Here is a 72,089-nt window from a genome sequence, read left to right on the forward strand (position 1 = left end):
CGCTAATCACATGGAATTTGACCATTTTCCAAATCTGACAGGGTGGGGAGCCGAAAAGCACTGGCATGTCGATGGTTCCTACAACGTGAACCTCATTGTCTGTAAACCCATATAACGGGGTTCGGGAGTTTTCGAGTCTTCGATCTCCTATGTCCATTCGGGAAAAAGCATGGTGATATAACACGTCGACAGAGCTACCATTATCGACCAACATTTTCTTAACCGTGTTGTTTCCCACACGTGTTGTGATGACAAGAGCATCTTGATGACCTTCGATGAGACCGAGACGATAATCATCATCAGAGAAAGAGATGACGGGGGAGGGATTCGCTCGAGGGCGTTTAGCTGTCGAGGGATTGACATTAAAGACTTCTCGAGCATAAATCTTGCGAGAGTTGTGGGAGAGGCCCCCGGCGGCTACGCCACCAAAAATAACGTCGATTACACGATCGTCCTCGTCTCGACGGTGACGTCTGGGTTCATCATCGTGCTGCACATAGTGGACTAGTTGCCCTCGACGAATTTTTCCTTCGATGAGATTGCTAAGTTGAAAATATTGCTCTGTTGTATGGCCGGTGTCTTCATGATATTCACAATATCTGGAGCTTGGGGGTCTTCCAGGTTTCATGGGTCTTGGAGGGCGATAATCCGGTTCCGTTTTTAACACCGCCAAAATTGTCATTTTTTCGGTGTTAAGTTTAGTGAACTCTTTTTCAGATCGATTGTGAGGCTGCAAATCTCTTTCTCTTCTATCCCTCGGGGGAAGGTCCGATGTGCGAGGCGGGGGCGACCTACGGCGCTCTCGGCGCCTTTCCCTCGCAGGGGATCGTGGACTATAGCTTCGGCGTCGTTCATATTTTGACGATCTCCGTGGAGATTGTATACAGCTTACCGCTTCTTGAAGCATCATGCGGTGTTCTATAATCTGGAACGCGGCATGTATGGTTTTCAGCCTTTTTTCAAAGATCTCTTCTAGAAGGAGGCCATGCCTAGACTTATCGATGCCCGCTGTCAGGAAATTGACAGCCATCTGTTCTATTAAGTCTGGAATTTCTGCTATCTCTTCTCTGAACCGGGTTAGAAAACTCCTGAGACTTTCGCCGGAGCGTTGATGCATTGTCATCAAGGATGCTGTAACTTTGATTCCTTTGTAGTTGCTGGAGAACCGGGCTTGAAACTTGCTTTTCAGAGTTGTCCACGAGTCGATTGACCGAGGTGGCAAGTTACTGTACCATCGGAGAGCCGTGCCTTGAAGGCAAGTGGAGAAGAACTGACACCTAGCGATCTCCGAGTGGCCGAAGAAAGCCATGCGACCATCAAACGTGTTTAGAAATGCTAACGGGTCCGAGGATCCGTCGAAATGATCGAGGGCAGGTGTCTTCAACGTCCTGTCGATGCGCGCCTTCTCAAGCACTAATGATAGGGGGCTCTCGGAAATGGTTTCAAAGCCTGCCTGATTTCTCATCAAGGTACGCATCTGGGCGATTTCCTCCTGCATTTTAGCGAATTCCTCGTGAGATATAGATTCTGTGGATTCTGTCTGACGCGAGACATCGGCAGATGACACCGTCCTCTGTCGACGTTCGCGAGGTTGCGAATATGTCGACTCTGCCGACGGTTCATACTCGTACTCCGCATCGTCCTCGTCATAAAATTCATCGCCTTGTCCTTCATTTTGAACTTGGGCTTGTTGGAGCTCTCGACGAAAACGGTGAATCTCGCGTTTTCGCTCAAGCTTAGCCTACAATATTTGAGCTTCGTGTTCTAGAAACTCGAGTTCTTCATCTGAATCAAGTGAGTCTTCTGGATTTTCTTAGTTTTGGGCTTTTAGCCTTTCTTTCTTTTCCAAATGCAATCGCATGTCGCTCGAGAGGACTTTCTTTCCTTTAGAAGTTTGAACTCTAAAATGCTGATCTGACGCAGTTTTTCTTTTTCTGTCCCTTTGGAGTGAGTCCTTCAAGCCCAGAAATTGGTCTTCTGGAGGAGCCTCAAGTGGAGGGAACAAACATTTCGGCTTCAATGCCGGTTGTTTAGGGAGCTCGCGATCGCCGTGGGTCGAGGGGTCGGCGGCATCTTCTGCCGTCAACTCCTTTACCTGAGTCGGTCCGGCGGTTCCCGGATCAAGCTCTTCTACAATCATCTTCTGGTTGGATCTTGTTAAAGCAAAGCTCCTTCTAGCGCCAAATGATGTTCCAATAATAATATTATTATTATTATTAGACTACAGTTTTAGGAGATGATCTTCTTTGCTTCATTTTCCAACCCCCTTAAATGGGATTGTTGTCTTTTATTTATACTAAGTCCCAAATGGGCTCAATCCTTACAATATGGGCCTTCTTGGGCTTTACATAATGTATTGTAATTATTCTAACTATAATTCCTTTTGGCCGTCTTGTCCTGGTCCAACACATATATATTCTTCGAATGATATTACAACCATTTATCGGGTAGTTTATACTCGAAGCTAAAAAAGGTTCCAAATCTTCTTTATTTAGGGAAGCATTCTATGGGCAGAGAAATTACTCCCTTGATTTCGGTGGGTTGTTTACATTGGGGAGACGGGAAATCGGCATGTATTTTAAGGTTCTTGTAAAACATGCTTCTTTAAATAATTTTAAATATTTTTTTTAAATAAAAATATAATGTTTAAATTTTATACAGGAAAAAAAAATTTAAAAATAAATTATAGAACTATAGTTTGTAGCAGCCTTAAAATGCGTATCAAGAATAACGAAAAAATATGTAAATAATCAAGTGAAACGGAGGGAGCATTATTAGGGATGATCCGTGGAGGATTGGAGATGGAAAAATGTGCTTGAAGATCCTTGGTTGCCCCGGCCTTTAAATTTTGAAGTGGTTGACAAACTTTACTTCCTACATACACCTTATGTAGTGGATCTGAAACCTGGAAATGGAGATTGTTTTTATAAGAATTCACTTCAGCAAGGAGAATGCTGATTTAGTTCTTAGTATGCTGATTTAATAGGAGAAATTTAGGTACTGCTGATATGATGCAAGAACAACATCCCCAGCTAAAAATGTACAGAAACAACAAAAATAATTATGGATACAAGTGTTTGCAACTGCTTTTATACTCTTAAATCTAATAATTTATAATTTCACATATCTAGACAAGAAGAGTGGACTATTTTCAAAGTTTATAAAGCTATGTGAGCGGAGATATCTGTTTGAGGGAGATGTGTATAGCTATGAAATTCTTCTTCGACCTACAAAAAGCAGCATATTAATGGACTGTGGTAATAATCTGCATAGCTATGTAAGAAAGGCATTTGCACAAAGAGTAATGAACATTGTTGAACCACTGATTGTACTGGTTTACGAAGAACATCAATCAGACAGCAGGGCTATAATGGAGGTATTCCTGGCATCGATATTTGAAGTGGGGATCTTATGATCAGAAGAGACGCCAAGAAAACATATCGACATCAGTGTTGCTATTAAGCAATTAAATATGGCCTGAGACAAACTTCTTCAGTGCATTCAGTAACGTGCATCAGTCGTCAGAGAAGCAATCTCTATAGTAAATATAGCCCTGAAAGGAGGTCTAGTGATCACATTAGCCTGTATGTGTCTTTGCCACAGTTACCAATTATATCTTCACTATAAGTTGTTTCGAAACTTGGATCTTCTTTTGCTTGACATTCTCCAGTTTTCTCTCTAAAATTCTAATCTCCTTTTCTATAACCGCTTTCTCAAGTTCTGCACGACCATCATAAGCCTTATACGTCATTTGTTTCATCCTCAATTCTTTAACTTCCTTAGTTGCAACCTACAAATTGTCGAGGTAATTTGAAATATAGTAATTAGTAATATATCAAGGATATTCTGGCAACCATGTATGTTAAAATGCAACCTTTATATATTCCGTTAGAGCTTCTTTTGTGTCGAGAATATCCCCTCGCCCTGAATAGATACGCGTCACTGGTTCAGATGGACTATTGGCAGTGATTTTTTCTTTTTCTCCTCTGGCTTGGCTGATTTTCTTAAGAAGCTGTTTTTCCTCGGCCAAATTGTTGCTTCCATGTTGTCTTCCTCGAGGCAACTTCACGATCTACTTTTACATAACAAGATCACGAAAGATGTTTTAAATACTTAACTAATAATCATATTGCAATGAAGTGACTAAGATGATGTGCATATTCCAAGTTCACATATGTAGTCTAAAAATTAATTTGTCTTTCGTAGAGATTACTTTTTCATGTAGCAAGTCGCTATCTTTTCTCTGACGAGGTCGCTTGGAAACGTATAGTTCATAGAGAGATTGTTTTAATCCCTCTATTTCCTTCACTTTCCACTCAATCTTTTGTCTTGTGTTTAACGGTGCATATGTTTCTCGATTACATGTTCCATCTAACAACGGAAATGCTGCTCGAGTATAAGTGGAGAAGCATTTCTTCTTCTGTTCAAGCTTAACATGATTCAGCTGTCAGAAATGAAGAAAACAATATTGTCAATCAAACAAGTTCTATTCAGTGAGAGTTTCAATTTTGTTCAATACTGGACACTTACTTAAATCGCTATATTTATTGAAAGAAAATTTATATTTGTACCTTCAGCATCTGTAGCTTCTTGATGATCTCCAGTTCCTCTTGCCACAGTTTTCTAAATGCCTCTGAACTTTCAGGAATCTCGAAAAAATTACTCTTCTCTTCTATCGCTTGATAATAGATTCTAACAGGTTTTTCATCTTTATATATGCCATAAAACAAGCCTGTCTGTATTTTAGTATTCATCATACCATCTCCGAAGCATTCCATCTAAACGTATATTAGACTTAAAGTTACAAACTCAATTGCAGTTGGACAAAATTGAAATATAAAAGCAAAGTTGTGAATACTAAATACATTCTGGTTCTCAGAAAGATAGTTTGCGTAGATAGCAAATGTACCTTGAGTTTCTGTAACTTCTCTGTGATCTCCTGTTCCACGTGCCACAGTTTTGTATATATCTTGCCACTTTTCATATGATGGAATTGTTTGATGGGAAGAAATGGACTATCCCTGTCATAATGGAATGGACGATCTAATCTGGTGTGAAGAGCCAGGTCTCTCCGTTCAGACATCTTTTAAGATATTACAAGGAAAATGAGAGATGAATCGCGCTAATCTGTTGAGCTGTAGAACAGTTGAAGAGACAATTAAATAGTGAAATTGCACTTGCACCCCACGGCAAGCATTTTGTCAACTCGGCATTTTGTCAACTCGGTTGATTCCATTTATGACCTTACCTCGTTTGTTTCGTCAATTTTATAATTACAAAGTAACTTCAACTTCTTTAAAATTAAGTTACTGATATAAGTTACATCGTAATTAGAAATGTATGTGTTTGGTTTATTATCATGTAACTAATGATAATTTAGTTAATTTTGGTAAGTATTAAATAATTTTGTAGGTTTTAGCTACTTAACTTTTAGTGACCATGATTGAGCTTGGTAACTAAGTTCGTATATTTAGTAGGAACCACAAATACCATGGAACTTCAACTTTCTTTGTCCAATTTAAAATACATTAAATCAAACAGCGTAATTATTTTATATTTCAAGAAAATCCAAGTTATATAGTTGAGTTACATTGAAACAAAAGAGACCTTAATGTCAAATGTGTTGAGAACATTTTTAATTTTATGTTTCTTTCAAAAATCGAACCTGCTACAAATATTCTTAACAACTTACATCATAAATTGGCTTCTTTCATACTTGAAAAAATAATACATTAACACAAAAAAATCTTCTGGAGTAACTACAGAAAAAGCTTTTGAAATCATATATAAATGTTGTTACTGGCTGCCCTTCAAGTCCATTCAACTAGCGTACATGTCAAAGCGGCACGGGCATGGACATGCCATGACGCATGATTCGGCATGTCTTTTTACTAATTTTTTTATTTTTTAATAATTATTTTAATATTAGAAATATCCAGAAATAATAAAAATAATTTTAAAATATTTACATATATTTTAATATCTAAAAAGTTACTAATTTAAATGGGTATTATGATGGTATTTGGTTGTTACTGTCAACTAACTTTAATTTTATATTCAAATTCATTGTATATTAGTATAATAATTATTTATTATATTTTATTATATTTAATTGATAAATGACATAACATTTAGGCATGCCTTTTGGCAAAAAGTCTCGTGACAGGTAGCCTACATTCAACACGTGTTAATTAGCATGATATGAAGGAAGGTTTTGAAAAACAGTCCTCTAGTATCTGATCAGATAATGCATTCTGCTCATCAAAAAACTTGGCGATAAAGTTTCTATGCACTAGATCCAAGTCTAGATTCCAAGGAAATTTTGGATGGTAAACCTGGAAGAAGATTTTCTTGGGCCATAATATTGTTGCTAACCAGCATTGTGGACGCATCCAGATTCATAAATGCCCTTAGATTAGGGGGTGCAAGAAGTTTAACGGCACAGGCCCCCAAAAATACTTAGTCTACTGTGTAGGTTTAGGTGTAGGTGTATGGTATATATCCGAAAACCATAATTGAAACCATGCACAGAGCTTTTTGGCTATAGTCCGTCATAACTCATAAGAAATGCGGTTAAACTTGTTTCATGTTTAGTTTTGTATAGATTCATTTAAATATAATTTTTTTTTACATATACATTTTTCAGCAAATAAAGGGCCCCAAAACTATATTTAGCTTAGGGCCTCCAATATAGTTGAGACGGGCCTGGATTCACATTCCATTCTAACTCTGATGGTAGAATCTTGTTGATCAAAGGAAGTGTCAGTGTACCTGCAGAAAAAGAATCTATATCCAAATTCGGAAAAAAATAATAGTGGGAAAACGTAAAATTTGATTTTATAGGGGACATGTGTCCCCCGGTGCCTCTTACTAGATCCTCCCCGTCTCTGAGGCCAATGATTGCAGAGAATCTTGTTGATCAAAGGAAGTGTCAGTGTACCCTGCAGAGAAAGAATCTATATCCACATTCGGAAAAAAATAATAGTGGGAAAACGTAAAATTTGATTTTATAGGGGACATGTGTCCCCCGGTGCCCCTTACTAGATACTCCCCCGTCTCTGAGGCCAATGATTGCAGAGAATCTTGTTGATCAAAGGAAGTGCCAGTGTACCCTGAAGAGAAAAAATCTATATCCACATTCGGAAAAAAATAATAGTGGGAAAACGTAAAATTTGATTTTATGGGGGACATGTGTCCCCCGATGCCCCTTACTAGATCCTCCCCCGTCTCTGAGGCCAATGATTGCAGAGAATCTTGTTGATCAAAGGAAGTGCCAGTGTACCCTGAAGAGAAAGAATCTATATCCACATTCGGAAAAAAATAATAGTGGGAAAACGTAAAATTTGATTTTATGGGGGACATGTGTCCCCCGATGCCCCTTACTAGATCCTCCCCCGTCTCTGAGGCCAATGATTGCAGAGAATCTTGTTGATCAAAGGAAGTGCCAGTGTACCCTGAAGAGAAAGAATCTATATCCACATTCGGAAAAAAATAATAATGAGAAAACGTAAAATTTGATTTTATGGGGATCCGAGAAACAATTTATATCCACATTCCGGATTGTTTCATAATAAGTTTCCTGTTGATGGATAAGATTAATGAATTCATTCTCTTCAGTCTCCATTCCTGGAAAAGAATTCTATACACTAAATTCTGGTAAAGGAGGCAATTAAGGCTCTTCCTATGATCTTCAAAATCAGGCAGTGGTGGCAAAGGGAATGTCGGCGCTGCAGATTCTTGATGATGAAAATCATTTCTTTGTTGAATAACTTCCTGTAGGAACGCTTTCAGATTTGTTCAAACCGCAAAAGAAAAGTGACTTTCCATACCATCATTAGCAATTCGAGGTTCCACAAATGCACTATTACTAGTGCCTGAGCTTGTTGCATGATCATCACAAGTCCTACTGCTTAGCCTCTTACTAAAATGGCTCAACAATGTGTTTCTCTCCTCACCATCACAATCTCAAAAGCTTTTATTTGCCTCGGTCCTTCGATTATCTTGATGCACGTTTCCAGTGTTGACAGCAGGCAAAGATGATACATCAAAAGCCGAGTTTAGATGTGCCCAGATAATGCTGCTGATAATTTTCCAGTAAGGAGTTATACATGAATGGTGTCTCAACCCTTTCCTCTTGCGATTTTGTTCGGCATTTACAATATTTATGCAGAATTTGAACTAGTATCAGTTATCTTTAAGAAATTGCATTGAGAAATGAAAAAATTGAATATTTATTAGTGAAACTATCTTGAACTCAGAAAGGAACATATAAGAACCGGGAAATAGCTAGGATATGTGAGGGGACAAGCTAAAATCGACTACAAGTGGAGATTGAAGAGTATTTTAGAGAATGGTTACACAAAAGCAACCACAAGGACAGGGAATCTCCATGGATCTCCTTTTGTCGTTCGTTTCAAGGGGAGGTTACGAGAATTTTAGAGACCTTGACGTTTTATTGATCAAGCATGACTCAGAGTTCCCGGGAGATTGATCAAGTAAAGAAAAATAGAAGAAAGACTGAGATTTTCTGAAGAGACCACAGAAATGCTTCAAATATATAGAATAACATGGACTGTGAAGAGTAGGATTCGGAGTAATAATGATTATAATACGAGATTCATTGCACATGTTAAAATATTTATCTCATGAAATATCTTGTTTTGTTATTGTTAGATTATATGTTAAACAGACAGACTTTCACTCGTGTGTAACAATTTATCAGGAATATTAATGAAATTATAGATTTCTTCCTCGCAATGCAGTAAATTCTTTAAATGCAATAAAATACCAGCAAATCGATAGCAACAGTTTCCCTGGTAAGTCCTGATCCATTTATCACTTGTACTATTACAAGTACGCAACAAATAAGTTATCCACTACAAGAAACAGAACTATTTCCGACCAAGTCAGTTCAGTGGCGCCAAAAATAAGTAAAATGTATGCTATTTTTGTGCAGGAGACTTGACATACTACAAGAAGAATGGTGAATTGTGACCAATGTTGGTAAACATCTGCCGTGAACTTAATAAACAGTCGATAACTTATATAGATTCCATTTAGCAAGTCTTAGATAACAAATTTGTATTATAAAGATTGCAATGAAGTTAAGAAGACAATGTGCAGGCTCATTACTTGCTCATATAGCAAGTCGCTATCTTTTCTCTGACGAGGTCGCTTGGAAACGTATAGTTCATAGAGAGATTGGTCTAATCCCTCCTTCACTTTCCACTCAATCTTTTGTCTTGTGTTTAACTGAGCATAATCTCTTAGAGTATATGTTCTGTTTAACGACGGATATGCTGCTTCAGTACACGTCAAGAAGCATTTCTTTTTCGGTTCAAGCTTGACATGATTTAGTTGTCAGAAATGCAGAAAAAAATATTTTCAATCAAACAAAATCTGTATTGCAGTCAGAGTTTCGATTTTGTTCAGAACTGGACTTGTAATTATATCGGTGAAACGAAAAAATTGTACCTTCAGCGTATGTAGCTTCTCTATGATCTCCAGTTCCTCTTGCCACCGTTTTCTAAATGCCTCTGGACTTTCAGAAATCTCGAAATAAATACTCTTCTCTTCTATTGCTTGAATATACATTCTGACAGGTAACTAGGGAACACAACATAAGGCAACTCGGGAGCACAAAGTAAGGGAGAAGGAGAGATGAATGCGGTAATCTGTTGATCTAAAGAACAGTTCAAGGTACAATTAAATAGTGATTTATTTAAAACTGAGATTAATAAATCAGTGAAAAATTAAAATAAGTTGAGAAAAAAGTAAGTTTTACTAACAATAGACTTATAAGTTATAAGTGACTCATAAGTTGGCCGATAAACACACCTTCGATGTCAAATGTATGATAGTCCTTGCATATCAAGTTTCATTTCATTCAACAGGAGTTTGCGGTGATAATTTATTTACGTTCCGAGTTTCTACTGCTGCATTGTTTGACAATGATGATAGGAGGATCTGAACAGATGAGAAGCATTAATGGTAAGAATACAGATGGAGGTCTGTGGTTCAGTGTGCTTGTTGCTGACTTGCAGAGTGCGACAGAGCGTTATGGACCGATATGTGCCCTTTTTGTTCGTTCGAGGTCTGATTTATAAATTAATTTTAGGACCAAATCTATATGCGCACTCCCTATTTTCCATTTTATTTGACCTAGTTTTTTATCATAATTTTATCGGGGCTTTAAAAAGCTCGGTTATTTTAGAAACGGATCGTTTCGAATTTTTCTAAAACCCGGATCGGGCCGGAATTCTGTAAAAATATGAGGCCCATCTTAGGCCCGTTTGTCGGGTCAGATCTGGCCGAACCGGGTTTTATCCGAACTTTTTGATTTATGTAGTAAATATTATTTTATATTATACATTGACTTAGGAATAGTTCAAAAATTGACAAAATAATATCTATGACAAATATGGCAAATAAATTGGCAAAATTTGCACAGGAGGCTGATAGCAAGCCAAAATATTATTGTCTTATCCGTAACTGTCTTGAATTTACACTGTATTGTGGCACTATACTATTTCAAATTGAAATACCAATAGATTTGTTGCATTACAACTTAGACTAAAATTAAACAGTTACTAATAGATATTTATTATTAACCTAAAATTTTAACTGTTGTTATTTAATATATTAAATCTGTAAATCAAATTAATATATCTTAATTAATTCTAATAATATAATATACTTTACAACAATTTATTAAAATTATTAAATATGTTTATATTTAATATAAAAAATTGGATTTCCATACAGGCTTTTTGAAAAACCTGGGCTTTGATTTGTGAAAACCTTGACACGGCCATGAACGGAGTCAAACTGGCCAACCTACTTGCCACCATAGAACCTGGATGTCAGCTTGTTGTTCCTCCTAAAGGTGAACGTTGTCACAGGTTTGACAACTTTGGACTTGAACAAGCCATACCTAGAGTCGTTATGTCAGCCTATCACTTTAGAATGGAGATATCCATGCCCCTCCACCATTTTATTGTCAAGGTATTAGAAAGATATGACCTCTGCCCAATTTAGCTTACCCCAAAATCCTATCGAATGGCTATGTGTTTGTACATTTTATACTACACTGAATTTGGGGCCAAATTCACATCCGATGAATTAGGGTATTTTTATCAGTTGAAGCCCTCCGGAAAAAACTTCGGGAGCTTTTATCTTGCTGGTTCGGGAGTTCATGAAGGTAGGTGCATATGTGGGAACAAGAAAGGTATGTCTGGATGGCAAAAGCAATTTTTGTATTTCTATGACTGTCCAGCTTATAAGAAAGACTTTAACCTGAGCCCAAGTGAGTTTTTATCATTTCTTTCCATATCTTAAGATTTACCCCAGCCCATAGGTTTCTTCTGATTCTCCTTTAATAATTGTGTCACACGCATGTATATGTGTAGATACTCCTGTTATGACCACCCTTCAGGGCAAGCAGCTTAGGCATGCCAAGAAAGCCCTTGTTCATTCTGCGTCCCTTGGTGATGGAACTAGTTTGCTCACTAAGAAAAATTTGAAAAGATGTAAATTTATTTCAAGAGGTTCAGCAAGTGAAGTTGGCACCTCTCAGATCATAGGTCTTCATTTGTGTTCCATTTTTCTCTTTTATTGTATCTGCTTTTCATTATCATTACGCACCTTCGTACCTAATGTTTTCTTCGGTTGTCTCTTTGCAGAAATGTCTATCGGTGTTCCTTTCAGCATCAAACAGACCATCAAGTTTGAAGACCTTTTTCAGGATGATGAGAATTCAGGCCCCATTCAGGAAACCCCTATCTCCAAAATCCCTCACTCCTCCTCTACTCAAGATAAATCAGGTTTTTCCTCGTAACGAAAGCTTGCCTTTTTTGCTCTTGAACAAGCCTAAGCCCCACTTTCAAGATCCACGAAGAAACCAAGAAGCGACGTTGCCTCTGATGAATCAGGGAAGCTCCACGTGTTCACTGAGATGCTGCAAAATCAGGTTCCTGAAGAAACCATCGCCCAGTGGGACAAGATCAAATTCATAGAGGCTACACCTGCAATCACACGGGCCAATGCTCAAAGCCTATTCCTGTATCTTAAATACGGGAAGCAGATCACTGAAGTTGCCAGTGTTGATCAAAGATTGGCAGAAGAGGTGAAGCAACTGAAGTCCACCCTCAAGGCCTGGGATGATGAGAGGAAGAGAGCTGTTGAGACGCTGAAGAAAATAAGGAGTTCAGAATCCAAACTCCTAAAGGAAAAAGACCATCTCAACAAAACCATCAACACCATGGAGCAGGAGAAGGAAGAGGTTGTAGATGATCATGCTAGAAAGGTGCACGAGTTGGAGCTGAAGATGACCAAGCTCGAGACAGCTGCAGATGGATTTAAGGCCACTCTCCTAGATGCAAAGAAAGTAATGTATAAAACTGGATGGGTCAATGGTGCCAGAGATTTCATGAAGTCCACCATGAAGGTGTTCCCTGATCTTGACTGGGCCATGTTAGGTGAAGATGCGACCAAAGATGTTGAGAAGATGAGGAAGGATAAAGTTATGGAAGCTGACAAGGCAAAGCCGGTGGCACCTGATGCCCCCTCTGTGGAGGTTCAAGCTTCAACTACCACTATGCACGTTGAAGCATGCACTGATGACGCCCCAGCTGGTGAACCTGCCATTGACGTCATCACAGATATGGATATTGTTGTAGAGGCCACCCCCTAACTCCTTCAATTATGGTTAAGTATCTTTCCCTTTTAAGAACCTTTTAAAGAAATTTCCCGAACTTGACAGTGCTTTACACCAAAACTTATTCTCGATGAGGGTGTGGGCACCTCATAATGCTTCACAAATTGTAACGCTACTAAACCCCATCTCCTGTACTGGTTACTTTTTAATTTTATCAATGTACTTTTGGTTTACTTATGCTTTTATTATTATCTTTTATGGAATGCTAAAGTAAATAATATGCATGCGTAACTTAAGGCCCCTAGGATAATATCTAAGTTAGAACCAGTATGCTTCTTAAACTTTAATCATAGGTTTGAGCTGCATATACCTTAGACTGACCCTATCGACCTACCCATTATAACTATATCTTAACATTTGCCCATTCTAGAACCTGCTTCTTAGTCCTTTTAAGACCTGCCATTCCTTTAACTTTTTAATGATTTTTACTCATACTATTTCTCTTTAGTTGGTGAGGGCAAGCTTAAACCTAAAACACCCCTTTGCACCTTGCAAAATATGTTTTCTCCAACTTAGGATATTTTAATGAGTGTTCACCAAAAACTATTTCACCTTTGCACTAGTGTCTTTTCCTCAAAATTAACCAGTTCAAGCTACCTTTGATCTCACCTACCCCTCCAGTTACTTGGGTTTCATCATGACATTGATTATAAATACATTCAAGTATCTCTTCCTCTAAGCACCCGCTTCTAAGCGTGGTTAACTAGCTACAAACACAACCATGACTTTTACACTACCCATTTATTTTAATACATAACTTGTCCTTAATGAAGCTACTCAACAGATATCAAATCAAGATTACAACCTACCTAATACATATTTATGCTTACAAGAGCCCACTCGATATCCTATAAGTCCAAATCGTTCCTTTTATTCTGACATATAATGTTAAGAATAGAGTTAACACATATTTTTAGCTACAACTTCTTTATACAAAAAAAAACAAAACTACACATTGATTAGGCTTAAACATCCACACTACAAGGCCAATTAATGAGTCTAAATTAACTGAAACGAGAATAATTATGAGGTTCTACTCTATGGTACAGATGCATGTCTGTGGCTTTGTTACAACTTATATAATGCTATTTTTCTTTACAAATACCCTATTAAATGCTAACTCATATCCCAATTCTTATGCAAAGATTTTAATTTAGCATATATCTCTTGAATAAAAATGACCCTTTTTAAAGAGAAAAATTATTTGTTCTTTTTAAAATGGCTATCATGGCTATCAAAATTAGGTCCTAGCACATAAAAACTTCTACCACAATTTTGTTAAAAGCATTCATATAATTCGATAAAACTTGATGGGATGCACTCAACACTTTCGGCTTAGTGTATGGCAGTTCTATCAACAAACATATTTAAAAAGATGTTAAGTTGAATCAAGGTTCATACTTACGGCTTCACTCTTGGGGTACTCAGCAAGGCAAGTACCTTTAACCTAAAATTGGAATCTAAACCTATTTAAAACATTAAATCTAAGCTATTTACCCACTTGTTATTTGCAAAGTTTTCTTAGAGATTACCTAAAAGTTTTTTTTATATCATATATTAAATTGATTATAAGGTTCCATTCCGATCCATTACCTCATTAAAAAAATTTATACTCATATAGTCAAACGAAATTTAGAAAAATGAATTAAACAATTGAAAAGATCGGGATTACCTCACTTAGCTTTTCTAAAACACTTCATAGTCATTCGTCCTCTTCTAATCCTATTCCAATTCATATTCCAAGGTTCGTATTCGAACCTGAACTTACATCCTTGTAAGTCCTTGAACTTAACAGCGTCCCTGTAAGCCCTTATTCCATGTGCAAGTACCTCGCATTCCGACCATACTTATACAAAACCTCACAGGGTCTACACTAGCTCAGCTTCCCTGAGATCGACATGCACCTATGAAAATCCTATAGGTTCGTATTTTTCATACGAACCTATCCATCCAGGTTTACTGACCCAAGCAAACCTTATCCAGGAATCGAGTATTTACTCAGATTCATCCTTTTTCCACATATCAACAGACATGTTTTTGCATAACACCTAACTACCCAAAGGGAATCACGTAGGTTAAAATATTTTGGGTTTTCCCATGTATAAACCGTACATTCTATGTGTAAACCATACACTTTTGGTATATTAACCATATACCTTTCCATCCAGGCGCAGTCCTTTGCGTGCATCCCTCTTGATCCAGGAATTATATCTCTTCCAAGTTTTCATTATATTTCTATGTCATTCATTCGATTAGCAAGAATTGCTTTGAGGTATGTGTAAATAGACACACCTCAATATATTATCCATATCTAAAGTATAAAACTTTTATCCATTATAACATGCATTCTCACAAGTCATACATCCAAAAATCATTAATAATTACCAGAAAATTCGAAATCAACCAGATTTTAACAGCCCAAATCATATACTCCATATGTCTACTACTCCCCTAGTTCTTTGTCTTTAATTGATTAAGGTGAAGAACTATAGCAGGTGAACCTTATTGATACGAACCATCCATATATGCATCAACATAAAACCAAGATATGTGAAGTAAACTTTGTTTTTTTAATTCTATAAAAAGAAAACAAGAAATCCTATAGGTGGGGTATACATGCACTACCCCCGAGCCTATCAAAGCAATCAGCTACTGTACTGAATCTGAACCTATCATAGCAACTACAACTAATAAGTTGCTTTTATTTTCCTATGCCTGAAAGAGGCATGCTTGAAATAATCATCAAAGAAACTTTATTGATAATACCTCTTCAGGTGCTCAGAATTCCAAGCCCTGGGGATCAGCTTTCCATCCAAATCTGTCAAGTGGTACGTTCTTTCCCACAGGACTGTTTTGATTATGTAAGAACCTTCCCAATTAGCACCAAAGACACCGTGTCCAGGAGTCTTCATGTTTGGCATCATCCTTCTCAGCACCAAGTCCTTGACTCTTAAAGGTCGAGCTCGGACCTTCTTGTCAAAATACTTCCTTGTCCATTGTTGGTAAGCTGCCAACTTCAGCTGCGAATTTTCACGCACCTCTTCCAACAGATCCAAGTAAAAATGATGATTAAGTTCATTATTATCTGGATCATAATTTTCTCTTCTGAAGGAGCCTGCTCCAATCTCTACATGTACCATTGCCTCACACCCGTATGTGAGTGTGAAAGGATACTCACATGTTATGGTTCGAGGTGTAATGTTATAGGACCATAACACCTTAGGTAGCTCCTCTGGCCAGCACCCCTTGTTCTCCTCCAACTTTGCCTTTAAAGTGTGGTTTATAATCTTATTAATGGCCTCAGTTTGACCATTGCTTTGTGGATGGCACACTTCCGAGAATCCTTTCTTTATATGAAGATCTTCAAACAACTTCTTCATCTCATTAATGTCAAACTGTTTCTCATTGTCAAAAATTAGCTTGTAGGGCACTCCATACCTGCATACAATAGCTCTCAACACAAATTCCTTGAGCTTTATAGCTGTTATTGCATCTAGTGGTTCAGCTTCTGCTCATTTAGTGAAGTAGTCTACTGCAACCATTGTATATTTTACCCCACATTTTCCTTTGGGAAGCTCCCCAATTAGGTCAATTCCCCACACAGCGAAGGGCCACGGACTTGTAAGAGGTTTTAATGGCACTGTTGGCTTACTGTTGAAGTTGGCATACCTCTAACAGTGATCACAGGACCTCGTATAAAGGTAACAATCTTTCTTCAAGTCGGGCCAGTAGTACCCTTGGCGTAGTATCTTGTGAGCCAAAGAGGCTCCTCCTGAATGGTTCCCGCAGATTTCCTCATAAATTTCTCCCATGATATATTCACATTGCTTTCCTGATACACACCTTAGAAGTGGCTTATTAAATCCCATTTTGTAGAGAATTCCTACGTAGACCACATACCCAGCAGCTCTGTATTTTAATTTCCTTGCTTCCTCCTTCCCTTGTGGGAGAATTCCCCTTGCTATATAATTATATGTTACATATTGAGTTCTCAATGATCAGAAGAAGCTCAGGATCTAGTTGTTCGGATGTCATCAGAATATGATGTACCATCAGGATTTGGTATGTCATCAGGATTTGTATGACATTAGTAATTGAAGACGGTCAGCATCAGAGGATTTCTTATGTTCCTTATAATATGGAGCAGATATATGTTACGTCTAAGAGATAGGACTTTATCTGTTTAGTTTAAGATATGTATCAGTTTCCGTTAGTTTTTAATAATGCATATCTTAGATTAATCTGTTGTAGATGTGTAGTATATAAACACAGTTTAGGTCATCACTTAGTGTATCACACTCGAGGATCATTTGACCTAGCAGCTCTCAAGAATATCAGTATTTCTTAAGAGGATTTTGTAACAGTTTTTATTAGATATATAAAAAGCTGTTATATTTTATTACTTGTTCGAAATATTTATACAATTGTATCCAAACCCCTTAAACAAGTGTATCTTTACTGGGCAACAATTGGTATCAGAGCACAGTGATAAATTTAGAATCAAAAATGATCTAAACATGTCTATAAACAAGTATGAAAGCATAAAAATTCCCATTCTGAAAAAGATTGAATATCCAACATGGAAGGTGAAGATGCTCATGTACCTGGAAGCTACAGATCCAGATTATCTAGACGTAATCAATGATGAACCCTTCATGCCAATAAAGTTGGTGCCTGCAACTCCTACTGTTGCTGAACACTATCAACTGAAGGAGAAGACAGAATGGACACCAGAGAGAAAGTAGCGGTGCTGAAAGATGCAAAGGTTAGAAACATTTTGCATAACAGTCTTGATTCTGTGATGTCAAACAGGGTCATAGCCTACAAGATTGCCAAAGAAATCTGGGATGCTTTTGAAACTCAATGTCAAGGAACCATGGCCATCAAGAAGAACAGAAGGGCTGTTCTGATTCAAGAATATGAACACTTTGAGGCCAATCCTGATGAAAATCTCACTGAAATATATGACATATTTCTTACTCTGCTAAACAATCTGTCTTTGGTGGGAAAGGTGTATGATCGAGAGGATTCAAACATCGAGTTTTTGTGAGCTTTGAATGAAGAATAGGAGACTCAGACTTCAATCATACGACATCAGTATGATCTGGACATAATTACTCTGGATGAAGTCTATGGCATGCTGAGAACTCATGATTTGGAGGTTCAGCAAAGGAGATAGAGGAAAAGAAACAAAGGGAAATCTGTTGCTTTGAAAGTGAATGATAAAGCTTCAAGAGAAAAGTTTGTTGGAGCTGCAAGAAAGAAGAACAATTTTCCAGAATCAGATACTGATGGTTCATCATCAAATCCTGATGATGATACTGATTCTGAAACTGATGAGAACATGACAGATTTTGATGTCATGCAAATGGCCGCATTGCTGGTTAGGGCTTCAGGAGAATGCAATTCAGGAAGTCTAGGAACAATAGAAGCTTCAGGAAGAAGTTCACTGGAGGTGAAAAGAAGTCAACTGGGAGAAAAGATGGAAAGGACTCTAAAGCTGGGAAGGTAGACGGGACAAAGATCAAGTGTTACAACTGTGATGAACCTGGTCACTTTGCCTCAGAGTGCAAGAAAACAAAGTATGATAAAGGGAAGAGCAAAGCCCTGATCACTTCAAGCAAGAATTGGATGGACTCCTCAGACTCTGAAGATGAAAACACATGGTATGCACTTATGGCCAGTCTTGATGATCCTGCTACTTCTGAGCCTAAGGTACAAACTCATTTCTTCTCTTTTGATACTGAAAATATATCTGAATTGAAATCTATTCTTAAATCTTTGCATGGTAGTTTTAAGAATAAGACCTTAGAAAATGATAGACTTATAACTGAAATTAAGATCTTGAAATCTAGGAATGATCAGTTAGAGTCTGACTTAATACATCAGATAGATTTGAAGAAAAAATGTGAAAGAACTAAACATACAGTTAAGATTCTTGAAGCTAGATACAACATGTTAGAAAAGGATCTAGAAAATGAAAGAAAAATCCTTAAAGCCTGGACTGATTCAGGAAAAAAGGTTCATGAGATGATCTCAAAGAAAAACTGGAAAGAATGCCTAGGCTATAAAGATGGCATTAAGGATGTTGACACTGAAAATAAAATTTTCCTTAAAACTCCTGTTAAGTTTATTTCATCAGAAGCTGATGAACCCAAATCCACTTTTGAAAAGGGTTCAACATCAGTATCACAAGAAAAACTGGTAAGTGATAAAACTCAAAGAGAGAAAAGCAAGGAAACCATTAAGTCTGTTAAGAAAGAAAAGAACATAGGACTTTTGACAGCAAGATAACTGAAAAATAAAATATATGAGGTTACCGAAAAACCTCAAGTAAAGAGTCCTAAAAGAAACAGGAATGGTAAGCAAGGTATTTCTAAGAATTCAAATTACATGGTTGGTTGTTCCCAATGCTCCTAGGAAAACTTGTTTTAACTATGGAAATACTAATCATCTTGTTATTGATTGCAGGAGGAATAAGAAAAGGAAAATTGTTATTCCTGAGTCTGATGTTAGGGGTAGATCAGTATTTTATAAAACACAAAATCCGTGTTTTCATTGTGGTAGTAGTTGGCATTCGATTTATACTTGTAGTTCTTATCACAAGTTGTATCACAATTACTATGAACCGTTTCCTAAGTTTAATATAGTTGCTTGTGTGACTAATTTTGTTGGTTTTTCTAAACTTGCTTCTGACAAGACAAATCCTGACAAAGAAAAGACTGTTAGAAGTACTCCTGACACACAAAGGCTTAAGTTGTCCAAAAAGAGGGCCCAACAAGTGTGGGTCCTTAAAAATCCTTCTAATTAATTATTCTTCTGATTAGAGGGTAACAAGAAAAATATACTTGTCTTGGATAAAGGATGTTCAGGATACATGACTGGAAATAAATCCCTGCTGTCAGAATTTGAAAAGAAGGCTGGCCCAGATGTATCTTATGGAGATGGAAATGTAGGACATACTCTGGGATATGGCAACTTGATAATTGGAAATGTAGCAATAGAGAATATAGCTCTGGTGGAAGGACTGAAGCATAAACTTCTAAGCATCAGTCCAATCACTGACAGAGGTTATCATATTGTATTCTATGACTCACACTGCGAAGTTGTTCATAACAAGTCAAAAAAATTGTCTTGATAGGATACAGACATGGTAACATTTATGAAGCAAGGCTACATGAAATTCTTGAAAAGGAAGCTACTTGCCTTATCTCTAAGGCATCAGTAGATGAGAGCTTGACCTGGCATAAGAAGCTCTCACATCTCAATTTCAACTCAATCAATGAACTTGCCAAGAAGGAGCTTGTAAGTGGATTGCCAAACATGCTATACTCAAGTGATGGTCTTTGTGATGCTTGCCAAAAGTCTAAACAAAGAAGAGTATCTTTCAAAAGCAAAACAGAATTCTCTATCTCTGAGCCATATCACATGTTGCACCTGGACCTTTTTGGACGAGTGAACATAATGTCCATCAACAAGAAAAGGTATACACTTGTAATTGTTGATGATTTCACTAGATATAAATGGGTCTATTTTCTACACAGGAAAGATGAAGCTCCAGAAATTCTTCTGGACCACATAAGGCAAATTGAAAATGGATCTACCCACAAAGTGAAAATCCTGAGAAGTGATAATGGCACTGAATTCAAGAACTCAAAGATGGAGGAATTCTACAAGTACAAAGGCATAGAGCAACAATTCTCAGCTCCTGGTACACCTCAGCAAAATGGTGTTGTTGAGAGGAAAAATAGAACCTTAATTGAAGCTGGCAGAACTCTGCTAGAAGAAGCAAAACTACCCACTTACTTTTGAGCTGAAGCAGTAAACACAGCATGTTATACTCAGAATGTCACTCTGATAAATAGACATTGTGTTACTCCTTATCAAATGCTAAAAGAAAAGAAGCCCAGTCTGAAACATCTTTATGTATTTGGATGTAAGTGCTTTGTCTTGAGAACTCATACTGATTAGCTTGGAAAGTTTGAATCAAAGGCTGATGAAGGAATATTTGTTGGATACTCACCATCAAAAGCTTACATAGTGTTCAATCTAAGAATACACACTGTAGTAGTCTCCATCAATGTATCTTTTGATGATAAGAAGATTCCTGGTTTTGAAGAAGACACTCATGAAAGTTTAAACTTTGCAAATGAAAAAGCATTGTTGGAGTCTGGATCAAACTTTAATGAACTGTCAAATCCTGATGATCCAAATCCTGATACTCCTTCAGATTCTAAAGATAATCATTGTGCTAATAAGCCTGCACAAGTTGAGAGGGAGCAACAACAAAGGTCAGCTGATGATACTAACACTGAAGAATCATCTCAAAGTTCTTCTCAATCCAATGTTGATTCAATATCAAAAGAACATGAGTCAAGTCCCAATAATTCATCAGGAAATAACCCAACAGATTTAGGGAGAGCCTCAAATGGATTTGATGAGACATACAATTCAGGGGGGGCATCTAATTCCAGAAGAATACTTCCCAGTGCCAGAAAATGGACTAAGAATCATACTCATGATCTGATCATTGGAAATCCTGATGATGGTATAAACACAAGAAGTGCAACTCAGAATGAATGTTTATATCATAATCTACTTTCAAAAGAAGAGCCAAAGAAAGTAGAAGATGCACTCAAGGATGCAGACTAAGTCATGGCTATGCAAGAAGAATTGAATGAGTTCGAAAGAAATGAAGAGTGGAAGCTGGTGCCTAGACCTAAGAACAGGTCAATTGTGGGCACAAAGTGGGTCTTTAGAAATAAAACTGATTCTGATGGAACAATCATCAGAAACGAGGCAAGATTGGTGGCAAAAGTATATTCTCAACAAGAAGGTATTGACTATGATGAGACATTTGCTCTTGTTGCTAGGTTGGAAGCAATCAGAATCTTTTTGGCATATGCTGCTCACAAGAAGTTCAAAATCTTCCAGATGGATGTCAAGAGTGCATTTCTCAATGGAGAACTTGAAGAAGAAGTCTATGTTGAACAACCACCAGGATTTGTGGATCCTAAACATCCTGATTATGTTTACAGACTTGATAAAACACTCTATGGACTGGAGCAAGCACCTAGAGCATGGTATGAAACGCTTGCTCAGTTTCTACTTGAAAGTAGTTTCAAAAGAGGTATAATAGATAAAACCCTGTTTTATCTGAACAAAGGTAAAGATTTGCTTTTAGTTCAAATTTATATTGATGATATTATTTTTGGATCAACTAATCAAACACTGTGTAATAAATTTTCAAAGTTGATGCAATCAAGATATCAAATGAGTATGATGGGAGAGATGAGTTACTTCCTAGGCTTGCAGATTAAGCAGACTGATACTGGCATCTATATCAATCAGTCCAAGTACACAAGAAATCTACTGAAGAGGTTTAATATACAAGAAAGTACAACTACAAGTACTCCTATGACAACTGCTACAAAACTTTATCCAAATGAAGGTACAACAGTTGATGTGACAAACTGTAAAGATATGATTGGATCTCTGTTATATTTAACTGCTAGCAGGCCAGACATAATATTTGCCAGTTGTTTGTGTGCAAGATTTCAGGCAAATCCAAGGGAGCCACATCTTATTGCAGTAAAAAGAATTTTCAGATACCTCAAGGGTACTGTTTCACTTGGACTTTGGTATGCAAGAGAAGCTGGTTTTGCATTATGTGGTTATTCAGATGCTGATTTTGTTGGATACAAGATAGACAGGAAAAGTATATCAGGAAGCTGTCAGTTCTTGGGAGGCAGATTAGTCTCATGGTTCAGCAAGATGCGGAAATTTATTTCTACTTCAACTGCTGAGGCTGAATATATTGCAGCTGGGAGTTGCTGTGCTCAGTTGTTATGGATGAGAAATCAGCTCATGGACTATGGATTATCATTCTCAAAAATTCCTATTTATTGTGATAATCAAAGTGCTATTGCTATGACAGAAAATCCGGTGCAACACTCTCTCACAAAGCATATCAGTATTAGATATCACTTCATAAGAGAGCATGTCATGGAAGGAACCATAGAGCTTCATTTTGTTCCTACTTAACAGCATCTAGCTGACATCTTCACAAAGCCATTACCTGAAGCAACATTTACAAAGCTTGTGAATGAACTTGGCATGGTTAATTGGGACAAGTAAATTTTTTTTTATTTTATCTATTTGATCAAATCCTGATGTATATTGATCAAATTCTGATATGTCCTAAATGCTGTGATTTTTAGATATTACGCCAGAAATATTTGATGTATTCTATTTTATATGCATGATAAATAAAATGTTTATTTACCAATTGTGCATATCCGAATAAATATATCACTGTCATCATTTCACATCAGTCTAGGGAGACCCGCCTTACAAAGAAATCTTTTGGTTAATTCATTTAGTTAACTCTTCAGTCTCTTAGTCTCTTGATATTCTCTTGGTTATTTAAATGACTGCTCATCCTTCAGTAAAAACACATACTTTCATTTCTCTTAAACAATGGCAAACCCCAACTGGTTTTACTGCTATGGCACAAGTACTGTGACCATTTTTCGAAATGGAATCCAGACTTCATATCCCATCAACAACATTTCAAACGACATATGGATTCAACTTCCAGACAATATCAAAAATGATCTTTTATTTTTCCAAAGAGAATTTCATCTCCACAATCTTAAACAGCAGGAGAAAATCATTCATCTTGTTGTTCTCTTAGACCAAGGATGTTGATGTTCACCATCTTAGACTAGGATTATCTTGTAATATTTTGCATGTAATCTACAAATTTCATGAAATGTACTCTTTTGATATATTAATGAAATTTCTTTTGATTGCAAGATTTAGTCTTTGTTTATCTCGTATTATGTGCATGTTCTTATTGAAGCATGTTAATCTTTACTTCATCTACTTGAACTGTATTTTTTGATGAATGTTTTGATTAAAATTGTGGTTACTAATAATTTGTGATGCTTTGACAAACAAATGTTGAATTTGAATCGACATATCCTGAGTTAGTCAAATCCTGACAGAAGAAAGGTCTCAAATCCTGATGACAGGTCAGCACGTTCTAATTCAGATTATTAATGTTAATCAATCTCTGAGTAAGCTTTATTGTTGCAATTAAATGTCCCACTTAATTAATGATTATTGGTGGATTATCAGATAAACAAATTTCTACAGTTGTATCTTGATATAACTGGATGTATTTTGTATTTACTTCCGCAATTTCCTCCAACGTTAAAATCAATTACTCAGATATTGTTTCTTGTTCGAAGTCAAATTCACTAGGTTACCTTCTTCATACAAGTGTGTTAAACATTTTTCTGAATAGTGAAGCTATAAAACCAGAAGAAATTTTGTGACACAATTCATCATACACATAGTTTCACTGCACACATCTCACACTTACTCTCTCGTACAAGCTATTCACATTATGACAACTTCTGAAGTTTTATCAATCTTCAGTCAAACCACAATCATTCATGGAAACACATTTGGCACTAACAATTACTTAGCTCTGCTTACACATCAGCAACTACCATCATCTTTTCATGATATTCAGGATTTTCTCCTTCTATGTCCAATTGGATATGCTCTCACAAATCCCGTTAAGGTGTCATACAGGGCTGTCATGCAGGTCTAGAACACAGCAGTGGTAAATTCAACACATACTGGATTTTCTTTTGAGTATAAGGACCAAATATATGAATTTGATGCTGACATTCCGCTTCAAGCCTTGAGATTGCATGCTCTTGATGGTGCTCTTGATACTCATACCAATGAGCAGCTGTTTGATATGCTAAGGACTTTAGGCTATCAAGGAGAAATCACAACCATTGGAAAACTGGTCAGGACTAAATTGAAAAGAGAGTGGAATTTTTTATTTGACTGCATCAGTAGATGTTTCTTGAATAAGACAACTAACTTTGATGCTCTTCTATCCACTTCCCTGAGAATTGGGTACTCTCTTCTTAACTCTGGTAATTTTGATTATGGTAAGACTATATTATAATTCATAATTGCTAGGATAGCAGATGCTTCAGGAGTAATAGGGTATACTAGATTTTTACAACTGATTTTCACTTATCTATGCCCTAATGATATTTTTGATGATGATGAATTACTCCCTGTTTTTCAAATTTCTGAAAAAGCAATCACTGATCATATCAAAAGGGATGAAAAGAATAAATTTTCAGGACCACCCTTTCTTCCTAGAGAGGTCAGGTAATTTCTGTTGAGAAATAGACCTACTCCTATACAAGTGCCTGCAAATCCTGATATTTGCACCTCTGTCACAATTCCTAATGCTGAGAATCAAGAAATCACCCATCTTGTTTCTAACCCAAGCATTTCTTCTTCCAAACAGCAAACACAACAAGCCTCTAAATTAGCCTCCTCTGCTGTCTCTCAAATGACATCAGTCGTAACAAAGAAAAGGCTGTTTAAGAAATCTGTCACATCTGGACAGAAAGTTAAACAAGCCTCACTAAGTGAGAGTTAGAAGAAAGAAGACTGCTTTCCAATCAGGAAAAGAAGACTGATCATACAAGAAGATTCTGAATTAGATGATCAGATGCCAATAGGATCCTTATCAACAATCAAGAAGTCCATTGATCAAAATCCTGATGACTTGATTGACACTACTGGAATCAAGGAGCCAACTATTGATGCTAGTGCTCTTCTTGACAAGCTTCCAGTAATTGAAGCAACTGCTGAACACAAGAAAACTGCAAAGAGTCAGTTGAAAAGAAGAAGTGAAGAAGTAGTTGGATATATCAGAAAGAAGAAGAAGACTTAGCCTCTTGACAAGGATGTTAGTACACAAAAACCTAGGTCTCAAAGGGATTTAGCAACTGCAACACATCCAGTCACACAAGAACCATCTTCTCAAAGGGAAAATGCAGACACTGAGGTTGCACAAATCATTGTTAATATTGCTCAGAGGGATCTTCTTGCAGACTTTGTTCAACTACTTCAGGAAAATCAAACTCATCAGGAGATACTGTCATGAGTGGATGCAATTATTGATGATCCTATTTTGAGAAGAGCACACAAGAACCTTCACCAAGCATTGTTGAAGCAGCTCACATGTCTCAGACTCCACAAGAACCATCAGTTCAAAGTACTGATGTTGGTCTTTCAACTTCTCCTGACAGATCAAATCCTGATGATGCATCAACTCCTACTGAGAATCATCCTTCAACTGTACTAGCTACAATTGATGATCCATTACTAGTTACTAGTTTGAAAAAGCATCTTGATGTGCTGTTTGTTCCTCCACTTTCATCATTTCCACTTGAAGAATCACCTTCAGGTATTGTTAACATCTCATATATTCTCATATTTGTATGATTATAAATAGTCTCTTATTTGAGGTTGCCTCTATTTATATGACAAGCATACAACTCTTCTCAGCCATCTCTTATTTCTTTGTTATATGTTTGATTGATCATTTCTGTGAGACTGTGTGAAAATAAAAAAAAAAACGAAAAATATTTTGAGTGTCAGTCTCCTGTACTGGCAAAAGGAGAGGTAGTTTTGAGACAAGAATCTTATAAGTTTTTCTTTACTTATAAAGTTTCTTCTGTGAGAATAATATTACTCTTAAAAGTAATATATTGTATGAGAAGTGATGAGATCACTTGAAAAGAACAGAGAGATTTAGGTGTTACTATGTTTCTGTTTCAGGATCACATCAGCCACCGGCATCTCTTGCAAAGAATCTGGATAAAGGCAAGGCAATTCTGCCTGATTCTGCATATTCTTCTGATGGCTTGTCTGATTTTGACAATGATAGTGATGACGATGATCATGATACTGCTCAGCTTAAGTCTGCAATTGATGCATCTAAGAAGGCAAATATTGGTTCTTCTTCGCAGTTAACTGAAAATCCTTCTTATTACAATCCTGATACTGAGTATTTTAGACAGACAGAATGGGATTATAAATGGAGACTCGCAAATACTTCTATCTTATCTGTTGTTGGCCTGCAACACATTCATCGTGCTTATGATGAAATTCAAACTCCTTATTTGAAGTTGCATCTTAAAGCCACAACTATTTCTGTTAAAGGAATTCACTCTGAACTTGATGAAATGAAGAAGTCTCATGCTGGTGTCAAAGAGAAAATTGATGGATTTTTGTTTCACACGCCTAACTCAGCTGAAATCAAAAGTGTGAAAAATACCATCAAAGATGTTGTTAAATCTCAAGACAGCATCGCCTCTAGACTTTCCTTCTTGGAAGACAAGGTTTCTTCTATAAGTGATAAACTGGATGCTCTGTTTTCTCTTCTTTCAAATACTGATGCCAAAAAGGGGGAGAAGATAGTTGCTACAAAATGTACACCGGATTTTATTCAGACAAAGGATAAAGATATTGATGGTGATGGTGATAAGAATAATCCAGTTACAGATGTTCAAATTGCTTCTACTGCTCAACAACTTCAACATTCCAAGAAGAATAATTCTTCAGGACAAAGAAAGTCTACAGGTGCTTATAAAGCCATGCACAAAACTACTGTTGGTGCTCCTGAGGATGATGACATTACAATCTCAAATTTAGCAGAAGCTAAAGAATGTTTTTTCCTTACAGACATAAGGAAACAGGTGAAGAGATTGTCTTGTACTACAAAGACAAGAAGTTTGAGCAAAAGAATACTAGGAGTGCTCTTAGGTATATAACTGAAGAATTTCCTGATCTAACACCTGAAGAAGCAGTTATGCAACAAAAGGAGCTTTTGGCTCAAATTGAAGCTGAAGCTAACACTTCTAAAGGAAGAGGAAGAAGAGGTGGTAGATCTGTAAGAGCAAGAGGAAGAGGAAGAGGTGGAAGAACTTCTGAATTAAGGCAAGTGACTGCATTCAATTCTACTTTTCTGAATTTTCTATCCAGAGAAGGTTATGTTTTTGTACAAGGAAATGAAGAAGATAAAGAATTTCAGAAGCCAGAAGAGTTGATTGTACCAAGGAAGAAAAGATCAGCCACTGACATTGATCAAGCTGATACAGTAAATCAGAATGTAACCCCTGATGCAGACACAAATCTTGAGATAAAAGCAGATCCTGATGCTGTGAACCTGATAACTGATTTTAACTCTGATGAAAAAGTGATCAAAGCATTAAATGAGTCAGCTTAATCACTCCTCATATTTCAGAGGCTGATGAAAAAGAAAAGATTAATAGATAGGAAGCTGATCAAGCATGCAAAGAATATTTGCAGAGAGTTTTAAAATCAAAGAGGGAGCTATGGCACAAAGCAGAAGGGAAGACTAATGATTTATCTTCAAGCTATGTTCCTCTTGGCAAGAAGAATAGAAGATGGAAAGACATCCATGTATTCAATTATTCTAAAGGATTCAAGCATGTTGAATTTGTGTCAGCTGGGTTAAGAGATTCTATCTCAGAACATGAAGATGTTGATAAGTCCATCAAGAAGCCTTCCTGGGTGGTATACAATGAAAAACTAAAACTTATCAAATTTCGAACTAGAGGAGGCATTGGTCATTCCAGCATGGAGATCTTGGAATCTGATCTGCTTGATGCAGATACTCTGACAGAAAATCTTGGTGAAAGAATTTCTCCTTCACATCTTGAGAAAGTTGAAGCTGTGAAGATTGTTCATAGAAAGATAAACGATAATGATGCCAGAGAAGAGATTCTGTACTTTTTCAGAGACGGTAAAGTAAAAAAATTTACATTGCAGCAACTCTTAATGAAGACTGTGACAGAATTGAAATACATTCACTATCTTCTTAGAGTTGAGAACAAAGTCACCAGAAACTGGTCTTCTATGATACTTGAAATGATCAGAAGAAGAGTCATAACAAAAGATGATAAATACAACGGTGATTATGTTCCTAAGTACAGAACTTATACTGGTCAAGAAATGCAGATGAAAAAGGGGGTTGCAGTGCTACAAGTTTTTCTCAACAGTCCTCAGTTATCCTTCAGTCCTGATCATGAAAATGTTAGTTTAAGCTTCATGTTGATTGGTGATCTTGAGATAAGCAAAAGCTCAATTTCTAAGTTAAGATCTGCTATCGATCAACTTGGAAAAGACACTGAAGAGAAGAGAGAGTTGAAGAAAAAGCTTATTAAAGTCCTACGAGACAAGGAGGAAGAAAGGTTAAAAAACTTTCTTGGAAAAACTGTAAGTTATCTGAAGATACTGAAGTAAGCTTTACTCCTTGTATATTTTATAGATTGGTTTTGGTATCATTGAGAATGGAATTTATGCTTTATTGCATTAATCATAAATTGGGGGAGATTGTTACATATTGAATTCTCAATGTCATCAGGATCTGATGTACCATCAGGATTTGGTATATCATCGGGATTTGTATGACATCAGTATTTGAAGACAGTCAGCATTAGAGGATTTGTTATGTTCCTTATAATGTGGAGCAGATATCTGTTACATCTGAGAAATAGGACTTTATCTGTTTAGTTTAAGATATGTATCAGTTTCAGTTAGTTTTTGATAATGCATATCTTAGATTAATTTGTTGTAGCTGTGTAGTATATAAACACAGTTTAGGTCATCACTTAGTGTATCACACTCGAGGATCATTCGACTTAGCAGCTCTCAAGAACATCAGTATTTCTTGAGAGGATTTTGTAACAGTTTTTATCATATATATAAAAAGCTGTTATATTTTATTAACATTTATACAATTGTATCTAACCCCCTTAAATAATTATATCTTTACTGGGCAACATTATAAATGGGACTCATCCAAGTTCTTTCTGTCATCACCTCAATTGTGGCAGATTCCATTTTGGGGATGCTTGGTTGCTGCTTCACCTTCAATGGGATGACACCCAATAGAGTAGCTTCCTTCTGTGAACCTAGCTTTGCAAGAGCATCTGCATCTGAATTCTCTGTCCTTGGAATTTGCTCCAAATGAATCACTGTAAACATTCAGATTTTCAACTTTCATTTCCAAAGCTAGTTTTAGGCCAACAATCAAGGCCTCATATTATGCATCATTATTTTTGGCATAGAAATCAAAATGGATTACATTTTGCAGCCTATGCCCTTCTGGGCTTATCAGTACCACACCTGCACCAGCCCCTTTACCGTTCACTGCTCCATCCACGTACAAGGTCCACCATGGCGAGAAATTCTCCTTCTTTTGAACCTTCATTTTTAGCTCGGTCACACATTCATTTCCTTCTACAGAGAAGGTTTCCGGGAATTCTAACAAGAAATCAGCAAGGGCTTGTCCTTTTATAGCTGTCCTTGGCTTGTAATCCACGTCAAATTGACCCAACTATATGGCCCATTTCATTAACCTTCCAGAAGCTTCTAGCCTATGCAGAACTTGCCTTACTGGGTATGAGGTACGCACCTCAACCTTATGAGCTTGAAAGTACGGCCTGAGTTTCCTAGCCGCAAGTATTAAAGCATACGCGAGCTTCTCCATATTAGTGTATCGAGTTTCAGCATCTTGTAACCTTTTATTGACATAGTAGACTGGAGACTGGACCTTGCCTTTCTCATGCACCAGTACTATACTAATGGAATACTCTGAGACTGCAAGATAGAGAATAAGAACCTCTCCTTCCATAGGTTTGAACAACAATGGGGGGCTGCCTAACTGCTGCTTCAGCTTCTGGAATGCAGCTTCACATTCTGAACTTCATTCAAAATTCTTTCCTTTATTGATGGCGGAAAAAAATTCATTACATCTTTCAGATGACCTAAACACGAACCTGTTTAGAGCATCAACCCTTCCAGTTAGAAATTGTACCTCCTTGACAGTTCGTGGTAAATGCATCTCGATTAAAGCTTTGATCTTTGCAGGATTTGCCTCAATACCTCAATGGTTCACTATGAAACCTAAGAATTTCCCTGACTCAACCCCAAACACACACTTTTGGGGGTTAAGCTTCATTCAAAATTTCCTCAAAATGTTGAACATTTTGGACAGGTGTGTTACGTGATCAGCTGCAACCCTCGACTTCAACAACATGTCATCCACAAATACCTCCATCATTTTTGCAATTTGGTTTTTGAACATTCTATTAACCAACCTTTGATAGGTCGCACCTGCATTCAGCAGCCCAAATGGCATCCCAATATAACAGTAGAGACCCATATCTATTATAAAGGAGGTATGTTCTTTATTCGGTTTAAACATAGGAATCTGATTGTAACCGGAATATTTATCCATGAAGCTGAGCAAAGCAGGTCTAGCTGTAGCATCAACCAGTTGATCTATTTGAGACAAAGGGAAGCTGTCCTTGGGACACGCCTTGTTAAGATCCGTAAAATCCACACAGGTACGCCATTTTCCATTTGGTTTTTTCACCAACACAGGATTAGCAAGCCATTTCGGGTAGTGAGATTCCCTAACCAAACCTGCCTTTAATAACATGTCTACTTCCTCCTTCAAAGTCACAGCTCTCTCCCCACTAATAACTCTCCTCTTTTATCTTATAATCTTCTTTTCTGGATCAATGTTGAGATGATGACATATAATCATTGGGTCTATCCCTACCATGTCTGAATGGCACCATGCAAAAACATCGAGTTTTGCTTTTAAGAATTTCTCTAGAGCTTCCTTCACCTTTTCCACTAGTTGTTGTCCAACTTTCAGTTCCTTCATGGGGTCAGCTTCATCCATCAATATGGAAACTATTCATCCAGCATCTCATGTTGTTTCCTTAACCTCAGGCATCCTCGGGTCCAAATCAATTTCCATAGGGACCTCCTTATCTTTCATATTGAGTGGTTTAGGCATGTCGTTGAGGCACTCAAAGTCACTATCATTAACTTCTTCAACAACACCCATCAAAAGGTCACCATCTCCTGAGATTTCTGTTGGAGGTGCTTCCAGCATAAGGACCTCGCCATGGGTGTCTACCCCCAAAAAACGGACAACATCAGCATAAGGAGCTTCTCCCGAATGTTGGATAATCATAATAGCATCGCATGAGGACCTCCCACTTTTCTTCCCTACCTTCCTAGTATCACCTGTTGGTGGTTCCACTTGTTTGTAACAGCTGTCTAGGCTAGGTCCTCCATCTTCCAATAGCACGTGCTTGTACGTTTGCTCAGTTGTTCGCAAAGCTTGGACATAGCATGCCCTAGATTCTCCTTAATTCCATCTAACACAACCAATTCCCCTTGGAGTAGGGAATTTCAGAGAGGTGATATATGGAGATTATCACCCTCATGTCTTTCAACAGGGGCCTACCTAATATGGCATTGTAGGATATTTCTTCGTTGACCAACATGAACTCTTCCACCTGGGTTGCTGACAAAGGTTCGTCTCCCAATGTTACTGGTAGCTTCACCCTTCCTATAACACACATTAGGCCTCCAGTAAAGTCGAACAACTCATTATACGCAGGTGACATTTCTTTATCGAGAAGACCCATTTTCTGGTAAGTAGCATAAGAGAGTATGTTATAGGAGCTCCCGTTATCTACTAGTACCTTGTGTACATTCAAACCGCCAATGAATATAGTTACCACCAAAGCATTATTGTGTGGGTGATGCACATGCCTCGCGTCCGCTTCAGTGAAAGTGATATCATCTGCCTCTCCTCCAAAGTTCCTTGGAGGTCTTCCATTCAAATTATGAACCTCAAAATAGCCGGTCTCGAGCTTCTCTTGCATACCTCTTCATCGAATTTCGGGATGAACCTCCGTTGTAAGGGCCCCCAATGATTGTGTTAATGCTTCTTTCCCTGGTGGTATGTTCAGGCTCTTTCTCAGCCTCCTTCTTGGCCTTATCGTCCTTGTACTTTCTAGCTTCTTGAGCCACAAACTCTGTTAAGTAACCATTTCGTATCAGGTCTTCGATGTGGTCCTTTAGGTGGTGACAATCAGTCGTGTCATGGCCATTTGCATCATGGAAGGCACAATATTTCCCTTCATCTCTCTTGCTTGGTGGCCCGGACCTGTACAGCTTCTTGAAGATGCTTGCCTTGTCTCCTATCTCAAAAATATGACTGATCGGAGCTTTCAAAGGTGTATATTCTGTATACCTGGCTCGCTGCCTTTGCTGTGGATAGACATATCCTAATCCTTTCCTGTTTGAGGTTGTGTTTACAGTGATGGGAGTGGTTTTATTATCTCGCGGAACCTCTTTATTCGAACCTCCACCAAAGGTAGGTCGTTTACCAAATCCTCTATCCCTGGGGCTAATAGACCCGGCCCTTTTATTCTTGTTCCACGTTCCATTGCCTCCAAAAGAATTCCTCTTAAGGTTTGCCAATGACTCCTCCACCACCTTGTGTGATTCTGCCTTGTTGTAGAAATCACTGAGGGTTTTGGGTTCCTCACGCTGAAGCTCCTTCCAGAATTCAGTACCTGGCCTCACCCCAGCTATCAGGAAGTTCTTGTAAGTTTCATCCGAAGCTTTCCTTACCTTTGATACTTCAGCATTGAATCGCCTAAAATATTCTCTCAATGATTCATCCTCATGCTGCTTAATGTTGGCCAAGGTGTTTGTAGGTGGGGCATAGGCGACTGAAGCCTGAAACTGGGTCACAAATACCTGACACATCTGGTCCCAAGAGCGAATAGAGTTTGCTGACAGCCTTTTGAACCATTGATGAGCATTCTCCTTCAGCGTAGCAGCTAGTAACCTGCATTTGGTTAAGTCCCTAACCTGATAAACTTCCATCTTTTTATTGAATCGACTGAGGTATTCCACTGGATCAGAAGCTCCATCAAACTTCAAGTCTCCTACTCCTCTGTATGACCATGGAAGGGGCGAGAAACTAATATTCTTGGTAAAGGGAAAAGCCACATCCAGCTTCAAAGTGCCCATCTTTTATGCTTTCATCTTTTCCAAAGCTTTACGGAGGTCCTTAAACCTATAAGTGCCTCCCACACCATCAGACAGATGCTCGTCACTTTTCTTTTCTACACTGGAACCTCCGCTAGTATTATGTGCAGAGCTTTGAGTGAAACTAAAACCTCCATCTCCTTCTGCTACAGGTGCTTCAGGTGCGGATTTACTCTTTCCTGCCTTCACCTGAGAGGGTTGTTTCTCCTTCTTTTTTCCCTTTGAACCTTTGGATTCAACCTTCTGCATCCACCTTGTCTGCCACTTTTTCCTTCTTTTTATCAAGCTTCAGCCTAAGGTCCTTATTGGCCAACTTATTCCCCACACGGTCAAAGACGCTCACGATGTGCGTAGCTGAGGGTTCAGCCTCCTCTTCGAGCTTCTTCTTAGGATCCCAATCCGAATTTTCCTGGTTAATGTCCACATCAGATAACATAGGCGTATCCGGTTCAGCATCATGTTCCTCCTTTCCATCTTCGAAGTCCAGTTGAATGGGATTAACGTCCTTTTTTCCCCACGATTTTATCCTTCTTCATCTGTCTGCACAACCTCGTGGACTTCTTTTCCAAGGAATTGATCCTATTGCTCATTTTTTGTAGGTGATTCAGGATATTCTTGTTGGTAACTTCTTCACCGAGATCGCCATTGTTTCCATTTTGACCCCTTTCTCGGTGTTCGTTCCTTGTCAGAATTGTCTGACATCTTTCTCTCTCAAAAAAGATATTGGAGTCCCCTCCTTCTAGCGCCAAAAATGTTATGGGAGAAACCTGATTATAACACCCCGAATTAATCGTGCCTGATTAATTAAATTAACCTTGGTTTTCGGATGAAATGAAGCTATGTTAGCTGCTGAGTAGAGGTTCAACATCTAAGAAAATGTTATTTTTGTATATGAAATTCGAACTGAGTTAACAAAGAACCAGGTACAAATGGTCGAGAAATGGCTTCTCGAATCCTACAAAAAATACTCGGAGAATAATCAAAATGGTTACACGTGCAAATGTGCAAAAAGTGAATTATCAAACCCCTTTGCCAATTACCTATATACCCTATATATAGAGATCAAGTTCAATGTAGTTCTCTAGGGTTATACTCCATTTCTTGGCCAATAATCCACCCTTTTGATAAGCCAAACCAGTTACCAGAGTTAATCCAACTGTTTCCAAAAGTGGTGCAGTGTTCAGGTGCGGTTGGACATCTAGAATCATATTTTTATCCATCACCAATACATGATTCCCATGTATTTATGTGTTTATCGTTTAATTATTCATGTTTATCACGTTTTATATTGATAATATCGCATTAAAAGTCCATCTCGTGTAGATAGAAATTGTTCTCCTTTATTATATGAGGTACAATCTTAGTAGGACAATGAGTCTGCCTTCAGAGGTACACTGTTCCAGCCAACCGAGGTATGCACATGCTCCTGCATCAGCACCTCACCATCCTTTTCACCTATCCAGGTGCTTCCATCACCTCACCAGCCTATAAGGACCTATTCCTGATATTTCTCAACATCTGGTATGATCATATAAACCTGTCAATGGCCACCTGAAGCTCCTGATTGGCAGTTGTTGGTTCCAAAGCTCTGTCCCTCGGTGCACATACCTTCTAAACTATAATTCTCTAAACCAAGAATATCGTCAAATCTTTCATTTCTTCATACAATCAAGCCCAAACCTTTTATGGGCCTTAAATCTAGCTCATGCAAGATTTTGGGCATAACATTAATAATTTTGATTTTAAAATCCTAGTTTTAGTTTATTGTATTTAAATGATGATATTTGATTCAGTGAACTATATAAATTTATTCCGTCTTAAATATATGTAAAATCGTGAGTTATTTCATCCCAAAATATATGAGTTGTTTAAATTTGTAACTTTCTATTCACTATTCTTATAAATAAGCGAAATAATTTTTAAGTGATATGTCAATACTAAATTTGATTTTACCTATATTTTGATTTCATTCCTATTTTATCTTTTAGTTAAATAATAAAACAGTTGGAATTGTGTTATAATGGAAATTCAATATTATAAAATTAAGCTATTTGTACAACTCAATAACGTTTTAATAAAATAATAGTAATAATAGTACAATTTCATTTTTTTAATAAAAATATTGATCATAGATTAAATAATAATATTAATGTAATTTTTGTTTATAATATAATAATATAAATTATAATGTCATAGTTTTGTTGTTCCTCGATTGATGCACGTGTTATCATGTAGTTTAACAAATATAGTTTATTTTTGTTTTTATGAGTGAGACTGAGACTGCTTATATCATACTCTGCATATACTAGTACTAGATTAATTTTCGGGCCGATTCCCGATTATATTATAATTATTTTTTAAAAAATCATTCTGAAATAGCTTTATTTGAATTATATATATTAATATAATATTTTTAATACATGATAATGAGAGTAGAATAAAATTATAAACACATAAACTCAAAAAATAATATTATTTTAACTACAAAAATGATTATCAATTTTTTATTAAATATTTAAATATAATAATAAATATTTGTGTAAATAAAATTAATTTTGAATGAGATAAAATTAGTGAAAAAAATGAAACCGTTAAAAATTATTAATTTAAAAATATAAACATCATGAAAAAAGGAAATGAGAATTAGGTAAGAGAAAAATGAGAAATGGATAAGATAGAGAATCAATGGAGGTAATATATGAAAAAGATAGGTTGAAAGTAAATTAAATGAGGAGCCGATTGTTAGTGGAAGATGACATCAGCTAAATTTGATGAGAGGTAATATATGAAAGAGATAGGTTGAAAGTAAATTAAACTAAGGAGCGCATTGTTAGTGCAAGATGACATCGCTAAATTTGATGACAGTTTGACACATAGATGGACGATGTCTTTTAAAAAAGAGTTTGGCACATAAGATATGATGACGTCACGTATACTTTGTTTTAGTATAATTTATGTGGTATTTATTCGGTAAGTTTGATTGGTTGGTTTGTTAATTTTTTAATTTGTATAATTTTAATAAAGTAATTTTTAACCACATAGAATAATTGAATATTAATAAATGTATTATATAAATATGTATTTATTATAATTGTATATCAACTTCATTATTTTTTGGACATTTATAAAATATATAATGATTGACATTATATATAATAAGCGTAGGACGCTTTTTATCCAAATTTTGATTTTGTACGACCGAAACAATCTCAAATGTTAATATGATACAAATAAAAAAATAGATGATTAAAATTATATTTTTAATAAGTATATTATTAATACAATCATAAATAGAAAATAATTACATTTTTCAAATATTATTCAAACACAATACAATATTTTATACAATCTTAGATAGAATATGATCAATATCTTAATCCATAAAATATAATTAGAGATTTAATCAATTATAAATATAAAAAGATTATATTATTATACTATTATTCAATATCAAAATAAATACATTAATGATACAACAGTAGATAGAATATGATTATATATTCTATTATATAAAATATGATTCAATATCTTAATACATAGAATATGAATAAAGATTTAACCAATTATAAATATAAAATAAATTATATTATTCTAATACTATTCAAACAATAAAATAAATACATTAAATTAATGATACAAAAGCAGATAAAGATTAAATATTCTATTATAATTAATTATTAATAAATTCCACGTATGTATATTTCTCATTATATGCATATCTATTATAAAAATATTACAAAAAATTATAAAAAATAATAATTTTTTTAATTTTAAAAAATACAAAAAATTTAAAAACTGTGCAAGCTATAAACTAGTACTCCCTCTATCCCTAAGAACGTTTCCTTTTGTGTTGGACACGTTTGTCAATTCACACTTTTGATTGTTAATATCTTTAATTTTGTATTAGTATTAAATATAAAAAATTTATTGTATTAAAGTACTCATAAATATGAATTCAATAAAATCACTCATGACTATGTTTGATCTTATAGATTAAACGTAAATTAGTAATTTACCGCTTAATATGAACTGTATAAAAAATCAAAATAGGAAAAATATTTGGGACGGAAGGAGTAATATGAATTGAGATTGAAGAAATATATATGTAACAAAGTATATAAACAATAAACCCCGTTATTTTCGTTTGATTTTTGAAGAAAAACTCTGGTCATTTCGTGACATATTCTTTGCTTGCCATACCTGTCCAATCACCGACAGCCTTTACCTTTTCTCTGCACTGCTGCCTATAAATTAAGCTTTACTCACATGGCTCTAATTAGTTAATTACCTCCCTAATTATATTTTCAATCTCCATTTATTATGTTACTCCCTCCGTCTCAATGGATTGATTATATTATTTTTTGATACGTTTTTCAATACTCGTTTAAAGTATAATTTTATATATTTTTTTAATTTTTTTCTTAATAAAAGTTTTATATTTAAATTCTTATTCAAAAAAAAATTTAAAAAAAATATTACAAAACTATATTTTACAAAAATTTCGTATTTTTCGAAATACGTGTAAATAATGTACGTAAACTTCTAACCTGGGCGCACGGAGTACTTTACTTTATCTTTAAAAATATCTCCGACTAAGATTACTACTAGTTTAACTTTTTAATTAAATTCAAAATAAAATAGAATTAGTTATTAGACATATCAGAAACAATAAAAACATATTAATAGTAGAGTAAAGTTCTATGGAGTCCACCTTTAATTGGAGTCCTCGGAGTCCATATATGTTCTGCAAGTAAAATATAGCTTAAAATATTGCAAAACATATTATTTTTCGACAAACATCACTATTCTTTCAAAAATCTTGTAGATTGCATACATTTTACAAGCAGAACATTGCAAAAATATATATTCTACAAAACATGTTTAGTTTGCAGAACATAAATGTTCATGTTGCAGAACATATTGCAGAACATACATATTGTACCGTAAATATATGAGATTTGTATGATTTTGTTGAAGTTATGCTATTTGTGTAACATGTTTTGCAAAATAACACGTTTTACAATATATTTTATTTGCAGAACGTAGATGGACTCCGAGGACTCCGATAAAAAGGTGGACTCCATAGAACTCACCCCTCCTACTTCATATAATCCATTGTGGTTTAACAAATTAAATAATAAAAGACATAAGTTTTAAATTTATGACGGTGAGAGGGTCCTTGATATAAAAACGAGTGAAATAACTCTATTTGTTGATAGTGCGTAGGCATGGGCCCGGTAACTTGTTCAATTCCACCGTACATTTAACACTCCTACATCTTTCGAGATCCTCAATTCAGTCACCGACACTTCCTATCACATTCCATTCTTTTACGGTCATTGTAATGCGAATTTTAATTAATTTACAAGTATAATTGTTTTTTAATTAATTTCTTCTTCTTACTAGTTGGATACTCCTGCATAAAAAAAATATGTCAATTATGTTGGAATATAATCTGAAACTTATATTTTGCAATTGTTTTGTTTTATTTAATTAAATAAAAGTTAATGTGTGTTGGGATTTAATTTTAATACACGCTTGAATAATGTAAGTTGTTCTTTGTAAATAACAGGTAGAATAGGTCTTTAGGTGTTATAATATTTTCAGGTCGGTAGTAGTGGAAACGTGCTAGAGTAGGACGGTTGCTATTTTCATGTACTCGCATCTATAGGCTTTGTTCTATTTAAGTCATATGTAATCTATCAATTTTATTAAATGTGAAATGCAGTTCTTTTCATATATAAAATACTCAAAAAGCTTATGTACTTTATGTTCAGTTTTAACACTTGATATTATGAGTGTTGTTTAGTCTATGTTATACACAAATAATATGCTTATACACATTCTTGTTTTAATTTAGTCTTTATACTTGGTATCAGAGCGGGTGAGATTGCTCCACGACCGGAGATGTTGAAGCCAGTGCTTGTGGAGGCAGTCCTTCTGGTGGTGACAGTGTTCTGGGACGCTGCCGTATTTATCCGGAGATTTTATCGACGGAGAAGCCTGTTAATGTGGATGGTTCATTGTTTGGGTTGTATGTTCGAATTAATGGTGCCAATCCTCGATATGGCGTTCCTCCAGGATTAATTGATATGATGCCTTGTGGGAGTCCAAAAGGGAAAGATACTTCAATTGAAAGGATGGTGGTAAAACTACATGTGTAGTATGGGATGCATGTGTAGTACGGGATTGTCGAGAAATATAAGTCGTGCCATATGGGCAAACAAGAAACGTGTCAGACGTGAAAATAAGAAATGCCATACAGGCAAAGAAGCAAAGTGCTAGACGGGCAAATCATAGCCACACGAGCTCAATTGAATAGCCATGCGGGCTCAGATTATTAGTCATACGGGCTAAGTTAAATAGTCATACGGGATCAGTCGAATAAGCCATACAGGCATGAAGGATTGCATCATGACAAGTTTGAGATTACGGTGGTGATTGTTGGAATATAATCTGAAACTTATGTTTTGAAATTGTATTGTTTTATTTAGTTAAATAAACGTTAATGTGTATTGGGACTTAATTTTAATACACGCTTGAATGATGTAAGTTGTTCCTTATAAATAGCAGTTAGAATAGGTCTTTAGACGTTAGAGTATTTTTAGGAAGTTATGGGATGTAATCAGTAGCAGTGGAAACGTGTTAGGAGTGAGTAGGATAGTTGCTATTTTCATGCAGTCACCTCTCTGGATTTTATTCTATTTAAGTCATATGTAATCTATCAATTTTATTAAATGCGAAGTGCAGTTCTTTTAATATATAAAACACTCAAACAACTTTTGTACTTCACGTTCAGTTTTAACACTTGATATTATGAGTGTTGTTTAGCCTATGTTATACATACGTAATATGCTTATACACATTCCTGTTTTAGTTTAGTTTCTACAAATTAAAATGTTTACATTTATTATATCTCTAGTGTACCCATGGGTACATGTTAAAAAAACTGATGGTAATATTTCGCTTTAATTCTTGTCGGGAATCGTCCCCAATTTGTCATGAACTTTTCCAGAATATATAATGAATTTTGGAAAATGATATTGTTACAATTAAATATATATATATATATATGACTAATTAAGTTATATATAAATATATATATGTATATATACATTAATTAGGTTCAATTGTATTACGAGTAGGTATCTGTTTTAATAAATTTCGGGGGTCAACTAAAATCGAATCAAGAATCTGATAATTATTAATCACTTGAAGTATCTTCACAGTCTTATGTAACTTATATTGCCTCAATCTCATATTATATGTCATATTTTGACTAATTAATGGTTAATTTATTCAAATTTTGACCGTAAATTATACTTAGTATATTATTAAATAAATATCAAAACCTTCTTTCATTTGAAAATATATTTTATTTTCTTTAAAATGTACTTTTCAATTTATAAAAATAATGTATAAATTTTTCTTAATTGTCGGTCAAAATATGATCAACTAGACTCTATATATTAGTTAAAAAGTGGTATATAATATGAGATGGAATAAATATTTGTAAATTGTTACTTAGCTTGTTTGACTTTTTGTAATTTAATTAGTCGAAATTTGATTATATATTACATATATATATCGTTGAAAAGTATTATAAAACTATATTGTTGGAATTTGGACAAATCCAGTTTATTTCTAGTATATTTTTCAGATTTTCTAAATATAAGAAAATAATATATAAATTGCAGTAAAAATATAATCAGTTCAACTATATAAAAAATCAAAATAAGTTAAATACCATGGGAAGTTGGCGTAATCACTTTTATGCAACAAATGCTTCTTAATTAATGCGCTTATAATTGTGCTACTTTCTGGTTGTTTATTCTCCTTAATCACCCAATTAGTGGAAAGTAAGATTGATGGAATATGATTAACGTATGACTTTCTTTCCACCAACATTTCAAGATTTTAAACGCCCAATTCTCCAAAAGTAGCCATTTTGTAGTTTTGGTTGGAATAATGAAGTGTCACAATTAACATTAATTTAACTACCTAATAATGCAACTAATAAAATATTGTGGACCTCCACTTACAAGTTACAACCCAAAATCTGAGTTCATCATTCCTTCATGATAGTAGTAAATTTAACCACCCCTAATAAATATTTACAATTCATCCAAAATTCAAATTACATTTTTGTAACACTTGAAATTACTTAACTCCATACTCCCACGAGGTAAAGAAGTATATTTACAATTTTGACCTCCATAAAATTCACACAACCCACAAAAGTTACAAAGTAAAATGTATACTCCACCTAGTAACATATCGTATAGTATATATGGTTTCGAGAGAGTAAAGTCTGCGTACATCTTCTCGAACATTTCTCGCTTAATGATCTTTGTAGAATGATTTTGAAGAGTGTGACTTTGATTTGGAAGAAGAGTAAGAACTAGGACAAAATTCATGTGAATTAACCACTTTGTTTTTTACCACAAAATGTCCTAACAAATCAACAGTCTCAACCAAATTTTCCTTGCACAAAAACTCCTCACTACACACTTTTTCAACTTGCCTATCCATTTCATGCACGAACACATGTGTTTTACCACAGCCACCTTTTTTACTCCTAGCCAAAACTCCGGCGGTAAAAATCGCCGACATTCTCCCCGGAGCCACCGGAAAAAACCCTCGTGGACCGTCCACTAAAATTACGTCCCAGCCCATTTCGTAAATGTGGTTTGGAAGATCGTTTATTGCTAGTTTGCAGTCGGAGAATAGTAGATTTTGAACTGGTCTACAGTCTTTTTTGATTTGGTCTTTAGTGTAGTCGAGAAGATCGTAGAGCTCGTTCACTTTTGTTGTGAAAACGACGTCGTAGGCTTCGATGTAAGGGTGTTTTTCTTCGAGTTTGCCGACGAAGTAAGCGCTTTCGTCGACGAAGATGGTGCGGCCGTTTGTGTTTAGTGATTTCCAGAGGAGGGTTTCGTGGGTGAGGCCGAATATGAGGAAGTTGCATGGGGAGGGGCAGGTTTTGAGGACATTGGAGATGGTGGTAAGTTCTTGAAGTGTCATTGAGGAGTTTGTTTTGGTGGTTGTGTAGTGAAGGAGAGCGTCGAGGATAGGGGGTGGGAGGGAGGTTGGGGTGGTGGGGGAAGGTGGGGTGGTGAGGATGGATTTGGAAGTGAGAATTGTGAGGGTTAAGATGAATGTGAGGAGAGAGATGAAGGAGAGATAGCATTTACGGTGGTGGATTGTGGTGGGGGAGCCTGGTTGTTTTGGGAAGGATGGGTGGAAGAGGATTAGCTTTGTGCTGCTAGTCTTCATTGAGAGAGAGAGAGAAATGGGAGAGAGAGAGAGAGGTGGGAGAGAGATGGAAGAGATGGGAGAGAGAGAGAGAGAGATGGGAGAGATATGGGAGAGGGAGGGAGAGAGGGAGAGGACTGGGGGAAGAGAGATGAGGGAGAGATGGGGGAGAGAGAGGGAGAGAGAGATGGGTTTGGAATATTGTAAGAATAAAAATGTTGGGAGAGAGGTATATATGGGAGAGGAGAATAGGAAATGTGTAATGAGATGGTGTGAAAGAGTGTGAGAGGGAAGCCGGGAGGGGACAGTGATCATGAGAGGTGTAAATGTACTATGTGGTTCGAATTGTAAAACTATTAAATGGGGAACATTATCTTTTTCACGTGTTGTTGCAGTTCTTTTTTGAATTTTGAAATGCAGTAGCTTGATCCTGCAGAACTCTACAAGTTCTCAAACTTTTTATCTGAGTGTTTTTGGGTTGTGCCCCGGGATTTTCGAAAACAAAACCAGCCGGTTTGATAGATACTATTTGATAATTTGGCGTTGATAAATTCTGGGCGGCAGAAGAACTGTAGTGATTGTCATGGTTATGTTACTCAAATTCTTCATTAAAGTTTCTAGTATGTGTGTCCCGCACTTTATAATTAAACACGCATAATCAGACTTGAACATTTATTTTAAGATAAAAATATACTCTCTCAATCTCTCCCATTTATTTTTTAGTTGTTTGCATTTCAAAAAATTTCAAAAATAGTAAATTTTTTATAATTTTTAAAATAATCACATCCACTATTTTTCTACACAATACCGACTTTATAAATATAAATTAATCAGTCATACTTTATTTTGCCTAAACAAATACTACTGTTAGGACCTAGGATGACCTCCTGTCAAGATATCATGAGATCTGGTCAACTTGATTCTGGGCAGAAACAAATAAATCCAAATTATCGAAAGAAATTAAAACACCTAGATTTAAATATAGAAAGAAGACAATACACGAAAGCATCCTTTCTTTAAGTTTTAGGGAACTTCATTTCACCATTTATCTATTTTAGTTCGTTTCCTAAATTTAATATAAAAATTGGATCCTAATAATTTAAGAGATCAATATCTATTCTCATCTTCAAGAACATTCCTTATATTGATTACTTATATAATATTTTATCATTAAAATGTATCATTATTTTAAAAAATGACGAAAAAGAAAGTGTTTCTTTCTAATATATATTATAAAATAAGAGTTAGAAGATGAGAGAAATTAGCTAAAAATAAGCAATGTGAAGAACATCTTAGTGGATCTTAGTAATTTAAGGATTTACTAGGATATTGTTGGAGTGATTTTCCTCATAGGTAAACTATATTCCTCATATTTTAAGACTCCAAATAGGTAAACTGTTGGAGTTGCTCTTAACCCCTGTGGTTTAGGATATGTTACACGTTACGTGAATACGTGTTACTCCCTCTTTCCCGTGGAGAAGTGTACTTTGGGGTCGCGAACACACCCATTTTAATGCTCTTTAAAAATATAATTATATGAATTATTTGAATGTTTTTTTCATTTTATATAAAAACTCAATAACTAAAGTTTAATAATCAAAAAATTTAAAAATGAGCTATACAAATATATTTTATATGTTTTAGCATATCGAGTATTGAAAAAATTGTATAAAATTGAAAGAGACCGAGATATTACTTATGGGTTAAATGGCGTTTTGGTCACTCAAGTGACCACTAACTTTCACTTGGGTCATCGAACTCAAAAAGCTGTCAGTCAACTGATCGTACTCATAAAAATTTTCAATCAAGTCACTACCCGTTAGTGTCGTTAAGTTTTGGACGGAAAGCTGAATCAGCAAGTGACATGGCTTCCACGTCATGTGACCGTTGTACCCGCCCAGACCATTTAAAACCCATAAATTAAAACCCATAACCCATAATCACTACTTCTCTTCTTCTTCAGTTTATTTTCTTGCAATTAGGGTTCTTCCTTTTACCCTTCTTTCTACCATGTCCACTTCCAAAAGCTCCACAGCCTCGGCCCCATCTGTGAACAATTCATTTAACTCGTATAGAATCCATAAAAACAACTTCGGTGTCGATCATGGATATGATAATATTAAATGTAAGTGTGATATTGTATCACCCCTTGAAGAAGCTTGGAAAGAAGGTACTCAAGATCCGGATCGGAGGTTTTTTGGCTGCAAGAACTATAGGGATCCCTGCAAGAAGTGCAATTTTTTTTGTGGGCTGATCCACCCTACACTGACAGAGCCCGAGAAGTTATACATGGATTGAAGGAAAAATTGAAGATGAAAGATGTCGAATTGGCTAAAATCAAGCAAGAGTTGAGTTTCGTAGAAAGGAAAATGTTAGTAATTGATGAAGAGCGTATGGCAATGCAAAAAAAGATGGACGACGTAACAGAAATGGTGAAGGAAAAAGCTCATTTCAGAACGAAGAAGATGTTATGCTTTGTTATCTTAGTTTGTTTTGTGGTTATGTTCTTTAAGTAATGTTAATGATGTAATATTTATGTCAGAATTAGTGAATGTAATGTTATGGATGTTATTGTTTATGTTTTTATGAATGAAATGTTTATGTTTATGTGATAGTATAACATTGAGATGTTCGAAATAAACACAGTGCCAAAGTTATATATTAAGACCAGAAGATTAATCCATAGTGCGTACATAGAGTTATACTACATAAATAGTAGTTCAATGTCACAAATGACAAGAGTTTAAAGTACTCAAATGGTTCTAACTTTGGCATAAGTAATTCATCTACTTTTTTCTTGGGTGTGGCAGTCCTGCTACTCTCTTTCTTGGAGTTGATTTTTTCACTTGTCCCACTGCACTTCTTGGAGGTTTGTTGCTAACTGGTGGATTAGTCACAGTTGGAGTGGTCATGGGTGGAGTGCTAACAGGTGGAGTGTTGCCGGTGCTCATTTGTCCCATATGCTTCCTCAACCCCGGATTTGGCATCTACAATATAAATAAAAAATATATTAAACAAACCATTGATATAAACTTATGTTAAACATTTATCAACATAAACTGATGTAACTTACAAATTTCATAAAACTGCTGGTAGTTTCCTTAGGCTGTGATTTCTGGATTGAGGCCTCCAATTCATCGAGTCCTTGTGTTTGTTCCTGTTCTCTCAAGATCTCATCCATCATATCATTTTCACCTGTTGTTTCCTCTCTCCCCTGCCTCTCCAGTTCTTCCATAACTTCATCTTCTGCAGTTTGTTCATTCTTTGGGTGTGTTTGGTATTGCTGTTGCAGACAGCAACAGCAGCTTTTCGCTGAAAAGCAGTTAAAAAACTGTTTGGTAAAATTTAAAAGCTGCTTTTTTGAAAAGTGCTTTTGGCTTAAAAGCTGCTGTTAGAGAAAGCAAGTCCCCCCATGCTTTTAGAAAAAGCTGATTTTCAGCTGTTGCGGGAAGCAGATGCTGATTTCACCATCAAACCTTACCAAAAGCATCATTATTTTTAATTTTTTGCATCAAAACATATACGAATCAAAAAAATTACCAAACAGTCATCTGATTTTTACAACAGCACTTTTTCCAGCTGCACTTTTTCTAACAGCACAGCAATTTTTAACAGCAATCCCAAACAGAGCCTTTGTCTTCTTTCCCCTGTTCCTCTTCTTTGAATTCTCTGGGAACTTATCTTTATTTGGACATTTACCCCTTTTGTGGCCAGCTTCTCTGCACAGACCACAATGCATAACTCTACCCTCATAGATAACTCTTACCTTCTTACCACTGGACACAACACCCTCCCAACCCTCTCTCCTTCTCATCTTTTTGGGTCTGCCTTTTAGTTTTTTTTTAATTAGTGGAGGTAACACCAAGTCACCCTCCACATCTTCCCAAAAATCTTCCCCCCTTATCACATCCAAACAGTATGAATAAGTCTGCATATATGTTTCCTTTAACTAACATGAGTGAACATAATCAATGGGATTCTTTCTAGCCTCTTGAATTGCAGTAACACCATGACAACAGGGTATACCTAACAAATCCCGGACTCTACAAGAACAGGACCTTCTTTGCAGATTAACTGAACAAGATGTGCCCCTACCCTTTACAACATAAGTCTCCCTACCATCCCACAGAACAGTAAGCCCACATGATTCCTTAATTGCTTCATCTAAAATTTGTTTAGCTTTTGGAATAATAACAATATCTTGTCTTGACATTCTATCTCTTTTTTGATGAACTCTTGTCATAAGCATGTCATGGATCTCTATAAGCATATCAATAATAGGCATATATCTTGCTTTCAAAATCCATGAGTTAAAACACTCACTTATATTATTTTCAGTGGAATCAGTCAATGAGTGTGTCTTAAAGAAAGCCTTGGACCACATACCTGCTTCTAAGTCACTCATCTTCTCAAAAGCACCTTTAGAGGCTTGCTCAAGTGCCTTCATTGCTTTCTTATGGGCCTGGGGGTGAGTTGCTGTTGATGCTTCAAAAAATGCACTCATGACCAAATTACTTGGATGTTTGCTCTTCAAGTTGGCAGATAGGTGTCTGGTGCAAAATCTATGCTCCACTTGTGGTAACAATTCCCTGATTGCCTTGTCCAGCCCCTGACATATAAACAATACATGATTTAGATCAAGATGAAAATTAATTGAAAGTTGTACAAGTTAGAAAATAAGTACCTTTTGTTGGTCAGAAATGAGTGTCTTCCTGTGTCCATATTCAAGATCAAGATCAGTTATTAACAGCTCCAGAAACCACTTCCATGACTCATAGTTTTCACTTTCAACTACTGCCATTGCTACAGGGTAAATACAATTTTCTGCATCTCTCCCTACTGCAGAAAGCAATTGGCCACCAATCACTGTCTTCAAGAAGCACCCATCAAGGCCTATAACTGGTCTGCAAGAATTTTTCCATCCATTCTTCAAGGCTGAATAACACACATATATTCTTCTAAATCTGTTTGCATCTCCTTCTTGCAACCTTGTAGTAGAGATCTTAACTGTGTTGTCTTTGTTACTCCTTAAAACCTCACCTGCAAATTTCCTAATTTTGGCATAATATTCTTTCATTTTCTCCTCAATACCACAAAGAGCTTGCTTCCTGACTCTGGAGCATTTAGAATCACACACATCTACCTTGAGTACCCTTTTAAACTCTTCCTGCATCTCTCCAATTTTCCAGTTTGGATTTTTCCTAATTTTATCCCCATACAGATCTACAAGATACTTGGTAGTGACTAGCTTATTTTTATAATTCCACACACAGTTATGCTCATCTGTTATTGACTTTAAGTGCCACACATCCTTTTCTTTATTATAACTTACCCACATTCTAAAAGGACACCCATGTGCACACCCAACTTGGACCCTTTTTAAGTCATCATGTAGGAACTTGTAGGGTCTACCGTTAGCCATTGAACAGGACCTCACAGCTTGCTTAAAATCACTCTTACTACCAAATACCATCCCAGCTTTAAATTTAATATTGTTGGCAGATGTGTTAACATTAAAGACCCCATCTACACACTTCATTTTCTGTTTATCTGGGGGAGGGTTAGCAAAACAAAACTCTTCATCACTCTCCTCACTACTAGGATAAAAACCCTCATCTGATCCAGTAGAATCATCATATTCCATCCCTGACATTTCATGTAAATTAGCTTCCCTCTCCAATTCATCCATTTTTCTTTTTTCTTCTCTACAAGCTTTCCTAATTTCTACATACTCATCATCACTACATTTATAATTATCTATTTCTTCATCAGATTCAGGGGCAGGACTCACATGATACACATAAAGCACAATATTATAAGCACATTCCTTACTTAATTCAATCAATATTGGCTTACTTTCAGCATTCAGTACATAAATCTTCAATGCAGGAGTTCTAAAATAAAGGGAATCATACTCACCAACAACAGCACCAAATGTGGTCTTTAAATCATTAATACCAAGGTTTTCAAAGTCGATTTCCTTATAAACCTTTTTGACATTACTTGTGTAGGAGGAATACGGAACATGAACAAAATAACCTCCATAATAGACTGCCACATTGTACAAGTTTTTCCTATTAAATATAAACAAATTAAGAACCCTAATTGCAAATATGACCATATAAAATCATATATTCAAAGCAAGAATATTTAGCCCTAAACTGTAAAAAGTTCAGATATAACATTACTTACGTTGCTTCTTTATCGGTGGTCTGATTTGCATCTTCAAAATTTGATTCAGCTTCGTTATCCTTCTCTGTTTCATTGTTATCTCCATCAGATGCAAACAGGTAATCGGTATCATTGCTATCGATATCATCGACTGGTTGAGTTAAACGAACCTCAACACCCGATCGAGTTCGAACCATTCTTGTGATTAGGGTTTAGATCGTAAAGAGGGGGTTTAATTTTGGGATAAAGGGTTTTAATTTTGGGATAAAAGTTAAAAGGGTCGTGGGTTTTAATTGGGTCGGGTTTAATTTGTTGGGTGGTTTTAGGATTGGGCGGGTCAATTATCTGATGTGGCATCCGACTTGTACATATTTAACGGAGAACCGTCTATAGTCAACGAGATTTAACGTTCGTGAAATTTTTAACATGTGCCATAATTAAGTTGAACATTATTATTTCTTCAGTGACCTCATTGACAGCTTTTTGAGTTCGATAACCCAAGTGAAAGTTAGTGGTCACTTGAGTGACCAAAACGCCATTTAACCCTATTACTTATTATAGCAATTCCAATATAACTCTTAAAAGAGTGTCGAACTGTGACATGATGTCCAAATCCTTGGCTCTATATAAAGGTGATGAGAATGTCGATCAAAATTGTTAATTTCTGACATTAATTTTTGATAAGCTCTCATTCACTATGAGCTAAATGATTTATAAATAGTTTATAAGTTTAAAAAAATATATGTACATCTAATTTATAAATAACGTTTACGTGGACAACAAGACAACACTCCAGCTCGTCTTTCGTCACACGGTGATCCGATTAAAATCGAATGAAACAAATATTTTCAATTTAATTTTTAGCACCTACTATTCCTTCTATCCGTCTCAAAATAAATTTAGCATGTGTTTGATATTGTTGTTGATAACAATAATAACAACTTTTTGCCGAAAACAGTTAAAAAACTGTTTGGTAAAATTCAAAAATATTTTTCTGAAAAGTGCTTTTGGCCCAAAAATTGTTAGAGAAAGCTAAGTCACCATGTTTTTAGAAAAAAACGGTTTTTCAGCTTTTGCGGGAAACATATGCTGATTTCACCATCAAATCTTACCAAAAATATTATTATTTTAAATTTTTTGCATCAAAACATATACATATCAAAAAAATTACTAAACAGTCATCTGATTTTTACGACATCAATTTTTCTACCAACACGACAATTTTTAACAGTAATTTCAAACAGAGTCTTAATATATTCTGATAATTAATTTATATTTTAATAGTACTAGCTCACAATATAAATAATTGTGGGTGTATTTGTATGAGTTGATTAATGTAGTATAAATTTAGTAAATAGAAACCTCTCTTCGTGTGCAAAGACATTCATAATGGAGGGACAGTGATGGAGTTAGGGCAAGGTTGGTGAGGGATTAAACTGTTGCGCACTCATGTCATGCGGCATTAATTGCCACCTTTATAATTAAAAGCAAATAAATATTTTATAAAATTATTTTAATATAATATTTATTTCATGATAAAATTGACATAATATTGATTACTATATTAAAAATTATTTTTATCTTTCCAAAATTTTTAAAAAAAATATTTAAGGGTTGATTATATATATAAATATATTTTTCGATAATGTGTCTTTTTTATATTTTCAATTGCATATTGTACGTAATTATCAGTCAAATATTAGTTATTTTGACTACAAATACGAGCATTAATTTGAGACCGAGGAAATAATTCATATATAATAACATCGTTAGCGCAACACCGATAAACTAAGATCATAAACGTATTCAGAGTCAGATTCTATATAATACTAATAATAAAAATGCTAGAAATCTCAAAAAAATTATAAAAACTATACCAAAAGGTTTGGTAATTTACTAATTTTGCTTATAACAATAAAAAAGTACTCTCAAATTAAAATTTGTCAATTTCGCGTTATTTGGAAAAAATATTTGGACCGTTTTTAATCAGAATTGAACACAGATGCAGGTTTTAGAAGAACAAATTCTATAACAGGGGGAAACAAATTGAGGACTTGGATGAGCGTGGGCAGGTCAAGGAGCAAGTTATTGCGCCATAATGGCCTTCAATTCTGGTATGGTGGAGGCCCTACTTTGTTTATTCACTCTAGCCCCTAAATGGCCTTTGCAAGATTTTCTGAGATTCTGTGATATTAATTCAACATTTTTCCGAGCCCGATTGGATATGTAAAGTGATTAAGAGTTTATCTTCTGTCGTCCCAGAAATTGGGTTCAATCATTGCTCACCCGAGATTTATGAGAACAGATACTCATTTGTATAGGGTTATAAGCCATATTTGTAAAAAAAAAATCAACATTTCTCCCCGATCATATATCAAATACTCTATCCGTCCCAATTTACTTTTTCAGTTTGATTTTTACACGTATTTTGAGATACTTTGACCACATAGTTTTGTTATTTATTTTTAAAATTTAATTTTTTGTAAATAAAAATTTAATTATTAAACTTTTATTCACAAAATAATTTTTGAAAAATAATTAAGGAAATTATACTGTTAATGCACCTTAAATTACGCATAAAAGTCAAACTGGACAGATAGATTGGGACCGAGGGAGTATTACATTATTTATAACATTTTTTCGCGAATTACTTTTTATTTTGTTGACATCTTCTTCGTTTTTAAGGAAAATATTGAAGGCTCAAAATTTCATGATTAAATAAGATGGTTATACGAATATGTTCATTTATAAAAAAATTGACGAGTTTTTAACTTCGAAGAATTATGTTTAAAATAAAGTTGTAATTAAAATATTTGTTTACCTTTAAAGTTCTAATTAAAATTTTTGTTTATTTAAGATTTCAAAAACTCTAATTCTGCAATATAAATAAATAACCATATTTTCGGATAAGAATAAGTTTGAATTCTATTGTTATGAAAAAAGTCTCTTAATTGCCGACAAGTTACATTGGTTGAATTCTTTTCTCCATGGTTGATGCGTACGTAATTAATTAGCAAAAAAAGATCCTTAGATTACCGAATTATTAATTGTTGACAAATTCGTTCATTGGTTAAACTCTTTTCTCCTTGCAGTGATGCGTGCATAATTTAATTAACAAAAAAAACCTTGATTACCGGAATTTTGAAAATAGTTCTTCCTTCTTTTAAAGAAAAAAGACGTTAACATCATCGCTTTCTTAAAATGTGGAATCTACTTTAATCAAATTCAAGAAAGAAAGAAAATCAGCTTTAAATTGAGTAACTGGACGTAAAAGCCCATCTGGCTATTTCATTGTTTGAAGATCTGATAATAGGCCCGTTTGAGTTGGGCCGGCCTGTGCTCTAATTTGTTTAATCTTAGATCATCAATAAGCTTAGTCCGGGTACTTCTAAACCTTAGCCCAATTTGCTTCTTGCTCTAATTCCTTAACTCTTTACATCTTTTAGTCTCCCTTCCGAGCTGGAGGCGAAATGCAAATTTGTTAAGGACGCATCAAGAACTAAACCATCTCAAGATCATGAATATGAGTTGGTGTTTCATACTACGGAAGCACGGGTGCGGGGACACGGGAATTAAATACATTCAAAAAATAGACATTCAATATAAGGGAATACGACAAACGTTAAACAGTTTTTCTAGTTTTTCTAATGTGTGTCTAACAACAAACGTCACACAATAAACACTAACTCTCGTGAGTTTGGTGCATTTTGATTGGTATTCTAACCATAAATATCAGTGTTCTAAAAATCGGTAAACTCGGACCAGCACTCGAGTGAGTACTCGGAAATCGGAGGTGAATCGATTCGGATTTAAGCGAGTACTCGGATGCTGAAAACGAGTACTCGAAAATCGGCCGATTGCTCAAAATTTTGGATACGTTATTGAGTCGATCTGATTTTCGAGTTTTACAACATCGATAAATATTGATAGACCACCTGCATTTACAAAAATTCAACAAAAAAAACAAACATTAAAATATTAAAAACCCGCACTCTAATTAAATTCATCAGACTTAAGTCTAAGCAAATCCATATCATCATAGGCTCAAAGGGTCACATGAAAATAGTAAAACAAAGACATTATATTCGGAGTAGTTTTCAAATGCTCTGCAACTCTTATAGATAGTCCACATTATATTGCAAAACTTGCAGAAAATTTGGCATTCCTAATTGAACCTGTGTGCCACATTGGAAGAAAGATGACAATATTTTGTTTATATCCATACATCACATAATTTTTACACAGCCAGAGCCAGGACTCGACAGAGTATAATTGTGTTCACTTTGAAGATTTATTATTCTTAAATGAGACTAGTACAATTATCAAAATCCAAAGTAAAAACAAACTTAAGTAGCAAGCTATATTTCCTCTTGTTTAAATTTTATTATGAAGAAGGATATGAACTGAGTTCTTGGATCAAAGCATCTAAATCCAAGTAAGACGATCCGCCTTCTTCAACAGCTTTTTTCGCCATCTCTTTGAGTCCCTCGCATCTGTTTCTTCTCTCCTCGGCCTCTTCACCAACAATTATACTCCTCACAGCCGTCTCCACTGCAACTCTTTTTATGTTGCCTCCTGTCCCAATAACCCATTCCTTGGCACCAACAGCAACACCAATTTGGAGAACATCTGTGATCAACTTCTCATTATAAAATTGCTCAGCAAACAAAGGCCATGTGACCATTGGTACCCCTGCAGCTATGCCTTCAAGAGTTGAGTTCCAGCCACAGTGTGTCACAAAACCTCCTATAGCTTCGTGATCAAGAATCATCACTTGCGGTGCCCATCCTCTGATTATTAGGCCTTTTCCAATCATTCTTTCCTCAAATCCTTCTGGCATCCAGTCCTCGGTTTCTTTATCATTTGTCCCTTTCCTCACAACCCATATGAACTGTTGTTCAGAAGCTTCAAGTCCAATTGCAATCTCGTGTAACTGCTTACTTGGGAATTTGCCTACACTTCCAAAGCAAATGTATACAACTGAGTTCGGGCTTTTAGAATTCAACCATGTCAAGCATTCATCTTCAGTTATAGCTGCTTGCTTCCCTCTTTGTGCTTTTTCCTCTAAACTTCTATTGCATAATGAAAGTGGGCCTATATGCCATGCCCTCCTATTCAAAACATTCCGGTAATGATCAGCATAATCAGGTTCTAGCTCGTAAAAGCTGTTTACAATCACTCCATAGCTTTTTAACTCAGATTCTCTTGCCTCAGCTAGCATCTTTGTGAACTCTGTCTTTTCCTCTGTTCTATGATGAGGCGCGAGTTGGCTTAAACACAACTTCACTTTATGCGGAATGTTAGGCACAAAAAACTCATCCGAGTCATTTATTAAGTTCTTGAATGGCCTGTGCAGCCTCATCTGTCCTTCAGCACACGAAGCAAATAAGCCAGATCCATGAAAAACCAATCTTGGGATATTAAATTTGGCAGCGGAATCAGTAGCCCATGGGAATAATATATCTGCAACAAGGCAATTAGGACGAAATTCTTCCAGAAGTTGCTCAATTTGATCTTTGAGCATCCTTGTTGCAGCAAAGAAAACAGGGAGCATAGCAGGAGAAGGAATCTGATCAGCATTTTCACAATCTTCAGGCAAACCGTCTACTTTTGGAAACTCGAGAATTTTGATACTCATTTGAAATCCCAAATCATTACTCTTCTGTACTCCTTTAGCGTAACAAGGAGCATTTAGAGGCGTAGTGATGATCGTGGAGTGTACACCGCGAGAGGCAAATAACTTAGCCATGTCAAGTATTGGTATCATGTGACCATGAGCCATGGCCGGAAAAAAGAAGACGTGAAGATCAACCATTTTACGAGAAAATTCCTTTGTATTGCTTGTACTACAAACACGATGACAGGATATGTTACCAGAAGCAGAAGTGTTGAGGAATGAAAGTCTTGTAATGGCTACTTAAAAGAGTGTAGACTTTTATGTAACGCACCTTCATGTACGTTATCACAAACGTCATACTATTCGTGCTTAATTATCTTATCAAAATCTGCAATCCTGCGTGGACCATCTCCGACCCCTTAGAGCTACTACATTGGTTGTTTTCCGTGAGTGATGCCAAGTTTGTCACATTATGTAAAATATTGTATTATCATTGGGACAGAAATGAAGTTAGCACCGGGATGTCGACTTTTGACAACCCAAGTTGACACCGAATGTCATCTCACTTGACATCCTAATGACATCCCTACAACTCGGGTAAAAGGTTAGCAAGGGCGCCAACTCAAGTAATACAAGAGTTATGCTATTTTTTAAGAAAAAACACGTTTCACTAATATTCCAGCACTTGGTGAACTATACAAGTAGGGCATGCAATAATGGGCAAGTTCTTGGTCATTGAAACTTGACCACTCAAGTTTCTTATCTCTTAAACTTGAATGGTTTAGGTTAGGTTTAAATTTATTCTTTTTGAAGAGAAATTGATATTTGCGACTTACTTGTACACGGGGTTGACCAGTTAATGCTTCTGGTGCTTCATATTAACCTAATACATCTACTACGTCTACGGATATTCCCTGGGCATTTGTAACTTGTGGCTGATGCCTCTCATTCTTTCCCATCTCTTGACTTCTCACCATCCTCCTGGTTTAGAGCATCTTTCCTGACTGTTTCTGCCGTATCTTGATTGATTTCATGTTAAGCTTTCCAAGCTTAGGGTGTGTTTCGTATTGCTGTTGCGACAACAACAACAGTTTTTCGCTGAAAAGAAGTGAAAAAACTGTTTGGTAAAATTTAAAAGTTATTTTTCGGAAAAGTGTTTTCTGCCTAAAAGCTGATGTTAGAAAATAGTGTTTTTCAGCTGTTGCGGGAAATATTTTACCATCAAACCTTACCAAAAATATCATTATTTTTAATTTTATACATCAAAATATATACGTATCCAGTAAAAATTACCAAACAGTCAATCTGATTTTTACAACAGTTTTTTCAGCAGCACTTTTTCTAACAACACAGTAATTTTTAACATTAATCTCAAACAGAGCCTTAGCCTCCACAGTTGCCATTAGTTGGCCCAGTATTCCTCGAACTGCACTATCTAGAATGTCGTATTTGACAAATATACCTTAAAACACCTTATTTCATGTATTTCATGTTTCATACAAGATTGCACTGTATTTTTTAAACCGTTTTCCGCTAAGTTAGGTATTTTTGAAAATATTTTCAGCAAGTCAATATTTAGCCAGATCAATTATTCGATTATCAGGGAGTGTACGTGGAGGGAGGCAAATAACTTAGCCATGTCAAATATTGGTATCACCTGACCAATGACTATGAGCCATAAGACGAAAAACGCTGAAGCTCAAGAATTTTGATAATTCTGGTATATTACTTGTTAAGGGAGAATTTCGTAAGTGTTGTGGAGGTTGTGTTAGGGGAACACACATAATTATAAAATCAAACAAACAATGTAAAACACACATTTAATATATGACGCGGAAAAACCCACGTCCCAACTTGTATTATTAATCAAAACAATTATCAATAATACAGTCAATCTCCCCAAACGGTATTCATTCAAGCGATACTTAAGTCAAACAATACTCAAGCATACATCAAAACAATAACATGATTATGCATCACAAACTTAGCCAACAAGACATACCTAATCTGATTACAATAATAATTGTCTATCCATACAATTATTACTCATTCCCATTATAATAATAATTGTCAATACATATAATTATTACCCAACTCAATTATGATAATAATTATCTACCCATACAATTATTACCCAATCCAATTATGTTTTCTATCATCAAGCCCATACTAACTATTGGGTTTAACCCCAACAATTCTCCCCTTCAACCCAATATGATTTCATGCGCAACCGAATTAACGGTCACCATCAAGCCATCGACGTCGATCCGCCAATACCTCCCCTCGAACAATAACCCCTCCTTCTAGTACAAAAAGATTTCTCTTATCTTTTCGACCTTTGAGTATCTCTAAATCTCCTTTAGTGACTTTCAACATACTGTTTTTCATCATAACTGTATATCCCAAATCAACTAATTTACCCAATGAAATTAGATTTCGATTTAACTCCGGTATGTATCTTACTTGAGTTAACTTCTGAACATGACCGTTGTGACGTTTCATTGTTACCTCACCAATGCCAGCAACATTTACCGTTTTACCGTTCGGTAAAGTCATAATCTTTCCCTCACACTTTTTGTAGGACGAGAACCACTCCCTTCTACCACATATGTGATGAGAACATCCCGAGTCAAACACCCATTCTTCTTTTGATCACTTCTCCTCTTGAACCAAAAGAAAATCTTCATCAGTTTCTACAAGCGAAACACTACCCCTTCGATTTTTCTTCAACTCTCTCAAGTCTTCTCTTGCCTTTGGACACATAAATTGTATATGACCCAATTCTTCACAATAAAAACACCTGCTATTAGGGTTATGTTTCTTAGCATACTTCTTTTCCGTGTCACGCGCACGTACCACGAATGCACTTCCACCAGATGTGTCACTCGATTCTTGTTTCATCAATCTTTCGGCCTCCAGAAGAACAACAATAGTTTCATCCAAATCTAACTTCGTTTTCCCAACCAATAAAGAAGTCATCACAGTATTATACTTCTTCGGTAGAGACACTAGTAGTAGAACAACTTTGTCCTCATCCTTCAATTTTTCATCCAAATTATTCAGCTGGTTGATTAAGCCATTAAAACGATTCAGATGATCTCTTAAATCTCCGTCTTCTTCCATCTTGAGCCCGAACAAATCTTTATTGAGAAACAGCTTATTGGCCAAAGACTTTGAGTGATAAGTCTTCGTTAACTTCTCCCACAAATTTTTGGGATTGTCCTCTTCAAGAACATCATACTTGATTTCCGGTGCAAGGGCCAACCGGATCGTTGATGCCGCACGTAACTTCATGTCTCCCCACTTTGTATCATCAACTTCAGTAGGCTTCTTCCCTCCGAGAGTCGCATATAACCCTCATTGAATTAACAGATCTTTTACCGTGCTTTACCACAAGGTAAAATTATTTCTTTCATTAAACAATTCAATCTCAAATCCCCTAACCTTCTCCATCGTGAACCTTAAGAAAGAATAGGATTTTATTCTCTGTTAAGGGTCAACTCATGTCTTATACAAGTGCCTACGTACCCTATTTATAGGGATCAACTCTCATGTAGTTCTTGGGGAACAAGTCACATAGGTTAGGGTTAGGAATCTTTGACCCGTACTACCCAAGCCCATGATAAAGTCAGGCCTTCGGCCAATAGTCAAGTAAATCTCGACCGGATCCATACGCTTCCTACAATCTCGCGGCATCTCCGTATTTCTTCCCATGATTTCAGGAATATCCCGTGTCAGCCCCGAAATTTACGAGCAACTCAGTCATATATGAGTCATTTTTCATGTTACACACAAAGTCTTCTAACGCGGGCCGACCTGGTTGCCTCGGCCCGTACCGCCTTTGATCTAAATCAATAAATAAGATGTTTCCTTTATTTTCCACAAGATGTGAGCTCTGTAGGATTTAATCTATCACGGAAGCATGGTAAAATAATTTTCATGATATAAAATCCATATAATACGCATACAGATCATGAATTAAATCGAGGGATCGTTTCCAACTTTTAAAAGCGATCCAAGAATCACGAGCGGAGGTCCCTTGCAGCTGCTCCTCAAGTATGAAGCACTCCACCGGTATCCACCAAGAAATCGATGTAATGGAGGAGGAGGAGGTGGAGAGAATTAGGGTTTTGTAATTTTTTAGGTTGAGGCAAAATAAGGGTTTATAATAGTATATTTATAGGCAAAATTTTCAGCTGAAAATTTTCCCATAAAATATTATTATTATTAACCCTTTATTTTTATTAACCTATTAATTAATAATTAAAACACCTTTTAATTATTAATCCTTTTTCTAAACACTTTAGAAATAATTCTCTCACTTTATTTAATTTCCAAAATTTAATTCTTAATTAATAATATTAAGAACTTTTCCTAATTAATTTATAATTAATTAAATCCCATTTAATCAATTATTAAATTTGCTAATTAATTATTTATTTCATAAATAAATAATTATCAGCCATTATTAATTAATTCCTCCACCATTAAATCATTCTCTTTTATAGTGTGACCCTGTAGGTTCAGTATTAAGCCAGTAGTAGAAATAAATAATAATAAAACTATTTTATCATTATTTATATAAATTTTCTAATTCATTAAATACGATTAATTAATTAATTAATCATATTTATTCTACATCGTGAGGGATACTTCTCAGCATATCGCGACTATCCGGATAATACGAATTCACTGCTTAGAATACCAAGAACCTATTCAGTGAATAGTTACCGTACAATTAATTCCTTCTACCCTGCAATGTCATGATTAAATATAAGGCATGGAACTCGTGTCAAGCCTATCTTATTTAATCATTTATTTTGCCATTTACTATGCTCAATTCTATTTAATGTAAATTAGAAACTCCTTCCTAATTTCATTCACTCTGGCCAGAGATTCCTGAACTAGCATAAGTGGATCAACATTGAACATTCTCCTCCTTCACTGGAAGGGGTAGATCCTTTATTGATCATACACTATCTTCGTGTACAAATTCCTATACCCAGTAGAGCCCTTATAATTGTCCCTGGAGACTAAGAACTAAACCAAAGCATAGTTCAGTGTACACAAGATGACTATGATGACCTCAAGTCTAAGGATACTTATACAACTATCACTATGTGAACAACTGCTGACACGTGAGTGAACTCCATCAAGTTGTTCAGCTGTGTGAGTCATGTTCAGTGAACTTATTCTATAATAAGCACCTGCATACTAGCTATAGTATCACCACACAAATGTCTATGAGAACAGACATCCTTCATAATGAAGCAAGAATAGTATGTACCGATCTTTGTGAATTATTAATTACCAGTTAGTAATCCTACGATCAAGAACTATTTAAGTTTAGAGTTATCATCTTTTAGGTCTCATTATTATGATCTCATCACAATCCATAAAAATCTTTACTCTAAAATGTGGTATATCTTATTTAAACACTTAAAATAGATAGAGTCCGCAATAAAAACAAAACAAGTCTTTTATTAATATCAATGAAATCAAAACAAATTACATAAAAGTTATTCCTAAATCCTCATACATAATTGGACTTAGGACACAGGTCTTTCAATCTCCCACTTGTACTAAAGCCAATCACTCTAGTATCTAATACCCATTTTGTCTTTATGATGATCAAAGTGACTTTGAGAAAGTGGCTTTGTTAAAGGGTCTGCTATGTTGTTATGTGTGTCAACTCTCTCGACGTTGACATCTCCTCTTTCAACAATCTCCCTAATCAGATGAAAGCGCCGCAGGACATGTTTGGAATTTTTATGAGACCTAGGTTCCTTAGCTTGTGCTATTGCTGCGTTGTTATCACAATACAACACAATAGGCTCTTCAACGCTAGGAACAACTCCCAACTCAGAAACAAATTTCCTCATCCAAACGGCTTCTTTTGCAGCCTCACTTGCAGCTATATATTCTGCTTCCGCTGTGGAGTCAGCCGTTGTAGACTGTTTGGAACTCTTCCAACTAATCGCACCACCATTCAGAGTAAACACGTACCCTGAAATGGATTTACTATCACTTTCTGATTGAAAACTAGAGTCAGTATAACCCTCTATTTTCAACTCAGATTCATCACCAAAAACAAGAAAAATGTCCTGAGTCCTTCGTAAGTACTTAAGGATGTTTTTCACTACTTTCCAGTGGTCTTCACCTGGATTGGACTGATATCTGCTCGTCACACTAATTGAATAAGCAACATCAGGCCTTGTACACAACATCGCATACATGATAGATCCTATTGCTAAAGCATAAGGAATCTTACTCATACGCTCTCTTTCCTCAGGTGTCTTAGGAGACATTTTTTCGGAAAGGGACACTCCATGGCTCATCGGTATGAGACCGCTTTTGGAGTTTTCCATGCTAAACCTTTTAAGCACTTTCTGGATGTATGTACCCTGGGTAAGACCTATCATTCTTCTAGATCTATCTCTATAGATCTTCATACCGAGAATGTAAAAATGCTTCTCCCAAGTCCTTCATGGTGAAGTTCTTTGATAGCCATACTTTGACTGATTGCAGCATCGGTATATCATTTCCTATAAGAAGTATGTCATCTACATACAATACCAGAAATGTTACCGCGCTCCCACTAACCTTCTTGTAGACACATGGTTCATCTATGTTTTTGATAAAACCAAACTCTTTGATTGTCTCATCAAAACGGATGTTCCATCTACGAGAAGCTTGCCTTAAACCATATATGGTTCGCAGCAGCTTACATACTAGGTGTTCTTTTCCCTTGAAAAGAAAACCCTCTGGATGTGTCATATACACTTCCTCCTCAAGTTCCCCATTGAGGAAGGCCGTTTTCACGTCCATTTTCCAGACCTCATAGTCGTAGTAAGCAACAATCGCAAGCAAAATCCGAATTGATTTTAACAGGGCTACAGGCGAAAAAGTTTCATCAAAGTCAATCCCTTGCCTTTGTTTGAATCCTTTTGCCACGAGCCTGGCCTTATAGGTCTCCACCTGACCATCTGCTCCAATCTTTCTTTTGTATACCCACTTACACCCAATAGGCTTAACACCTTCAGGCGCCTCAACCAGAGTCCATACTTGGTTGGTATACATAGATTCCATTTTGAATTTCATGGCACTATGCCATTTCTCTGAGTCAACACTACTCATAGCCTCATTATAGGTCACAGGGTCGTCATCATCAATGATTGACAACTCATTGTCATTCTCAATGACAAGGCCATAATACCTCTCAGGTTGGCGATACACTCTCCCTGTCCTACGAATGGGCTGTTCCACAGAAGGTTGTTTAGTCTGAACAGGTGTTTCCGCTTGATCCGTAGTAGTTTGTGCTTCTTGAACTTCATCAAGTTCAATTTTGCTCCCACTATTTCCTTCAAGGATAAACTGCTTTTCCAAGAAGGTAGCATGTCTGGAGACAAACACCCGATGATCGGTGTAAAAGTAATACCCTAAATTCTCTTTAGGATATCCCACAAAATTACATTTTACAAATCGAGATTCCAGCTTATCTGGGTCAACTTTCTTGACATAAGCTGGACATCCCCAAATCTTAACGTGTTTAAGACTCGGTTTCCTTTCTTTCCATATCTCATATGGAGTTTGAGGAACAGATTTGGAAGGCACCTTATTCAGTAAATATGTTGAGGTTTCCAATGCATAACCCCATAGGAATACTAGAAGATTCGCATAGCTCATCATGGACCGAACCATGTCTAACAAAGTTCGATTTCTCCTTTCAGATACCCCATTCAACTGTAGAGTATATGGAGGAGTCCACTGGGAGACTATACCATTTTCTTTGAGATAATCTAGAAACTCTCCATTCAAGTATTCACCACCTCGATCTGATCGAAGAGTTATAATACTATGTTTGGTTTGTTTCTCCACTTCATGTTTATATTATTTGAACTTTTCAAAGGCTTCAGACTTGTGTTTCATCAAATACACATATCAGAATCTAGATTTATCATCTATGAAAGTAATGAAGTATGAAAATCCACCCATGGCTTGCGTAGACATTGGTCCACATACATCTGTGTGTACCAATCCTAGCAAATCTGCAGCCCTCTCTCCATGTCCACTAAATGGAGATTTGGTCATTTTACCCAATAGACAAGACTCGCATGTAGGATATGATTCAAAATCAAAGGGGTCAAGTAACCCTTCCTTATGCAACGTCCGCAGTCTATTTTCACTAATATGACCTAGCCTACAGTGCCATAAATAGGTCAGATTTTCATCATCTTGTTTTCTTTTATTAGTTTGTTCAATCTGAAGTAAATCATGCTTTACGTCACATACATACAGACCATTATTTAAAATACCACGTCCATAAAAAACATTATCTCTAAGAATAGAACATTCACTATTCTTAATAATAAATGAAAAACCATCCAAATCTAACATAGGAATAGAAACAATATTCCTCACAATAGAGGGAACGTAATAACAATTATTCAAAATAATAGTCTTGCCCGTAGGCATATGTAAACTAAATGATCCTACAGATATGGCCGCAACCCTTGCTCCATTGCCCATACGTAGAATCACCTCATCTTTTTCAAGAGTCCTACTTCCCTTTAGTCCTTGCAACGAATTACAAATATGAGAACCACAGGCGGTATCTAATACCCAAGTAGAAATTTGACCTAGTGACATATTAACTTCGATCATGAACATGCCTGAATCAGAAGCGGTAGTCCCACTACCCTTCTTCTTCTTCTTCAATTCTGCAAGGTAAACCATGCAGTTCCTCTTCCAGTGCCCCACCTTGTTACAGTGAAAGCAAACAGCTTTGCTCTTGGGGTCATCAGCTTTTGGTGGAACCGGCTTTTTCTCACCTATTTTTTTCTTCTTGGAAGGGTTCTTCTTCCTTTTCTTAGGATTGGAACCTTCACCAATTAGAAGAACATAACTCTTCTTAGGGGGAAAATTCGATTCCGCAGTCTTCAACATGTTGTGGAGTTCAGGCAGGCTGACATCCAACTTATTCATGTGAAAGTTCACAACAAACTGCGATAACGAACTCAAAAGTGATTGCAAGACCAAGTCTTGGCTCAGCTCCCCATCCATGGCAAAACCAAGTTGTCCAAGTTGTTAAATTAAATTGATCATCTTAAGTACATGGTCATTCACAGATGATCCCTCAGACATCCTACAACCGAACAGCTCCTTCGATATCTCATATCGAGCTGTCCTCCCTGCCACATCATACAACTCTTGTAGATACATAAGGATAGTGTGAGCATCCATATGCTCATGTTGCTTCTGTAGCTCAATATTCATGGAAGCTAGCATGATGCATTGAGCAATATTTGTATCATCTATCGACTTACGATACACAACATGTTCATCATTATGTGCATCGCTAGCAGGTTCGGTAGGCTTAGGTGAGTCAAACACATATTCCAGCTTCTCAACCCTGAGAACAATTCTCAAGTTTCGAAGCCAGTCAGCAAAATTAGGACCAGTCAACTTGTGAGCATCTAGTATGCTCCGGAGTGATAGTGCAGAAGACATAACGTATATAGTAAATCTGTAAATGATGAACACATAACAACACTTAGAAAATATTCAAATTCATTTCAAAACACTATATGAATCAGGTCTTTATTCATAAGTGGCTCTCACTAGTTTATCTAATTTATACAACCCCGAAGTGAAAATTAAGCATTCATAATGCTAGTAGGAATAGGGATCCTACATTCCATCACACAACCTCGGTTGTAGCACGAAACGTCATGTGATGTTCAATAGGCAGACAACTCTTGTCAATTACATCTTATGTTATTCCCTAATATAACTTTATCCTCTTGAATAATTGAGTCACGGCTGTAGCACGACAAACTCAATATTCTAAGTCAAGTCTAACCCAATATTTCGTATAATTGAATCAGTCTCCAACAGCCCACGGCTGTAGCACGTAACGACCTTTAGATTCTAATTCAATGTACACATCTCTATGTAATAGACAAGTATTTCTTATTTCGAAATCAAAGCCCTCGGCTGTAGCACGAAACGACAATGATTTAAAAATAAGAACCACTTTCTATCATGTTGGAAGGCTATGACCGACACAAGCCCGTTGTGTCATTGGCCAATTACTACTTGATATTATTTAATTTTAGAGGGATTATATTACGTTACAATCATAATCATATTATAAAGAGATTCTTCCTTTTAAATTAAATATTTCAAATCAATAATCGATAATCAGATAATTCCCAGATCGGGTGGAGCATTATCAAGAGGCGTCACTTAATAACCCTTTCTTACAGATAGAAATCTGTTGTTGACAGAATCATCCTTTCTCTCAATATTGAAAATTCATATTTAATTACGTGTTTTATAAACATAAGAATCTCATGATTGTATTCATAATATTATTGTTAAGGCAAGAAACGATTTTTATTCTAGATATTCTAGAGCACGCCTTATATTGATTTAAGTTCACCTAAATCAATCATCGCATGGTAAATATAGGCATATATCTCATATACAAAAATAAATAAACAAGTAAACATGCAAGCAATTATCATGTCACACATTGATATAATGATGTATGAATTTATTATAGCATTTAAAAGCAATTAAAACTATTAAAACATGCTTTAAAACACTTTCGAGAATATAAACAGTTCAAAACTTTTATATAAAAATATTTGATCACTCCATTAGATCCGTCTCGGAAAAACGAATCCAACGATATATTGCACGCCCAAAACGGAGTTACGAAACTCCCAGAAAATCAAATTTAATATGGACAATCGGGATGTAACGCATTACAGGAACACGTTACAAGGGCTGTAACGCATTCCGGTAATGCGTTACAACACATTTGAGCCTTTAATGCGTGTAACGCATTCCGTAAATGCGCGACACAGTGTTACACATTCATGGAATGTGCAACCCCCTTTCCCAGCAACTGCGCTTCACGCGCTAAGCACAGCAGATCGTTAAAAATATTTTTTTTGTTGTTGTTTGAGCAGCCGTCGCCGCCGTACTTTGCACCGAACTCCGTGCAACCATCAATCTCAGTACAGCAGAATTATTCTTTAATATACAACATGTGAGTAATATACATATATACTAACAGATTAAATATATATGTATATTTAATTCTGAATTTAATTAAAACAACTTCAAAAAATTATAATAATTAATCCATTCATCATAAAATTATGAAAAAAATACCCAGACGATCTACAACACTTGTAGAACCCAGATCTAAAGTCAAAATAATTCTGAGAAACAATTTCTAATCAGTCATAATTAATCCATGATATAACTTGCAAAAATCATAATTAATTCATACAAGCACATAAAATTCTGAAATTTTTATCACAGATCTATATACATACAACCTATGCTCTGATACCATTGTAGGATTTTATCTATCACGGAAGCATTGTAAAACAATTTTCATGATATAAAATCCATATAATACGCATACAAATCATGAATTAAATCGAGGGATCGTTTCTAACCTTTAAAAGCGATCCAAGAATCACGAGCGGAGGTCCCTTGCAGCTGCTCCTCAAGTGTGAAACACTCCACCGGTATTTACCAAGAAATCTATGTAATGGAGGAGGAGGAGGTGGAGAGAATTAGAGTTTTGTAATTATTTAGGTTGAAGCAAAATAAGGGTTTATAATAGTATATTTATAGGCAAAATTTTCAGCTGAAATTTTTTCCATAAAATATCATTATTATTAACCCTTTATTTTTATTAACCTATTAATTAATAATTAAAACACCTTTTAATTATTAATCCTTTTTCTAAACACTTTAGAAATAATTCTCTCACTTTATTTAATTTCCAAAATTAAATTCTTAATTAATAATATTAAGAACTTTTCTTAATTAATTTATAATTAATTAAATCCCATTTAATCAATTATTAAATTTGCTAATTAATTATTTATTTCATAAATAAATAATTATCAGCCATTATTAATTAATTACTCCACCATTAAATCATTCTCCTTTATGGTGTGACCCTGTAGGTTCAAAATTAAGCCGGTAGTAGAAATAAATAATAATAAAACTATTTTATCATTATTTATATAAATTCTCTAATTCATTAAATACGATTAATTAATAAATTAATCATATTTATTCTACATCGTGAGGGATACTTCTCAGCATATCGCAACTATCCGGATAATACGAATTCACTCCTTAGAATACCAAGAACCTATTCAGTGAATAGTTACCGTACAATTAATTCCTTCTACCCTGCAATGTCATGATTAAATATAAGGCATGGAACTCGTGTTAAGCCTATCTTATTTAATCATTTATTTTGCCATTTACTATGCTCAGTTCTATTTAATGTAAATTAGAAACTCCTTTCTAATTTCATTCACTCTGGCCAGAGATTCCTGAACTAGCATAAGTGGATCAGCATTGAACATTCTCTTCCTTCACTGGAAGGGGTAGATCCTTTATTGATCATACACTATCTTCGTGTACAAATTACTATACCCAGTAGAGCCCTTATAATTGTCCCTGGAGACTAAGAACTAAACCAAAGCATAGTTCAGTGTACACAAGATGACTATGATGACCTCAAGTCTAAGGATACTTGTACAACTATCACTATGTGAACAACTGCTGACACGTGAGTGAACTCCATCAGTTATTCAGCTGTGTGAGTCATGTTCAGTGAACTTATTCTATAATAAGCACCTACATACTAGCTATAGTGTCACCACACAAATGTCTATGAGAACAGACATCCTTCATAATGAAGCAAGCATAGTATGTACCGATCTTTGTGGATTATTAATTACCAGTTAGTAATTCTACGACCAGGAACTATTTAAGTTTAGAGTTATCATCTTTTTGGTCTCATTATTATGATCTCATCACAATCCATAAAAAGCTTTACTCTAAACTGTGGTATATCTTATTTAAACACTTAAAATAGATAGAACCCGCAATAAAAATAAAACAAGTCTTTTATTAATATCAATGAAATCAAAACAGATTACATAAAAGTTATTCCTAAATCCTCATACATGATTGGACTTAGGACACATCTCTTTCAAGCTCATGGGCCCATCTCGCATATGAGCACATGAGCTCAGCTCTCTTATGAGCACCTGAGACCAGCTCGCATATGGATCTGTTTAGGGCCCATGACCGAAAGCGGACATAACATTGCTAAAATTATATAAATAAAATGACAGGAAAATGAGAACGTTGCTACAAAGTAGACGTGTGGGGAATGAATGATTGAAATGTGTACTATAATGCTACGTTTGGTTGGGATGAATGCAATGACTGAAATGAAAAAAAATTAATAAAATGGAGGGAAAATTTGAAAGAAAATAAGATTGTTAGACATCAATATTAATGACAATATGGTCAGAAATGCACTCTTTATTCACCCTTATCTTCTTTAGGACACTAGTCATCCGTATTTTATATTGATTTTCATAAAAGTAATCTTCTTTAGAACACTCGTCATCCGTATTTTAAATTGATTTTCATAAAAGTAATCTTCTTTAGGACACTAGTCATCCGTATTTTATACTGATTTTCATAAAAGTATTCAAGCTCTCCGTTCTCAAAAAAGTTGCTGGCTTTTGTTTCCGCCATTTAAAAATATGGATCATGTCAACTATTTACCGTTAACTACTGATTGTATAAGCGTAAATAACATATTTCTAGTTCTACTTTGCACTGATTTTTCAAAAAGGAGTCCCACTTTCACGTATCTATGATGCGATGTCTGTGCCAGTGGCTGTAGCGCTCTCCGGTCACCTACTGCTTGGACATGACAGCCATTAATATTTAAACCCTTGGGGGCTGAAAAGAATCTTGTTCAGTCAAATGCTTCAGCAGGTGGTATTGGTAGTCTTTCCGGGCCTTAGAGCAACTGCAATCCTTTTTGCCAAGTTTTCATTTTTTTGGCCCCAACGACTTGCCACCTAAACAAAAGTTGTCTGCTATCACAGTTGGTCAATCTCACTCCAACGCTATTACCTGAATTCCTAATTTAAAATTATAGTTTTCTATGTTTGGGCTCCACTGATGGACAATTTTATAGTATAGCAAGTGTTAAAAAAGATTAGGTTTTGTGTTGAGATACGAGCTACTGCAGGTGGACAATGGCCACCAAAGAGGACATGTGACCGATTTTTCTATCTAAAGAGGACATGTGACCGATTTTTCTATTTCCTCCAATGCTGATGGCCAAGTTATACACGCCCAGGTCCATGTTTATGACCCATGTTTATCTGCCCTAGATGGGAAGTGGGCAACAAATTTTTTGCCACTAGAGTTGCTCTTAGAGCAAGTGCACCGTGCTGCCCAACTCGCCAGGTGGAAGAGAGAGAGAGACAAGCTGGGCAACTACACACGCGCCGTAGAGGAAAGAAAATCTTGGGCAAGCCATGTTAGAGCAGCTGCAATGCTCTTGGCCAAGTTTTCATTTTTTTGGCCCACCGACTTGCCACCTAAATAAAAGTTATCTGTTATCACAGTTGGTCAATCTAATTCCAACGTATTGCCCGAATTCCTAATTTAAAATTATAATTATCTATGTTTGGGTTCCCTGATGGACAATTTTATAATATAACAAGTATTAAAAAAGATTAGGTGTTGTGTTGAGATATGAGCCATAGCAGGTGGGCAATGGCCACCAAAGAGGACATGTGACCCGTTTTTTCAATCTCCTCCAATGCTGCTGGCCAAGTTTTACAGGCACAGGTCCATGTTTATTGTTGTGGAAAAAAAGGCAGTGAACGTCATATATTAAACGTTCAAATTTTCATTATTAATTAAATCAAGATTAAATATATATATATATATCTTAAATATATATATATATATATCTTAGTTATATTACAAATTAAAAATTATATAAAACTGACTAAATGATAATTAATTAATACTTAATTAAATCTTATCATTTAAATTAATATATATATACCTTAATTATATTACAAATTAAAAATTATATAAAACTGAATGCAGGTAGAATTGATAAACTTATGTGAATGCATTATCTTTCAAGGACAGAAAGTTTACGAGTTGAAACATGAACATATAAACCGCATTGCAATGCCATGTTGTCTTTAATATGAGTTTGTGCTTAAGCATGCGAACACATATAGATATCTTTTCAAATTTAATGGTAGCAAAGAAGTAGGGTCTGCAGCTTGTTGTTTGAAATGCCAGAGCAAGTGTTCTGAGTAGGTTTTCATCTGCGTAGTTTGTTTGTTCAAATGCCAGAGCGACTCTTAATGGATAGTTCTAAATAAATCAAGGTACAGAATTGCCAGAATGTATGGTATAATATATGTGCACTACATTTTATTGCAAAACTTGCAGAAATTTTGCTTAGACGTTGATTTATCAAAATCCAAAGCAAAACAAACTCAAGCAGCAACCTGTATTTCTTCTTGATTAATATCTATTTTGAAGAAGGATATGAACTGAGTTCTTGGATCAAAGCATCTAAATCCGAGTAAGACGATCCGCCTTCTTCAATAGCCTTTCTTGCCATCTCCTTGAGACCCTTGCATCTGTTTCTTCTTTCCTCAGCCTCTTCACCAACTATTATACTCCTCACAGCCGTCTCCACTGCCTCACTTTTTATGTTGCCTCCCCCTGTCCCAATAACCCATTCCTTGGCACCGACAGCAACACCTATCCGAAGAACATCCGTGATCAACTTCTCATTATAAAATTGCTCAGCAAACAAAGGCCATGTGACCATTGGTACCCCAGCAGCTATGCCTTCAAGAGTTGAGTTCCAGCCACAGTGTGTCACAAAACCTCCTATGGCTTCGTGATCAAGAATTAGCATTTGCGGTGCCCATCCTCTGATTATTAGGCCTTTCCCTTTCATTCTTTCCTCAAATCCTTCTGGCATCCAGTCCTCAGATTCTTTATCATTTGTCCCTTTTCTCACAACCCAAATGAACTGTTGTCCAGAAGCTTCAAGCCCCGTAGCAATCTCATGTAACTGCTTACTTGGAAATTTATTAATACTTCCAAAACAAACGTATAAAACAGAGTGGGGACTTTTAGAATCCAGCCACTTCAAGCAATCATCTTCTTTGATGGCTGCTTCTTTCCCTCTTTGTGCTTTTTCTTCTAAACTTCTGTTGCATAACGATAGTGGTCCTATATGCCATGCCCTCCTATTCAAAATATTTCGGCAATGATCAGCATACTCCGGTTCCAGCTCGTAAAAGCTGTTTACAATCACTCCATAGCTTCTCAACTCAGTATCTTTTGCCTCATTTAGCATCTTTGTGAACACTGTCTCTTCCTCTGTTCGTTGATGAGGCGGGAGTTGGCTCAAACACAACTTCACTTTATGAGGAATGTTAGGCACAAAAAACTCATCCGAGTCATTTACTAAATTCTTGAATGGCTTCTGGAGCCTCACCTGTTCTCCAGCACATGTGGCAAAGAAGCTTGATCCATGAAAAACCAACCTTGGAATATCAAATTTGGCTGCAGAATCAGTAGCCCATGGGAAGAACAAATCAGCAACAAGACAATTAGGACGATATTCTTCAAGAAGTTGCTCAAGTTGATCTTTGAGCATCCTTGTTGCAGCAAAGAAATCAGGGAGCATAGCAGAAGTAATTTGATCAGCATTTTCACAATCTTCAGGCAAACCGTCCACTTTTGGAAACTCGAGAGTTTTGACACTCATTCGAAAACCCAAATCAATACTCTTCTGTACTCCTTTAGCGAAAGCAGGAGCATTGAGAGGCGTCGTGATGATGGTGGAGTGCACACCGCGAGAGGCAAATAGCTTAGCCATGTCAAGTATTGGTATCATGTGACCGTGAGCCATAACAGGAAAAAAGAAAACCTGAAACTCAACCATTTTACGAGAGAATTCGTAGATATTCTAGTACTCTAAGAACACAATGACAGGAAAATGAGAATGCTACAACATGTGTTGAGGAATGAAAGTCATGTAACTGGTACTTATAAGAGACTAGTAGATATCAGCAAGTGTATATTCATATATATTAAATAGATAAACGGAAACACATTCGAGGATTTTAAAAAATATCGGTCATTTCAACTTGATCACTCAAGTCCGTTAGAGCATCTCCAACCCATCTTATTCCGTCTAGTTTAAGTTACGCTTACATTTAAGCTGTGAAAGAGAAATGTTATTTAACCTTTAAGAAGAGAAATTTATATTTCTAACTCTCTTAAACAAGGTGTATAGCTGACATTGTCAGCCTGACAATTTAGGAAAAAGTATATGCACTTACGAAAAACCATAAATAATTGATCACTGTATATTTTTCCAGCTCTTCTTTAGTACTCATTTAAACGTTTTAAACTTGTAAAAAATTGCAAAAATATTCAGCTGTTTGGGGTGTTTGGAAATTATTATGAGACCTATGGATTGAAAAATATACACATTTTAAACTAATAAATTACTTATAAGATAAGTCAAAGGCATCCATTTCAAAGTAACCGGTAACTTTAAACGTTACCGGAAACTTTAAAACTCTCCGGTAATTCAAATAGTCACCCATCAGTCATGCTCCATGAACGAATTGTCTT

At 35.8% G+C, this 72,089-nt stretch overlaps 6 protein-coding genes across 6 annotated transcripts; all 6 read right to left on the minus strand.

Moving 5' to 3' along the window:
- Positions 1–3,081: 3,081 nt before the first annotated feature.
- On the minus strand, positions 3,082–5,178 carry LOC141687434 (uncharacterized). The gene is made up of 5 exons (XM_074492709.1): positions 4,910–5,178; positions 4,572–4,778; positions 4,214–4,444; positions 3,875–4,072; positions 3,082–3,790 (listed from the first exon to the last, which is right to left on the minus strand). The coding sequence occupies exons 1-5, from the start codon at positions 5,081–5,083 to the stop codon at positions 3,611–3,613; spliced, it is 990 nt and encodes a 329-aa protein (XP_074348810.1). The 5' UTR covers positions 5,084–5,178; the 3' UTR covers positions 3,082–3,610.
- A 10,290-nt stretch (positions 5,179–15,468) lies between these two features.
- Positions 15,469–31,076, minus strand: LOC141684905 (uncharacterized). The gene is made up of 6 exons (XM_074490042.1): positions 30,639–31,076; positions 30,048–30,311; positions 29,759–29,969; positions 29,453–29,607; positions 16,451–16,547; positions 15,469–16,223 (listed from the first exon to the last, which is right to left on the minus strand). The coding sequence occupies exons 1-6, from the start codon at positions 31,074–31,076 to the stop codon at positions 15,469–15,471; spliced, it is 1,920 nt and encodes a 639-aa protein (XP_074346143.1).
- Positions 31,077–31,352: 276 nt separating this feature from the next.
- LOC141684906 (uncharacterized) lies at positions 31,353–33,481 on the minus strand. The gene is made up of 3 exons (XM_074490043.1): positions 32,325–33,481; positions 31,899–32,269; positions 31,353–31,798 (listed from the first exon to the last, which is right to left on the minus strand). Exons 1-3 carry the CDS (start codon positions 33,479–33,481, stop codon positions 31,353–31,355), a joined length of 1,974 nt encoding a protein of 657 aa, XP_074346144.1.
- An 8,117-nt stretch (positions 33,482–41,598) lies between these two features.
- Positions 41,599–42,946, minus strand: LOC141687016 (protein IRX15-LIKE-like). Its single transcript, XM_074492154.1, has one exon. It carries the CDS (start codon positions 42,773–42,775, stop codon positions 41,840–41,842), a length of 936 nt encoding a protein of 311 aa, XP_074348255.1. The 5' UTR covers positions 42,776–42,946; the 3' UTR covers positions 41,599–41,839.
- A 10,176-nt stretch (positions 42,947–53,122) lies between these two features.
- LOC141684438 (scopoletin glucosyltransferase-like) lies at positions 53,123–55,174 on the minus strand. Its single transcript, XM_074489424.1, has one exon. The coding sequence runs from the start codon at positions 54,738–54,740 to the stop codon at positions 53,310–53,312; it is 1,431 nt and encodes a 476-aa protein (XP_074345525.1). The 5' UTR covers positions 54,741–55,174; the 3' UTR covers positions 53,123–53,309.
- A 14,605-nt stretch (positions 55,175–69,779) lies between these two features.
- On the minus strand, positions 69,780–71,466 carry LOC141687340 (scopoletin glucosyltransferase-like). The gene has a single exon (XM_074492581.1). It carries the CDS (start codon positions 71,389–71,391, stop codon positions 69,958–69,960), a length of 1,434 nt encoding a protein of 477 aa, XP_074348682.1. The 5' UTR covers positions 71,392–71,466; the 3' UTR covers positions 69,780–69,957.
- Positions 71,467–72,089: the final 623 nt, after the last annotated feature.

The sequence above is a fragment of the Apium graveolens genome, chromosome 9, assembly GCF_009905375.1.
Source record: "Apium graveolens cultivar Ventura chromosome 9, ASM990537v1, whole genome shotgun sequence".
Classification (NCBI taxonomy): domain Eukaryota; kingdom Viridiplantae; phylum Streptophyta; class Magnoliopsida; order Apiales; family Apiaceae; genus Apium; species Apium graveolens.

Excerpts from the sequence above, each read along its gene's own strand:
- LOC141687340 (XM_074492581.1), bottom strand. The coding sequence starts at position 71,391 with ATGGTTGAGTTTCAGGTTTTCTTTTTTCCTGTTATGGCTCACGGTCAC.
- LOC141684438 (XM_074489424.1), bottom strand. The coding sequence starts at position 54,740 with ATGGTTGATCTTCACGTCTTCTTTTTTCCGGCCATGGCTCATGGTCAC.
- LOC141684905 (XM_074490042.1), bottom strand. The coding sequence starts at position 31,076 with ATGTTATTAAAGGCAGGTTTGGTTAGGGAATCTCACTACCCGAAATGG. Across the intron at positions 30,312-30,638 it reads CGAGGGTTGCAGCTGATCAC|AAGCTGAAGCAGCAGTTAGG; the intron begins GTAACACACCTG and ends GCTGCATTCCAG. Across the intron at positions 29,970-30,047 it reads TTCAAGCTCATAAGGTTGAG|TTGGGTCAATTTGACGTGGA; the intron begins GTGCGTACCTCA and ends TGGGCCATATAG.
- LOC141684906 (XM_074490043.1), bottom strand. The coding sequence starts at position 33,481 with ATGGGCACTTTGAAGCTGGATGTGGCTTTTCCCTTTACCAAGAATATT. Across the intron at positions 32,270-32,324 it reads TCCCGAAATTCGATGAAGAG|ACCTCCAAGGAACTTTGGAG; the intron begins GTATGCAAGAGA and ends TTTGAATGGAAG. Across the intron at positions 31,799-31,898 it reads ATCCTACAATGCCATATTAG|GAGAATCTAGGGCATGCTAT; the intron begins GTAGGCCCCTGT and ends GATGGAATTAAG.
- LOC141687434 (XM_074492709.1), bottom strand. The coding sequence starts at position 5,083 with ATGTCTGAACGGAGAGACCTGGCTCTTCACACCAGATTAGATCGTCCA. Across the intron at positions 4,779-4,909 it reads AGAAGTTACAGAAACTCAAG|ATGGAATGCTTCGGAGATGG; the intron begins GTACATTTGCTA and ends ATATACGTTTAG. Across the intron at positions 3,791-3,874 it reads CTCTAACGGAATATATAAAG|GTTGCAACTAAGGAAGTTAA; the intron begins GTTGCATTTTAA and ends GACAATTTGTAG.
- LOC141687016 (XM_074492154.1), bottom strand. The coding sequence starts at position 42,775 with ATGAAGACTAGCAGCACAAAGCTAATCCTCTTCCACCCATCCTTCCCA.